At 36.2% G+C, this 67,204-nt stretch overlaps 1 protein-coding gene and 1 pseudogene across 1 annotated transcript; both read right to left on the bottom strand.

Annotated features, from left to right (window-relative positions):
* Nucleotides 1-16,291: 16,291 nt before the first annotated feature.
* On the bottom strand, nt 16,292-28,923 carry LOC141502687 (uncharacterized). Its single transcript, XM_074207864.1, has 4 exons — nt 28,893-28,923; nt 28,145-28,488; nt 24,998-25,124; nt 16,292-22,070 (listed from the first exon to the last, which is right to left on the bottom strand). The coding sequence occupies exons 1-4, from the start codon at nt 28,921-28,923 to the stop codon at nt 21,211-21,213; spliced, it is 1,362 nt and encodes a 453-aa protein (XP_074063965.1). The 3' UTR covers nt 16,292-21,210.
* A 23,765-nt stretch (nt 28,924-52,688) lies between these two features.
* LOC141503337 (uncharacterized) lies at nt 52,689-65,408 on the bottom strand (annotated as a pseudogene).
* Between the last annotated feature and the right edge of the window lie 1,796 nt (nt 65,409-67,204).

A 67,204-nucleotide genomic window follows, 5' to 3' on the forward strand; every position in this document is an offset into this window, starting at 1 on the left:
GTTATGTATTTAATTCTTAAGTCTGTTGTAATTATACTTTAAAAACTTTTTAGAACTATAAGAGATGATTTTATAAGGGCTTTCTGTGAAATTAGCATGGAGAGGAACCTTTTAAAGAATCCTCATCTGTGGAGATCAAAGCAATTCATAGCCATATGAAAAAATGCTCGAAATCATTAATTATTAGAGAAATGCAAATTAAAACTTCTCTGAGGTACCACCTCACACCTCTCAGATTAGCCAATATGACCAGAAAGGATAATGATCATTGTTGGAAAGGTTGTGGGAAATCTGGGACACTATTACACTTTTGATGAAGCTGTGAACTCATCCAACCGTTCTGGAGAGCTATTTGGAACTATGCCCAAAGGGCAACAAAAATGTGCATACCCTTTGACCCAGAAATACCACTACTGGGTCTATATCCTGAAGAGATGATGAAAAAGGGTAAAAACATTACTTATACAAAAATATTTATAGCAGCCCTATTTGTGGTGGCAAAGAATTGGAAATCAAGTAAATGTCCTTCATTTGGGGAATGGCTTAGCAACCTGTGGTATATGTATGTCATGGAACACTATTGTTCTATTAGAAACCAGGAGGGATGGGATTTCAGGGAAGCCTGGAGGGATTTGCATGAACTGATGCTGAGTGAGATGAGCAGAACCAGAAAAACACTGTACACCCTAACAGCAACATGGGAGTGATGTTTAATCTTGAAGGACTCACTCATTCCATCAGTGCAACAATTGGGAACAATTTTGGGCTGTCTGCAAAGGAGAGTGCCATCTGTATCCAGATAAGGAGATGTGGAGTTTGAACAAAGTTCAAGGAGTTTGAACAATGTTCAAGGACTATTCCCTTTAATTTAAAAAAAAAACAGATATCTTATTGTCTGATCTTGTTACCTCTTAGAATTCTTTTCTCTCCTCTAAGGATATGATTTCTCTCTCATCACACCCAATTTGGATCAAGGTACAACATGGAAACAAAGTAAAGACTGACAAATTGCCTTCTGTGAGGGGGGTGGGGGAGGGAAGTAAGATGGGGGAAATTGTAAAACTCAAATAATATCTTTAATAAAAATTAATTTTTAAAAAAGTATCCTCATCTGTGAGAGCTAGTGCTTGATTTTATGGCAGATAGGCATTTTAGTTTAGGTGTCAATAGTTTAAGATTTCAGGAACTAATCACATGCTTAGGTTAAAGTGCAATGATTTGATGCTAACAAATAACTAGTAATTAAAAAGGAAAATATTTCTATTCCTATAAAAAAATCAATATTTAGTCAGTTTTGGTTCATGAGTAAGATTAGATAAACATCTGGTTAATTGTGTCCACCCACCAGGATAACTTGTAGGAAGTGCATATTATATCTAACACTACATATATGTTAGATATAAAAATATTTGTTATTACAATCTGTGACATCCCCCCCTTTTTATGATCTCTTTGAGATACAGTCTAGTAGAGGTATTGCCAGATTAAAGCATAAGCATAGTTTGATTGCTCTTTGGGCATAATTCAAAAATGTTCTCCAGAATGGTTGGATCAGTCAGAACTCGATCAACAAAGTATTAGTATCCCACTTTTCCCACATCCTCTCTAACACAAATGATTTTCCTTTTTTGTCATTTTAGCCAATCTTGTATGAAGTAGTACATCAAAGTTATCATTTCTTTCATCAATAACGATTTAGAGCATTTCAAACTTATCTTTACAAGTTGATTATGTAGTATTTGCCCTGCAAAAGTTTGGAAAATGCAAAAAAAAAATGCATTGAAGAGAAGCTGGAAGAGAGAGCAGCTCCAGAAACTCATGTTGGCATACTTGTGGTTGAAAAGATGGGAAGGAATGTTTGACCAGATCCAAAGGATTTGTAGTGATTTTTTCAATTACTCATTCACAAAACCTTTCATTACCTTAGAGTCCAAGTTTGGACCTCCACAAATTGACCCCCATTGGATTTTATAATCATCTAGCTATAATTGGCAAACATTATTGGGGCTGAGAAAAATAAGGCATTTCCTCTCTGATGCAAAAAGTCTCAGGTCCAGGAATTCCATAATCTGGTCCAGGTTGTAAGTCCTTCCAAATATTTTTTTAAATCATTTAAATTTTTAAAATATTTTGAACACTCTTTTATTCTTTTTAACATTTTGCATCCCCAAATTCTCTGTATCAATTATAAATGTGAAATTAGGCAAAAATTTTCAATAATAAAAATGTAGCAAAATCAGTAGGAAAAACAAAATAAAGTATATATATATATATATATATATATATATATATATATACACATGTATATATATATATATTTCATTTTATGTTGAGTTCATCAGTCTTCTCTTTGGAAGCAGATAATATGTTTCATCATTGGTCCTTTGGAATTATCTTCATCATAGTAGCTAGACAGTTGATATTCATTACAATATTGCTGCTTTTGTGTACAATGAGCTCCTGGTGCTGATCACTCCACTTGTATGAATCCATATAAGATTTTCTGATTCCTGTCTTATATTGTTGTTATATTAATTCCCTGTATTATATTGTTCAGTAGTTCAATGATTGCGTGACTCTTCCTGCCATCACTTTGGGGGTTATTGGCAAAGATAGTGGAGTGTTTTTGTCATTTTCTTCTCCAGTAGATTAAAACAAAAAGAGATTAAGTGATTTGCCCAGAGTTGCAGAGCTATCAAGTATCTGAAGCCTTATGTGAACTCAAGGCTTATTGACTTATGGGGCTATCGATCAACTAAGTCATCTAGTTATCATCTATTCTTTCTTACAACAAAATGGCATTCCATTAAAACCATAAATCATAATTTCCTCAAATGATAAATATACTCTCTATTTCTAATACTTTGCTATCACAAAAATAGCTGTTATAAATATTTTTGTACACATAAGTGCTTTACTTTTTTTGTTGATCTCTTTGGCATATAGACAAAATAGAATTATGGCATGGAAAAGGGAATGAAGTTTTACAGGTCATTGAGCATAGTTCCAAATTGTTTTCCAGAATGATTAGTTCACAGTTGTGAACTGTGCATTAGTGTCCTTATTTTTCCACATTCCCTTCAGAATTAGTTATTCTCCTTATCTATCACATTAGCCAATCTCATAGGTGTGGGTGGTTTCTAAGAGTTGTTTTCATTTGAATTTCTCTAATCAATACTGATTTAAGACATTTTTTTCTGAGACAATAGATAGTTTTGTTTTCTTCTGAAAACTCCCAGTTCTGGGAAATAATTTTTACAACTAGTATTTCTGACAAAGGACTCATTTCTAAAATATACAGAGAACCGAGTCAAATTTTTTTTTAAAAAAAAACCATTCCCCAATCGACAAATGGTCAAAGGATATGCAAAGGTAATTTTCAGATGAGGAAATCAAAACGATCCATAGTTATATGAAAAATTGCTCGAAATCATTACTTACTAGAGAAATGCAAATTAAAGCATTAAAAAGCAAATTAAACCACCTCACACCTCAACCTGACCAATATGACCAGAAAGGACAATGATCAATGTTGGAGGGGATATGGGAAATCTGGGACACTAATGCATTGTTGGTGGAACTGTGAACTCATCCAACCTTTCTGGAGAGCAATCTGGAATTATGCCCTAAAGGCAATAAAAATGTGCATACCCTTTGATCCAGCAATACCCCCACTGGGTATATATACCCTGAAGAGATGATGAAAAAGTGCAAAAACATCACTTGTACAAAAATATTCATAGCAGCCTTCTTTGTGGTGGTAAAGAATTGGAAATCAAGTAAATGTTCTTCATTTGGGGAATGGCTTAACAAACTATGGTATATATGTATGTCATGGAACACTATTGTTCCATTAGAAACCAGGAGGGAGGGAAATTCAGGGAAGCCTGGAGGGATTTGCATGAACTAATGTTGAGCAAGATGACCCAAACCAGAAAAACATTGTACACCCTAACAGCAACAGGGGGGTGATCATCATCCATGATGGACTTGCTCATTCCATCAGTGCAACAATCAGGGACAATTCTGGACTATCTGCAATGGAAAATGCCATCTGTATCCAGAGAACAAATTGTGGAGTTTGAATAAAGACCAAAGATTATTACCTTCAATTTAGAAAAAAAAGTTATCTTATTATGTAATTTTGCTATCTCTATAATTCAATTTTCTTCCTTAAGGATATGATTTCTCTCTCATCACATTCAAGGAGTATGAATTCTCTGATGCAAGGTAAAGTATGACTTACTAGTGAAGGCCTTCCCACACTCCTTACATTAGATCAATGCATTCCATGGAAACAATGTAAAGACTAACAGACTGCCTTCTGTGGGGGGTTGGGGGGAGGGAAGTAAGATTAGGGGGAAAATTGTAAAACTCAAAATAAATAAAATCTTTAGAAAAAAAAAAAGAAAACACCCAGTTCATATCCTTTGACTACAATGAGAATCTCATTCTTCTGGTCATATGTCACTAATAACAGCACAAGGCCGCGGCTACCTTAAAAGTATAAGTTATTCATGTTGTTTACTGGTACTGAATTGCTTCATTTTGACATTCAGATCATTGGGGTAGAAATCACATAGCAACAATATCTGCCATAGCATTTTACTAGGCTTTTAATGGAATTACAACTCTTTATGGTTCAGTGGCTACACTGAAGTATGAGTAGAAGCAGCCAGGAAAATCAGTAACACAACATAGAATATGGTGCCTTCTTCCAGCACAGTCAACAAGTATTTATCACACATCATGGTCATCCATATACCTCTTGCTTGTCATCTGCCAGGAATCAAAGTTAATATCAAGAGTCTCCCAATACTAAACAGCCACTCAGTATCCTCTGACTTAACTACTATATTCTCTCCATACTAGAAGGTCCATGGAAGGATAATATTAATCTTTCTCCCCTTAAAAGGACTCTGCATAGGGGAGGAATATATTTTTTCATGGGAGCTCAATAGGGTCTCTGAACTTCATATAAAGACTCAGAATCAGACATTTTCAGATCCTCCCAAATTCCTTATATTCATAAAGATTCCACAAAGTACAGATTCTCTGATGGACAATAGTGCCCTCAGTCAAAATGTCTTTCCATAGAATTAATAACTCATAGCATTTCTCTCCAGAATAAATTCTATCATCTATTTGAGTTAGTTGAATCTTCAGTCTGAAGGTATTCTACATTCATTATATTCATAAGTTCTGTGTCCAGTATCAATGCTCTTGTGTTGAGTAAGTTCTAAAGTCAGGAGGAAGGTCTGTACACATATTCACAAGGTTGCTCTACTGTGTGAATTTTGTGATGTCCAACAAGTTCTGAGTTGTAGTGGAAAATCTTTGCACATTCTGCAAGTTCATAAAGAATCTTCCCAATATGAATTTTCAGTATACAGTATGTTGGTCTCTTTTGAAGACCTTTCCATATTCTCTATATTCAAAGGTTTTCTATAAATGTTCTGATGTAATAAGTTGTAGCTTACTTCTGAAGGTCTTTCCATATTCATAGGAATCCTCACCAGTATGAATTCTCAGATGTTCTGTAAAAAGTGAAGTAGTGATAATCTTCCATTGTTTCATTCAAGAGGAATTCCTCATATATGCATTTGTTGATGGACATAAAATCCTCTGTCTAAAGTACTTCCACATTCACTACATCCATATGGTATCTCTCCAGTATGAATTCTCTGTTCCACAGTAAAATATGACATCCCATAGAAGATCTTCCAACATTCATTACATTCTTTTTTTTTAAGGTTTTTTGCAAGGCAAATGGGGTTAAGTGGCTTGCCCAAGGCCACACAGCTAGGTAATTATTAAGTGTCTGAGATCAGATTGGAACCCAGGTACTCCTGACTCCAAGGCCAGTGCTTTATCCACTACGCCACCTAGCCGTCCCAATTCATTACATTCTTAAGGTTTCTCTCCAGTATGAATTCTCTGATGGCCATTAAGATGTAATTTCTGTGTAAAAACTTATCCACATTCACTGGAGTTATAAGGTATGAATTCTGTGATGTACATTAAGGCCTTCTTCTTTACAAGTAAAAGCTTTCCCACACTCCTTACATTCATAAGATTTCTCCTGGTATGAATTCTCTGATGTTCACTAAGTTTTGAGTTTTGGATGAAGGCCTTCCCACACTCCTTACATTCATAAGGTTTCTCTCTAGGATGAATTCTCTGATGACAATTAAGGTATGTCTTCTTTGTAAAGTCCTTTTCATATTCCCTATATTTGTAAGATTCCTCCCTGGTATGAATTCTCTGATGTTGACAAAGTTTTGAATTTTGGATGAAGGCCTTCCCACACTCTTTACATTTATAAGGTTTCTCTTCTTTGATGATAAAACATATGTGCCTTACTCTTGAAGGCCCTCCTACATTCATAAGGTGTCTCTCCATTATGAATTCTCTAATGCATTGTAAATGGTGCTTTACTGCTGAAGGCTTTCCAATATTCACTATATTCATAAGGTTTTTCTCTGTGAGGCATAGTAAGGTATTTCTTACTGGTGAATGTCTTCCTACATTCAAAACATTCATATGTTTTTTCTCCAGTATGAATTCTCTGATGCATGGTAAAGTATGACTTACTAGTGAAAGCCTTCCCACAATCTTTACATTCATAACGAATCTTTCCAGTATGAATAGTCTGGTGTATATTAAGATGTGATTTATTCCTGGAGGTCTTCTCACATATAGTAAGTACATTCATAAGGTTACTCTCCAGTATGAACTCTCTGATGTTGAAAGAGTTGAGAGGACTTCTCACAGTCATTACATTCATAATAGTTCTCTTCTATAAATTCTTTGCTCCTGGAAAAGAAGAATAAAAAAACTGATTAACTCTAACTTTGCTTCCAATTCTCAAGGTTCCTACTTGCTCAAAAAGTTTTAGCTGAAAAAACTAGTCTCACAATTCTTCCACTAAGGATTACAGATTATCTCATGTAAAAATATGATAAAAAATTAAAATATAAATAAATTGACAGATTTAAATTACCTGGAAAGATGACTTAGATGAATGTATTCTAATATAAATGGTTGACACTCTTAATGGAATAAGGAAATGAATGACTATTAAAACTAAATGATTTCAAAAGAAGGGAAAAGGCCTCACATGTATAAAAAATATTTATAGCAGCTTTTTTTGTGAAGGCAAAGAATTTGAATCTGAAAGGTGCCCATCCTTTGGGGAATACCTGAACAAGTTATGGTATAGAAATATTATGGAATATTATTGTTCTATAAGAAATGCTGAGCAGGCAGATTTCAGAAAAACATGGAAAAAACTTAAATCATCTGATACTGAGTAAAGTGAGCAGAACCAGAGGACATTGTACACACTAACAGCAATACTTTGTGGTAATCAGTTATGATAGACTTACTCTTCTCAATAATACAGTGATCAAAGACAATTCTAAAAGACTTGTAAAATAGCATCCATATCCAGAGAAAAATTCAAAGTCTAAATGCAGATCAAAGTATACCATTTTTACTTTTTTAAATATTTTTCTTAATCATAGTTTTTCTTTTTTGTTCTGATTCTTTTGCAGCATTACTAATATGAAAATATTCATAACATATTACACATTTATAATCTATATACCTGTATAAACCTATTTAACCAAATTATTTGCTATTATTTTGGGGGGTAGTAAGGGTGGGATGGAGAAAACATAGCAAAAATGAATGTTGAGGGGCAGCTAGGTGGCACAGTGGATAGAGCACCGGCCCTGGAATCAGGAGTACCTGAGTTCAAATGTGGCCTCAGACACTTAATAATGACCTAGCTGTGTGACCTTGGGTAAGCCACTTAACCCCATTTGCCTTGCAAATAAAAAAAAAGTTTTAAAAAAATAAATGTTGAAAACTATCTTTACATATAATTTGAAAAAAAAGATAAATTTAAAAAACAAACCATGATGAATTTGAAAGATTGCATAAGTAGCTAGGTGGCATAGTGAACAAAGTGAAAGGCCTAGAGTCAAGAAAATTAATCATTCTGTGATAATGTCAGGACTCAGACACTCATCTATAAAGTTAATTATTTCTGCCATGAAAACCCCAAATTAGGTTGCAAAGAGTTAAACATGACCCAAAAATGACTGAACAAGCACAAAAAATGTATTCTTGACCTTAATGGTGAAAATAGAAAGGGAAAACACTGAAGAGAAAGGAGAATTTACAGGGTATAGATGATGAGAGATAGCAAGGAAAATGGAAGAAAAGGAAGAAAATGAATAAAGAAAAAATATGAAGTAAGGTAGTCATATCAAATACTTTCTGCCATAAATATGTCTGCTAAAAATCCAACATATCTACTTTGTGACCAAATGATTAAATTTGTAGGAGTAAGAACCACTTACAAAAAGGTAAATACACGTATGTACAGCTAGGTGGCTTAATGTATAGAGTATTAGAAGGATAGAGTCAGGAGGCTGGGAATTCAAATCCAGCCTCAGAACTTAATACTTATTAGTTGGGTGACATTGGGGCAAGTCACTTAACCCTGATTGCCTTGAATACAGGAACATATCCAGTTGTCCCAATTCATATCTGCCCCTGACCTAGATGGCTCTGGAGGAGAAGGCTGATGACTTAGCACAGGTGCACCTCCCACCCCAAATCCAATTCATGTGCTTGTCATAGCATCATCTCCCTGATGTGATGGTATTCTTCAAGAATGAAGGACAAATATCATCAAGATAAAATATTAATAACTACCCAAAACAATACTTTGTTATCTAAGTAAACCTCAGAACAATTTAGATGTATCACTAAATAGTTACAGATTAGAAAAGACACTTTAAAATAACAATTTTGGAAGTTAGTACTTAAGTACTTCTAAAGCTGCTGATTTGTGTTCTAAAAAACAGCAAAGCAACTTAAGGTTTAGTTATAAAACAATAAAAGCTATAATGCAATGGTCATATGACTAGGTTTGCTTCCTCAAAATGTTATTGAAAGCAAAGAAGGATATTTCTCAAATATATTCATTACAGATTTTGTGAAATACTCAAAACCTACAGGCCAAAGGATGAGGGGTTATAGCTAAAAAAATCTTGTCATAGGAACTTATTCTTGTTCTTTGATAAACATTATTTCAAAGTATAAAGAAAAGAAAGATGATACTTAACAGGAAAGCCTAACAGAAGGGAAATTGGATTAGGATTAAGAAACATAAGCATCGGGGCAGCTAGGTGGCACAGTGGATAGAGCACTGGCCCTGAGCCAGGAGCACCTGGGTTCAAATCTGACCTCAGACACTTAATAATTAGCCTAGCTGTGTAGCCTTGGGCAAGCCACTTAACCCTATTTGCCTTGCAAAAACCTTAAAAAAAAAAAAAGAAGAAAAAAAGAAACATAAGCATCAAGCAACAGAGAAGCTTTGATTAAACCATCTTGTTACATATTAAATAACTTTGAACAACAAAAACGACCAACAGAACAGCACATTCCAATGACCCATTTCCTTGGTTTTTATGTAGTCACCTGGGCAGCTGCTGTTTGAATTATCTCCCTCTGACATCCAATATGGTTTCTTTCTTTCCAAATGATTCCAATCTGATTTGGAAACTACAAATCCTGTTGAAAATTAAAAAAAAAAAGTGCTAGGCACAGGCAACTCAAAATTCAATCACAGAACAAAAAGATGGAATATTCCTTTCAACTCTTAGTAGAAAAGTTGGGGAATAAGGGTGAAAATTTCATACTATCCAAGGCACTGTAATATTATCTGATTTTGTTGTGATTATTTTTTTCAATCAAAGAGAACTTAATGGTCTAGATGGAAGGGGAGGTTAGGTTTGTGTTGTTTTGTTTTTATTTAGGAGGGTGAGGAGAACCCAGAATTTTTTTTAACATATCCCTAGAGGGGCAGCTAGGTGGCACAGTGGATAGAGCACTGGCCTTGGAGTCAGGAGTACCTGAGTTCAAATCTGACCTCAGACACTTAATTACCCAGCTGTGTGGCCTTGAGCAAGCCACTTAACCCCATTACCTTATAATAAAATAAAAAATTTAAAAAAAAGTATCCCTAGAACTCAATAAAAGCATTCAAAACTAGATCAAACTCTCTTTAGGAAGAAAGTAGGCAGGCTAGAAAGACTCCAAAAAATAATTCAAAGGACCAGAGAAGGATAGTCTATTATATGGTAATGGTTTACACAGTAGGACCTGGGAAAAATAATTTCATTTGACACTGCTTAAGACAATGGGACCACTTCATGTGGGGGAACCTACCCTGGGACTAATCAAAAAATGTTGGATTTGAAGCCACAGAGAAGAGATGATATACTCTCAAGGATAACATCAAATTTATTACTTTCCAGGAATACTAAGCAAAGACCTTTCTCCTGGAAAGAGTATTATGTCTCCTGACTATAAAAGGACTTTGTATGCCAAAGAATCCCCAAGTTGCTATAGTTCTTCAGCATCACCTTCCTGTACAACTTTTTCTGAGATGGATTCAAATGTACCCACTCCTCCCAGGTGAATTATACTGCCACAGCTTGTAAAGTCACTGATTTCTGAAACACCAAGAACATGTTTGCTTACCCAGGCATAAATCTAATTGTTATGAAGTTTGCATATATACTCCTTATGACTAGGAATTGTTTCAATCACTTATGTGTGATCCACTACAGTGATTGGTGCATAACAGGCACTTCAGAATTCCTCTCATTCACTCCACTTTTGCTTTTTTAACAATGCTCAGAATTAGTGACAGGGCATGCTTAATAATTGATTATTGTTGCCAATGGATCCAATAAAGACAATTTTCAATGTGTGTGTAGATTTTTTGCTTTTTTTACTAGGTGAACATGATTGTGCCAAATGCTCCTCTACTATCATCTCTTATCTGAAATACTGTGGAAAAAAATGTTTTAGAGGTGAAAAGAATGTAAATGGCCCAGTATTTTCCAATCATATATTTAAAACTGAGACTTTAGAGTTCAACTTTCTCATTTTGCAAATTAAGAAACTAAGACCCAGAAGGGGAAAGTAACTTGCTAAAAATCAAAAGGGAACAAATTGCAGATCTGCATTTGAATCCAGGTTTTCTCAACTCTAAATCCAGAAATAATCTCACTGTATCATCCTGCCACACCCTTTCTCTATAACCAGAACAAGGTCACACGTAATTTTAAACACAAAACCTTTCATAAGAACACTCTTTGGAAGCAAAAATGAACTGGAAGTACCTGAATTCTCATCAATAAAAAATGACTAGGAAAAAATGGTATATGGCTATGCCAGATTTATTATACAATTTAGAGTGAAAATATGAGGGATTCTGAAAAGCAATGGTAATCTGACTTAACTGATGCAGTGTGACATGATTAGAGCCAACCTAATATTATTCACAAAGACTAGAAATTAATATTAAAAAATTTCAGTTTCTAATAGCAGAGAAGATAGAGCCCACTATAGGGGAGATTTTGATTATGAAGTCACTGACCTAGGCTGTCTTTTTTTTTTTAAACTTGGCACAAGTCACATTTTCCTGTGGCACCAACCAAAGATCTTGGCATTCTCCAAAGATATTAATATTCTCTAAGATCTTTCAGGGATACCTGAGTGTTGTTTGTAACCCCCCTAAACAAATTTTGGAAAATTTCTCAAGGTATGAAGAGAAAAAGCCTTTATTCAATTCTAGAGAAAGCAGACCTCTACTAAACCATATAGATGAGAGAGTAAGGTAAGGAGACATGAACAACAGGAACAATATATATGGTTCCTAACTCAATCCCCCCCCACTGACCCATCCTCATTAGTTAAGAAGGTAGTCTTCACAATCTAAGCACAAAAGCTAATTCAAAGAAAAGTATATAATCCAGAGACATGTATCTCTTCATTCCATGAGGAACGTATGGGTGTCTGAACTTAGGAGTCAGATCAGTTTGCTCTTTACATTTTGGTCATGATAACATTACCTGACATCCCAGAAGTTGCTCGTCAAGGGAGGAGGGGCAGAAGAGACATAACCCATAACTTGGCTTATTCTAATCTATAATATTCTCCTGAAGAAATATCATACTGTATCCCATTCACCTGAAAATGGCAAAGCAATCAAATTCACTGTATACTTCCTTTAGAACAGCTGGATTCTATCTCTCTCCTTTTGCTTTAGGTATCCATTTCTCGTTGATAACTCTGGGGCACAATCCCATTTCAAAGATCTTCATTTTTCTTTTTTTTTAATGAAATTTTATTTTATTTTTTCCAATTATATGTAAAGATAGTCTTCAACATTCATCCACTTGAAAATTTATAAATTTCACATATTTCTACCACCTTCCTTTTCCTCCCCTCTATCCATGATGGCAATCTGGAAAAAGTTGTATGTGTACAATCCCATTTAACATACTTCTATATTAGTAATGTTGTAAAAGAAGAATTAGAACTACAGGGAAAGAAAAACCTTAAGAAAGGAAAACCATAAAAGAAGTTTAGGAAAGTAAGCATAGTATATTTTCCCTTGTATTCAAACTCCATAGTTTTTTCTGGATGGCATTGTCCATAATAGGTATCTCAGGATTGTCTTTGATCTCTGAACTGCTGAAAAAGAGCTGCATCCATCATAGTTAATCATCTTACAATGTTGTTAACGTGTACAGTGATCTCTTGGTTCTACTCACTTCACTCAGCATCAGTTCATGAAAGTCTTTCTAGACTTATCCACAATCTACCCACTTATACTTTCTTACAAAACAATTGTAGTCTGTAGTATCATATACCATAACTTGTTCAGTCATTCCTCAAGTGATAGATATCCCCTCAAATCAATATTCTCTTGTCACTACAAAAAGAGGTGCTATAAATTTTTGAAAATGTGAGACTTTTCCCAATTTTCATAATATCTTCGTGATCAAGACCTGGAATTGATATCACTGGATCAAAGTCTCCAGAATGGTTGGATCAATTCACAGCTCCACTAAGAGTACAATAATGTGCTAATTTTCCCACATCCTCTCCAATAAGAATCACTTTCCTTTTTTTGTCAAAAGATCTTCATTTTTCAAAGTGAAAACTGAAGTCAAGCAGCAGTTTAACCTTCTGTCTGGGAGCCCTCTTCCTCATTCCATCCACCCCTAAATAAAGTCCTAACTATTCTTTGATTTCTTGCTTGACTCTAAACTTGTTTTGAAAAATCTTTTTTTTAACATATATATATATATTAAGAATCGAAATTTTGGGGCTTAGTTGTCTCTCTACTGCTTTTTTTACCCTGTTCCATTTCTTTTTTAATCATCTTCAGTTAATAATACTTAAAGTAATATTTCTTATCCTGATGTAGTATTACTTCAAGTTAATGCATTATTAACAATTACATCTAAGTCTCAATTACAGGTCTTCTGACAAACAGTCTGTTGTACTTTTCTTTATACTTTGCTGCCTCTCATTCTTTAATTCAATTTAAATATATAGCCCTTCCACAAAATGCAGATTTGGCACAACAGTTTAAATCTTAAGCTTCAAAGAAATAAAAAGGTATGACCTATCAGAGAACTAGGAAAGGGAGAATCTCTCACACAAGGAAGATTTTTTCTCATCCTTCCTACTTGAGTACCAGGAGAGTCACCCTTAAAAAAAAATCTATTTTCTAGGCCTCCCATTTTTTCCCCATTCTACTGGGAAAAAAAGATGAATAAGATTCTTGTAATAAAGACACACACATATGGAGGCAATACAGGTTTACATATTGGCAAATATGCCCAAAATTTGTATATCTCAATCTGCACTCTATACATTGATTATATTGTCATAAATTGTCCATGTTTCATAAAGTATCCTCTTGAGAAATGATCATTGTGTTCAGTCTAAAATCCTTTATTTTTATATATACTTATTCTCACATTACTATAATAATCTTTTTGTAAAAGTAAACAAAAAAAGTAAATATAATTTCCTCTCCTCCCCACAAAGATAGGGAAACCTCAAGTAAAATAAAGTGAGAGAAAAAAAGGCCCTCAACTCTGTCTCTGGGATATATCAAATTCTTCATCCTTAGTCCAACAGGGAAGTTGCTTCAATAGTTTTTTCCACAATTGTTATTGCTAGCTGTATTTCTCTCCATCCTATTCCTCCACACCCCCATTTATTATATTCTCCCTCCTCTAAAGTGTATTGATTGGGAAACTGGATATCTCCCAGATGTTTAAAGCCTTTAACCAAGAGCCTACATTATGCTGATCACAAACCTGGTCAGATCCAAAAATTGATGTAAGGAGCTTCTCATAACTTACATTTCAAGCAATTCATATCTGAGAACTTGTTCCATCAGTTATTGTTTCCAGGTTCCTTTCATTATTTACAATCACTTGGGGGGACTGGAATACCTCTGATTTCAAAGATTGAACCTATTCTCTTTCCTATTCTCAACTTGCAAAATTCCTAATCTTTCATCCAATTAGAAATCAGATCACCTTAACTGACCTTATTTGGGTTTTTTTTTTTTAGGTTTTTGCAGGGCAAATGGGGTTAAGTGGCTTTTTAACAGTCTATCTCCTTCCTTGTTTTTTGTGGTCCAGGTCTAAAAAGAGGTCTAGTTCTGGTTTGTTGAACAAATGATATGTACTGCTTGATGCTTGTTTCCTCTGACATTTCCTCTTTCACTGTCCATAGATGATCATCATTTGAGGAATGGCTGAATGAGATGTGGATATGACTGTGAGGGAATACTATTGTGTACTGAGAAATGACAAGTGAGATGCATTCAGAAAAACATAGGAAGATTTCTATGAAAGGCAAAGTAGAGTGAGTAGAATCGGAAGACTATTGTGTCCAGTAAGGGCTATATTGTATCAGTGATCAACTGTGAAAGCTGCTAGTGGGGGATCCCAATTCTTCCCTCTGAGAACTAGATAAAACTAATCACAAAAATAAAAAGGAAAGACATTAAGGAGAATTTTAGATAAGTTAGCCTTGAAAGAAAAATTGGATTTCAAGATAAAACTGAATGGGAACACAAAACAGTATACTTTTTTCTCAGTTATACATGACATTTTCACAAAAATTTTCTATGTGTTAGGGCATAAAAACTAGACAAATACAAAATATTAAATGCAACTTTTCCAGCCCATAATGCAATGAAAATTACCTAAATTAAGGGCCTTTAAAGCACATGTTAAAAATTAACTGAAAACTAAATAATCTAATCCTAAAGAATGTAGATGTCAAAGAGCAAATCAAAGAGAAAAAATCAATAATTTCTTTAAAGATAACAACAATGACACAACATAACAAAATTTGTGAGATGTAGCCAAAGCAATATTTAAAAAAAAGTTTATATTTCTGAATGCTTACATCAGTAAAAAAGAGAAAGTGCAGTTCAATTAACTGGGCATATCACAAATAAAACTGGAATAAGAATGAATTAAAAATATCCAATTAAAAAAATCAAAACACAATTCTGAAAATTCAAAGGTGATTAAAAATAGATAATTTCAGTATCAAAACCAACAAAAATTATATATATTCATAAAATAAATGCAAAAAAGCTTTTGATAACCTTTTGATGACCTATTTTTACTAAAATGTACAACACTATAAAGCAAAGGAATGGAACTTTTCTTAAAATAACTAGTATCTTCTTAAAACCAAGGGAAAGCACAATCTGTAATAGGGAATAACTAAAGGAGTTCCCCCAGATCAGGGTGAATGAAGCACAGAGGACCATTATCAACACTTTTGTTCAACAGTATACTAGAAATGCTAGCTCCAGTAATACAAGAAAAAAAAAAGAAACAGAAAGGAATAAAGTAATAAGGAAAGAAAATATCACACTTTGCAGAGGATATGAAGGTGTACTACAGAGAACCAAAGAGAATGAACTAAAGAGCTAGCTGAAATAAGGAAGAACTTCAGCAAAGTTGCAGGACACAAAACAAACCCACATAAATATCCAGCATTTCTGTATGCTGATATATCAACACATATATCAAAATTCAACAAAATCCAGCAACAAAGGAAAGAGAAATTCCATTTAGAAACTGCAGACAATATAAAATACTCAGAAATCTACTAGCCAGATATCCAGGAAGTAAAATACAGATCTAATCAACTGAAGAAATACTAATTGTGGATAAATGGGTCAAATTAATAAAAATGATAATAAAGTTCTAAATAAATAAATTTACTAATTCAGTGCCATAGTAATCAAATTATATTAAGAAAATAAAAAAATTAAGGATGACAGTCTAGCTGTATCAGATTTCAAACTATATTAAAAGGAGTAATCATCAAAAGAATCTGTTAAGTGTTAAGAAATATAGGGTTGGTCAATGGAATAGTTTAGGTATTCAATAAAGAGAAGTAAATAACTACAATAAATTTAGTCCTTGAAAAACTCAAAGATTCAGTCTTCAGGGCATGACCTCACTATTGACAAAAACTTCAAAACAGTCTCGCAGAAACTAAGCACAAACTAATATTCCATATTATCTACTAAAATAAAGTCAAAATGGATACATAGTCAAGAAATAAATGGTGATATCATAAACAAAGAAGGGGAGCATTTACCTGTCAGACCTATGCATAAGGCCAAGTGCCAAACACAAAGAGAGCATCACAAAAATAGAGAAAGGTGTTATGTATAATTTTGATTACTTGAAATGTCATCCTAGCCAAGAAGAAAAACTCAATGCAATTAAAAGGCAATCAAGAAAATAGATTTTTACAGCAAGTTTGTATGATAAAGGCCCTATTTCTCAAATATAGAGGGAATTGAACCAAATTAATAAAAACAAAAAATCATTTCCCAATTGAAAAAAATGGTATAGGATAAGAACAGGCACTTTTCAAAAGAAATCAAAGCCATCAAGAGTTATATGAATCATTTGCTTTAAATCACTATTAATGTACATTAAAACATCTCATACCTATCAGATTGCCTGTTGTGACCAAAATAAAACCAATAAATGCAAAAGGGACATGGAAAAATAGACACTTACTGGTGTTATGGTGATATACCTTAAGCATTCTGGAGAACAATTTGGAATTCATAATCCAAAAGGCTATAAAAATTAAATAGTCTTTGACCAAGCAAAACCACTATTAGATCTATATCCCAGAGACTAAAAAAAAAATGTCATCAATGCACAAAAATGTTTATACCAGATTTTTTTGGGGGGATGTTGTTTTTTTTTTTATGTTGACAAAGGATTAAGAAACTGAGTAAATGAACATTACCTAGGAAAAGGATGAGCTAAGCAAGATATGACATGATTCTGATGGAATACTTCTATGCACTAAGAAATGATGAAGGGGATGGGTTCAGGAAAAACCTCAGAAGACTTCTATGAAATGAGGCAAAGTGAAAGTGAGCAGAATAAGGAGAGTTCTAATGGACAGTAACTGCAATTTTGTAACACTGAGCAACCGTGAACAACATAGCTACTTTGATTAATGCATTGATTCATAAAATTTTCACAGAATTCATGATGAAAAATGATCAACTCTGAAGGCAGATTAGAACATATTTTTCACTTTTATTTTTTTCCCACATAGGTATAAAAAGTATAATACTGCATAACTTAATATGTAGGGAAAGAGCTAGACAGAATAATGATAAGAAGGGAAATCTAATGTTTTGCAGAGGGAGGATAAACCTCTGGTATCTTTTAACTCCATATAATTCATGGTTGACCACACTTTCTAGAGTTATAACATATGAAAAACATGTATCACATGATCTTTAGAGTGAGATGGTATTTCAGGATAGAAAAATTGGCAGGGTGCCAGTACAGGAGCCCCTCCTTAGTTGGGAGGTCCAACTCAAATTTCTTGCTTTCATTCCCCCCCCCCCCAATCACTCCAGGGATGCTTGTTGCTGATGTTCTCATTCAGTCTTCCCACAATTTTAGTTCCCCTTTCAAAACTCCCTCTTCTGTAGTAGCAGGGAATGAGAAGCAAGTGTAAATACCCAAGCTTCTCCTTCATCTGGTCCACCATTACCATTCCTTTGAATTTCTCTTCTACTTATTTGTAATTATTTTCTTTATGCATTTTTATTTTAACATTTTTCTTCCCCTCATTGAACCAAAGACAAGAAAAATAAAACTTTCACATCATAAACATATAATTCAAAAAATAGATTTTTACATTCCCATACCCCAAAAGCTAAGTCTTATTCTGTATAGTAAATCCATCACCTCTGCAGATGAGTACCATGCTTATCTTCAGTCCTCTTGAATCATGGTTTGCCTAGGACAATAATTTACAAAGGAATTGTCCATCTCTAAGTGTAGGTCCTCACAGGTCCAGATCAAAACAGTCTTTTTCTTTTCCAACACATTGACCATAAAATTAACAAAGTGATATTCTTAAATCAAAGATAGACTATGTTATTCTGATCTAGGGATTGAGTTGCTTTCTTACCAACTCTAGGATAAAACACCAAATCCCTTGTTAAAGCCCATCAATGTGATTAAAGCCTGTCTTTTCAAGCTGGTTTCATATAAGTTGAAAGAGGTCTCAAAACCACTGAAGAGGGAACCAGAAGGGAACAAGGAGCTCCAGAAACTGAGCCTACTGAAACACTTGTGGTTGAAAAGATGGGAGTTTATAAATTGTGATTTGTAGATCATTGTCAAACTCTGAGAAGAAAGACCAGGTGATTGTTCCAAAATTGGTAAAGAAGCTGCAGAGCCTTCCATTGCCCTGGAGTCCAAGCTTGGGCTACTACAAATTGAGCCCTATTGGACTTTGCACTTGTCTACCTGGAACTGACAGATTATTGGGTCTCAGAAAAGACAGGTTTTTTTCTCTATGGTGCAGAAAGACCCAAGTCTAGGAGTTCAATAATCTGATCAGTGTTGTAGGAGATTATAAATTGTTTTTGGAATTCAATAAAAAAATTTTTTTAATATTCTTTAGAACATTTTAAGCTTCAGAATTTTTTCTCTCTCCCTCCCCATTGATGAATATCAATTACACATTTGAAATCATACCAAAAAATAGATATTAAATACTAACCATGTAGTAAGAAAAAAGAAAATAAAAAATAGATACATTAATTACCACTGAGTTCATTAGTTTGCTCTCTGGAGATGGAATAGTATGTTTCATCATGAGTCCCTTGGAATTATCTTGATCATAGTAGCTAAGTCTTTGAATGTTGATCATCATTATAATATTGCTTTTATAGTATAAACAGCTCACTTCTGCACATTTCACTATGTATCCATCCATATAACCTTTCACAGGTTTTCCTAAAACTGTCTCCATTCATTATCAGGACACTATTATAGGGGTTTTCTAGGCAAAGATAATAGAGTAGTTTTGTCATTTTCTTCTCCAAGCTTCTTAAAGTGAAGAGTTTAGGTGACTTGCCCAGAATAACAGAGTTAACAAGTGTCTGAGGGCCTGTTTGAAATCAGGACTTGCTGACTTCGGGCCACTAAGCCATCTTAGCTACTATCTGTTATTTCTCACAGCAAAACAATATTCCATTAAAACCATAAATGACTATTAAGTCATTCTCCAAATGAGAAGCAACCTCCCTATTTTGAAAACTGTACAACCATGAAGAGACACTATAAATATTTTTGTACACATAGGTCCTATTCTTTTTTTGCTATACAAAGTAATGTTATAGCTGGGTAAAAGGGAATGCAAAGTTTAAAAAAAATTTTTTTATTTTATTTTTTTTTGAAAGGCAATGGGGTTAAGTGGCTTGCCCAAGGCCACACAGCTAGGTAATTATTAAGTGCCTGAGGCCAGATTTGAACTCAGGTACTCCTAACTCCAAAGCCAGTTCTCTATCCACTGCGCCATTTAGCTGCCCTGGGAATGCAAAGTTTTATAGACTTCGAACACAGTTCCAAATTGTGTGCATTAGTGTCCTCATTTTTTCACATTCTATCCAGAATCAGTCATTTTCCTTTACTATCATAGTTCCTAACTTGATAGCTGTGAGATAGAATCAAAGAGTTGTTTTCGTTTTCACCTAATAGTGATTTAGAGCATTTTTCTATGACAATTGATAGCTTTGATTTGTTCTTCTGAAAACTCCTTGTTCATATCCTATGACCATACAGAGAATCTCATAGTTCATATGACACTAATTGGATGATTCTAGTTACCTTAAAAGAATAAGTTACTTCTACTATCTATTGACATATCACTTTATTCCTTCACTTTGACTTTCAGAATACAGGGCAGAAATAATCCTAGCACCAATACCTACCATAGGCTGTTACTGGGCTTATAAAACATTAGAATTACAAATCTTTATAGTTCAATGGCTACCCTAAAGAATACAAACATAAGCAGCATCAGCAACACATCTCAGATTATGATACATTCCTTTAGCACAATTAACAGTATTTATCACACATTACGGTCATCAATGGCCCAAAGGGGATCCTTTATTCTTGCATGTCACCTGCCCAGGGATCAAAGCTAATACTAAGGCTATCCCAATAATACCACCCTCTCAGTATCCTCTTTATCTCTTTTTTATGGTGGCTAAATGAGGAGCTTAAAAACTTCATCTAAGAACTCAGAATCATAGTCTAGACAGATATGGGATGCTTCCATTCTCCTTATTTGTATTTACATTCAGATTCTATAGCGTATGAATTCTCCAATGGATATCAGAGTAGTATCCTTAATCAAAATATCTTCCTATGTATATTACATAACCCATTATGTTTCTCTCCTAAATAGATTCTTTGATGCTGAGTAAATTGTGTCCTCAGTCTGAAGGTCATGCACATTTATTACATTCATAAGAACTCTATTCAGTACTATGGTTCCAATGTTGAGTAAGTCCTAAAGTCAGGAAAAAGCCCTGCCCTCATACATTATAATCATAAGGTTTCTCTTCAGTTTGAATTGTGATGTCCATTGACTTCTGAATTATAGGCCATCCCAAACTCTTTATGTGCATTAAAAATCTTGCCAATATGAATATTTAATGAACTGTAAATTGTTTCTTTCCACATGTGCTATATTTATAAGGTTTCTATCATTATAAGTGCTCTGATGTAAAATAAAGATCTTAAAGAAAAGCTTAATTCTGAAAGCTTTTGGATAGTCATAAGAATTATCACCAGTAAGAAGTTTCTGACAATCAATAAAATCTAAGTTGTAAAGTCTTCCCACTCTGAAGAATCTCTCAAGTTTGTGTTTCTGATGGACAAAAAGTTGTGCACTCTGTCTAAAGTCCTTCCCACACTCAATACTTTCATAAGGTCTCTCTCAAGTATGACTTCTCTGATGCACAGTAAGCTTTCTCTTAAACCTGAAAGCCATCCTGCATTCACTACATTCATAAGGTTTTTCTCCGGTATGAATTCTCTGATGCACAGTAAGATTTGACTTTCTATTGAAGGCCTTTCCACATGTACTACATTCATAAAGTTTCTCTCCAGTATGAATGCTCTGATGCATTGCAAGTTGCGTTTTACTCCTGAAGGCCTTCCCACACTCACTACATTCAAAAGGTTTCACTCCAGTATGAATTCTTTGATGTTCAATAAGATATGAGTTGTAGAAGAAAGCTTTCCCACACTGCTTACATTCATAAGGTTTCTCTCCTGTATGTATTCTCTGATGCATATTAAGTTGTGTTTTATTCCTAAAGGCCTTCCCGCATTCATTACAGTTATAAGGTTTTTCTCCCATATGACTCTTTTGATGTTTAATAAGTTCTGAATTGTAGTGGAAAGCATTCCCACACTCTTTACATTCATAAAGAATCTTTCCAGGATGAGTTTTCAGATGTACTGTAAGTTGTGCCTTACGATTGAAGGCCACCCCACATTCACTACATTCATAAGGTTTCTTTCCACTATGAATTCTCTGATGCATATTAAGATGTGCCTTATTCCTGAAGGTCTTCCCACACATAGAACATTCATAAGGTTTCTCTCCAGTATGAATTCTCTGATGTCTAAAAAGTTGTGAATTGTAGAGGAAAGCCTTCCCACACTCCTTGCATTCATAAAGATTCTTTCCAGTATGAATTCTTTGATGCACATTAAGTTGTGTCTTATTTCTGAAAGACTTCTCACATTCACTACATTCATAAGCTTTCTCTTCAGAAAATACTTTGCTTCCTGAAAGGAATAATAAAAAAAAATGATTAACCTTGTCTTCTATTCCATTTTCCAAGGTTTCAGAGTTATTCATTGGCTTTCACTAGAGAGCACTAGTCTCATTTATTCAGTTATATCAATAAAGATCATAGTTTATCTAATGTGAAAATATATCTTAAAATTAGCATATGAATGAATTGACCCAGAATGAAATAACCTGGAAAGAAGATTAAGTAAATTAGAATTTACTCTAATGTAAACACTTGATATTTGAATGGAAGAAAGAAAAGAAAGACTATCCTTAAAAACTACATGATTCTGAGAGGTTGCAAAAGAAGTCTCAGGGCAACAAAGTGGCACAGTAGAAAAGGTACAAAGTCTAGATTTAGGGAGATTAATCGTTCTGAGATCATATCAGGATCAGACACTAGTTGTGTGATAGAGGGCAGGTCACTTTACCATGTTATCCTCACTTTCCTCATCTGTAATGTGAATTAGAAAAAAGAAAAGGCAAATTACTTCATTATCTCTACCATTAAAACCCCTTATTAGGCCAGAAAGAGTTGGACATGACCAAAAAATGAAGGAATAACAACAAAAAATGTATACTTAACACTCAAAGTTAAAAGACAGGAAAAACACTGAAAACAAAGAAAAAGAAAATTTAATGATTTTAGCAAGAGGAAATTTAGACACATGGAATAGTAGAAAAAAATAAGAGGAAAGGATGTCATATCAGACAACTGTTACTATAAATGGCTGTTAAAAATCCAACATATCTAATTTGTGAGGAACTTATTACATGTGTAAGAGGAAAATCCAATCCCAAAAAGGTAAATTATAAAGACATAAAGGAATTATTCACAAGAAAAATATTAGTTACTGAAACAGTACCAAAACTCTTATAATCAAAGAAGTAAAACTCAGAACAATTTGGGGGTCTCACTATATAGCTGCTAGATAGGAAAAATACTTTAACATGATAACAAATTTTGGAAATTATGCAGAAATACTTAAGTTGCTGAAGCCAGTTTTCTGAAAAATAACAAAGTAATTTAAGCATTAGCTAAAAATCTTTCACCCAATGATCCCACTACTAGGACTAATTCTCAAAGTGTTACTGAAAGCAAACAAAGACATTTCTCAGAAATATTCAAGATAGTTTTTTTGTGAAATAGGGCCAATGAGGGTTAGGGCTAAACAAATCCTGTCGCTGAAATATATTACTCTGCTTTGAATAACATAACTTCAAAGCATAAAGGAAAAGAGGCCACATAACACAATAGAGCGAAAAAGGGGGAATTATGATAGGATTAAATACTTTATAAAGTAATAGAAGCAAAGAAACAAAAGATTCAAATAACAGAAAAGAAAATAACAGAAGAGGACACAAAAGCCAAAAGTGCCTGTTGCTAATATTTTAGATGATGTGCTTATTTAAGAGGCAGAATGAATTCATACAACCAAGGCAGGACAATGTGATAAAAATAAGATAAACACGTAATAAACAAGAAAGAAATACCTACCCCAAACACATTCTTTGTAGTGGAGGTACAAACATAAGTAATATGGAAACAAGTTTAACATAATTGTGCATGAATAACATATCATATTGCTTAATGGTTTGGGGAGGGGAATGGAAAGGAAAAGAAGGAGAAAATTCTACAAATATAAATGTAGAAAACCATATTTAAAAATAACTGGAAAAAATAAAATACTATTAAGATTTTAAAAGAAGAAAGGGGAGGTACATATGAGAAAAGAGATATATAAAATAGTAATGTATCAGAGGTTAAAAAAAATGTCACTTTAAAGTTCCAGTTCTTCTCAACAGGTCTGAGAAACTTTGATAAGAATAGCTTGTTGACCAATTAAAATGACCAAGAGGGCAGTATGTTCCAATGTGCCATTTCTTTCTTTTTATGCAGTCACCAGGACAGCTGCTTTTAGGAATATCTGCCTCTGGCATGCAAGATGTTTCCTTCCTATTTTTAAAAAAAATTTATTTATTTAAGGCAATGGGGTTAAGAGTGGCTTACCTAAGGTCACACAGCTAGGCAATTATTAAGTATCTTGAGGCTAGATTTGAACTCAGATCCTTCTGACTCTAGGGCTGATGCTCTATTCAACACACCACCTAGCTGTCCCCACCCCCCACCTCCCACTGTCTTTCCAATTGCTAGGTCACTTCTAGTTTGGAAATTGCAAATTCTGTTTATTTAAAGTTAAAAAGTGCTAGGCACAGTCACCTCAGAATTCAATCAAAGAACAGAGCGATGAAATACTCCTTTGAACCTTAGTAGAATAGTTGGGGGAATAAGGTAGCAAAATTTATCTTATACCATCCAAGACAGTATCTATGTTAGCTAATTTTGTCTGAAATACTTTTTTTACCCAAGGCAAACCTAATAATTGGGAGAGAAGGAGAGGAAGGGTTGGTTTGGTTTATTTTTTATGAGGGAAAGAGATCTTACATTAAAAAAATTTTCATTAAAGTTAAAAGAATTCAAACTATTCCAAACTTTGAGGGGAAAAAAGTAGGCATGTTAGGAAAATCTCCCAAGGACAGTACAGAGGAAGAATGAAGTATATTCTATTATGTGAAAATGGGTAAGAGTAGGACATAGGAAATAAGTTTATATGACTATGCTTAGACAATAGGAACACTTCATATATGATGAAACTTACATTGGGATTAAATAGAAAATCTTGAATTTGAAGTTAAAAAAAAGAGGAAGAAAAATTCTCAAGGTTAATAAATTAAACAATCAGTTTTCAGGCATTTTAAGCAAAGATTTTTTTTTTTCCTAGAAAAAGAGAAAACAATTACTGTGTGTCTTGTCTGTGGAAGGACTAGGAATATCTTTTGTATGACAAAGAATACTTTAAAACTTGAAAATCAACATCATAGATAGATATCAAGATTGCAAAAAGGAAGCTGTTCTTACCCAAAGAGACCAAGTTACTATAGTTCTCCAGCATCACCTCCCTGTACAACTTTTTCTGAGATGCGTCCAAATTTATCCACTCTTCCCAGGTAAATTCCACAGCCACATCCTGGAATGTCACTGATTCCTGAAACACCAAGAGTTTTTGCAGGTAGAACTCTAATTGTTATGAAGTTTGAATATAATCTCCTTGTCAATAGGAACCGTTTACCTTACTTATCTGTAATATAGTGCAGACAATACAACACAGACACTTCAGAATTCCTTACTCAAGTAGTCTATAAGTTCCTTGAGGACAGTGACTAGTTTTGCTTTTCTTTCGATTCTTAGAACTTAGTACAGTAAATACTTATTTTTGTTAATGGATCCATTGACATCAATTTTATATGTTTTTTTTTAACAACTTGAATGTGATTGTGCTCAACCCTTATGGAACCAAAACAGTAAAGGTTGGGGGGGGGGGGGGCACAGGACCACCAGCTCTTACCTGCAACAATATGGAATCATGTTCTACAGCTGAAAAGCATGCTAAAAAACTATACTTTTCTAATTCATATAGTTAGAACTGAAAGAGATTTGAGAGTCCAACTTTCTCATTGTTCAAATTAGGGAAGTGAGGCCCAGAGAGGGAAAGTAGGGGAATAAACTGCAGATCTGTATTTTGAACCCAGATTTGTCAACTCCAAACCCAGAGATATTTTCACTATGCTGTGAGTCTCTTTCTCCATAATTAGAACAAGGCCACAAATGAGTTTCTATCAAAACATTCATAAGAGTACTCTTTGGGAGCAGTAATGAACAGGAACAATCTGAATTTTCACCAATAAAAAATGACAAGGTAAAAATGGCATATGGATACAATTAATTTATTAAATAGCTTGAAATGACAAATATGGGGAATTCTGAAAAGCACTGGGAATCAAAAAACCTATGTGAAGGAAGAGAATCTAGCACAATGAATATCAAACTATATTAAAAGGAATAATCACCAAAATATCTTGGAAAGAGCGAAGAAATTCAATGGCTAAGAAAATCACTGGAATAAATTTGGCACTCAACATTCACAAGTAATGGCCATAATAATCTAGAACTTGATAAATCCTGAAATCCAAGTTTTTCAGGCAAGAAATCCCCATTTTACAAAAATTGCAGGGAAACCTGAAAAGCAGTCTGGCAAAATATGGGCATAGACAAATGTCACTCATCAAAAGGTCAAAATGAGTGCATGATTTAGACATAAAGGATGGTTTCTTAAGCAAAGTGGAAAATGTAACTCTTAGCTTTAGAAAAAGGAAAAGAATTTATAACCACCCAAGAGACAAAGAGGATCACAGCCAAGTACTAATATGTATACTTTAAATCAAATGAAATTAAAATGTTTTTACAAAAACAAAACCAATGCAGCCAAAATAAGGCAATCAGAAAAATGGAAAGTTTCCACAGCAAAATTTCTGACAAAGTTTTCATTTTTTCAAATACATAGGAAATTGAAATAAATATATAAAAACAAGATCCATACACCAATGAAAAATAGGTAAAGAAGATGAACAAGAAGTTTTCAAAAGTTAAAGCCATCAACAGATATATGAAAAAATGCTCTAAATAACAAATAATTAGAGAATTGCAAATTAAAACAACTCAAAGAAACTACTTCAAATCTACCAGAATGGCTAATATGCTAGAAAAGGGAAAAAAGAAATGTTAGAAGGGAAGTGAAAAATAGGGGGAATAATGTTCTATTAGTGGAGTTGTAAACTGTTCCAACCTTTCTTGGAAAGGCATAACTTTTGACCTTCAATTCCATCTGTATGTCAGAGATCAAAGAAAAAGGGAAAGGGGCTAAGGCACAAAAATATATAAAGCAGCTTCATTTCAAGATTGCAGAGAACTCCTAGAACTTAGGGTATTTCCAGGAATTCACCCCTTCTGAAATAATTAATGAAACTTGAGGGAATTGAGGGGATAAGGATAGTAAATAGCTAATTATGGAATTAAATAAACCCACATTAATTCCATACTATGACTCAATTCTGGAACTAACTTAGTATAAATTCAATTTTGGTTTGTCTGGTCCAGTTGCTATCTTGTAAGTAAACTTCATTCAATTGTGGGAGTTAGAAAACCTTATTATATTGTTTGACCCCAGCTCTTTGTGGCTGGGAAACTGGAAAACCACTCCTTGCTGTTTAAAGCCCCTTAACCAATGACAAGAAACCTGGTCTAATGTAAGGAGTTTCTCACAATTGCACATATCAAGCAATTAATCTCAATGATCAATTTTTCTTACCATGTTCCTTTGCTTTGGTGGGAGTGGGAAATCTTTTTTCTGGCATTGTACCTGTTCAACTTCCAATTTCCAACTGGGAAAATCCCTTATCTTTCATTCAATTATAAATCAGATTACCTAAGGATGCAATGTTTCCTTTTAGCCAAATGACATTATTTGATTGTTTCCCTTATATTTAGGGTTCAGCTTAAAACAAAGAAATCTGAACCTGGTTTTTTGAACAACTGATGTGCACTGCTTAAGTGCTCAGAAGATCAAACCATTGATTTCTTAATCATTTACTCCATCGATCTGTAGAGGCCCTGTGTGGAATGGCTAAATATATTACATGATTGTGCAGGAATTCTACTGTGTGCTAAGAAATGACAAGGGGTATAAGTTCATAAAAATATGGAAAGACTTCTATGAATTAAACCAAAGCGATGTGAGCAGATTCAGGAGAATATTGTGCATAGTAAAAGAAACATTGCAACAATGATCAAGTGTGAAAGACCATGGCTCCATGGATCAAAACAATAATGTGTGAAAATTCCAAAGAACTCATGATGAAAAATGGAGAGAGAACTGATGAATTCTGAAGACAGATAAAGAATGTTTTTTCATTTTCTTTTAATTTTGTTTTCTTAGCAATGTGGCTGATATGGAAACGTCTGGCATTTGTTCACATCATAATGAATATGTTGCTGCTTGTCCTGTCACTGCTATTCAAAATTTTTAAATGACTGTTAACTTGGTGGAGGGAGCTCTGAATAGACACATTCTCTGTATAGTATCTTGTCGCTCTATACACATGGTTCTGATGGCCAAAATGTCTAGGTTTATGGCGTGTGAGAAAGAAATGTGTCTTTAGACTGACTCACCCTTCCGGGCCCGGCTGCCAGGACAGGCGCCATGCCCTCTTCCTCGGGGCTCCCACCTTCTGGGCCGGAGGCTCTGGGGCGAAGCGCGGGAAGCGGGGGTCTTGCCCGGAGTGCCCCCCAAGCGCAGGCCGCGGGTGGAGCTGCTGGGCAGTGCGGGGGGGAAGGGCCAGAGGGGCGCGGTCCTTCCCGTGGGAGGGGCGCGGGCTTCAGGGTAGAGAACAGGCAAGACGACGGCACTTCCCGGAGGGGTCTGCACTCCTCAACCGCGCCCCCCGCAGCGGACGTCTGCCTGGACTTGACCCCGACCCCCGACCCCCGACCCCCGACCCCGCTCCCGGCGGCGGCTCACCCCGTCACAGTTCGGTTCAGGACTGAGGAGGGAGGAGACGCGAGCAGTCAGAAGCACAGAGGAAGTGACGTTGAAGGAAGTATGCAGCCTCCAATCCGGCGCTTTAAAAATGACCCCGGTTTAAGCAACGTCTTCTGGGAAATGTAGTCCACCAATGGCCTGGAGTTTGTCCTGAATCTTCTTTCCTGCAGTCCCTGACCAAGGGCCCTTGTCAAGGAATTAAGGACTAAGAATGTTTAAAAAAAAACCATAGACCCACAAAACTATAAAAGTACAATTAAAAAAAAAAAAGCTTGGGTTCAACCTGCACCCTTGGGAGAGTTCTCTCTACCTTGGTCATTGTGATGAGGGGTGCCAGATGAAGCATGAACAGAGAGCCCTGAGTTTAAATCCACTTGCCAGCAGCAACAATCCGGGCAAGGCACTTCATTCCGTTGGCCTCAGTTTCCAAATCTGTAAAATGGGATGGAGAAGGAAATGACAAACTTCTGCAGAGTCTCTGCCAAGAAAACCTCCAATGAGATCACTAAGAAACAGAAAGGAGGCAACAACTGCCACTCCTCTTGATCAGAGTAGTTAATAGAAAGAATCTATTTAGGCCTCTGTTTTATTCCAATCAGTATTAATCCTTCCAGGTGTGACTCCCTAAGGCTAGTGAATGTTAGCAAGGATTAGTGAGAGAGACAACTAGTCATATACACTGACCCTGGTCAACTCATTTTAATAGAGAAAGTATATATATTTCCAAAGAAAAAAACAAAGAAGACAAAGACAAATATATATATATATATATATATATATATGTATATATATATATATATATATATATATATATATATACAAAAATATAGAGAGAGGTGGCAAAGGATTGGAAATTGAAGAAATGTCCATGAATTAAGAAATGACTGAACTAATTTTTGTATAGAATTGTGATGAACTCCTATTATGGCACAAGAAATGACAGGCAGGATGAAAACCTTCAAAAACTAACAGGAACCATTGGAAAGTGAAAAGATTAGAAGATGATCTACAGTAAGTAATTTAGCTTTTCTCTGCAATACAATGATCTGTCGCTGTTTGCTTCAGATTATCTGCCTGTGACCAATCACAACTGAGACCAGGGAAGACAGGTGCGGAAAGAAAATAGAGATTTATTAAAAGAAGTGACAACACAAAAGAAAGTTATAGGAAAGTTAAGTAGAGATTAAAGAGAAGGCCACATGGCTGGAAAACTAAGAGAGTGAGCTCCATCCCCAAATCTCCTTAAATTCTCTTTCAGGGTCCATGGGAGTGGTGGTGACCTTGGAGTAACCCAAGTCCCACACTGGAGATTTTGCCTTTTGGGGAGAGGTCTCTTATGGGTGATCTGGCTGCCCCTGACCAAAAGAGGATGTAATCCAGATCAGATTGAAGGTCAGGCCCTCAGTCATGGCCTAAATTAGATGATAAAGGAAGAAGGAAGATTCCCTTAACAATGCAAACAAAATATTTACAAAATTTGTTTCCAAGTGATCTCAACATGATTCTCTGCATCAGATCTAAAAGAATTATGAAGTACTTATAATTGAGAGGGATAAAGAAATTGCTGGGTGAAGACTTCTCAGAGTCTTGGGGAAATGACCTCTAATTCTGTCTCAAGAAATATTGTAAAATTGTCCCTTTCCTGAGGATATTGTAAAGGTCTTATCTTCACAGAAGCAGACCCCTGTAAAAATAACCTTGACTGGAATATTCCCTCTTAAGAGTTAATATTCCTAGTGAAGTCCTCTCAAGGCTAAAAATCATTAAAACAATGACAAACTATTACTCTTAGACTCTTCTTAGAAGAAAGAGGCAAAGAGACCTTGCATTCCAAGCAAGGCACCCTCCTGATTCTGTTAGGGGGGTAAATAGTGGACTATTTCCAGAGAGACCTTGCATTTGTAGTTACTCACCTGTTTGATGATAAAACTATCTTAAGTGGGAGAACAGTAGCCTGTTCCCATGAGAAACCTTGCATTCCAACAAAGCTCATAAGACTCCTCTTGTTTGATGATAATCAGACTGTTCTAGACCTTGTGTTCCAAGACAAGTGACATTACTTCAATAAGACAGTTATAATCCTGAAGGTTATTCTAACCATCTAGATGATGAGGTAATATTTTTTGAAAACCTTTCCTTCTTTTCTTTGTTGCTGGGGTAGATTTTTCACAAGTAGACTGTAACTCTGAAGACTAACCAATGACTTGACAGAGAGGGGCAATAGGGAGGAGAAGGGGATCCTGTTAGGCCATCTAATCCTGCTTGACTGTCAATTTGGGGCAGCTCCTTGATCTTCACTACCTTTGTGAGACTTGGAGGGTGCCCTTTTCTCAAGAAAAGTCAAAATAAACTTTTTGTTTTGCTCAGAGGAGTCTCTATATTGTTTTTAAGTAGATTTTTTTATCCCACACCGTACCTAATCTTTGCAAAAAAACAGGACAGATTGTCAAGAAAGAATTATGTCTTGCCTTATCAACAACTGTGATTTCCTGGACAGAAAGACCCTGATAGATGATCACAAGATTGTGAACCCCTGACAATAGAGGGACAGGAATGTCCCTCTATTAGGGAATGAGGAAATGCAGTCAAAATTTGTTTATCACAGTGTATAAAAATCTGTCTTGCTTCTTCCATTTCCTCTCTACCAGACTTGCTGGTGGAGCTGATGCCCTATTTCTGCAGAAATATTATAAAACTGCTTTCTGTTTCTACCTTGAGAAGCCTCTCATTTAATTAATTGGATTAGTGTTTGTCCCACACAGACTTTTGGGGGACTCATCAGGATAATTCCCCCTCCCTGGTGGTCCCTTCAGGTGGATATCCAAGGACAGGCTTCAATTGGGGATTTCCCTATAGTCCTTGGCTTTAACTGGGAGGTCTTGCTGGGTAGGGATAAATTTCCAAAGTGAGAGGGACTCAGAGTTACAGAAACCAGACAAAGGCTTGGAGAGTGCTAAAAAGTGAAATTCTGGTGTCAGTGGGGATATGTCGTATAACCCAAAGGTAAGCTGAACCTGGGCCTTGGAATCGTTACATTAGTTTTAAGTATTGATTCAGTGAAAGGGTCAGCGCTTAGTAGACTTTTTGGGTTACTGCTGGAAGGGGGTGACCCTTCCATAATTGGCCTGAGAGAAGGAGGCTTTCTGTTAAATTGTGAAAAGGGCAAAGCCTAGCACTCAGAGTACAAGCCAGTCGATAACCCCTTGGGGAATAGATTACAGAACTATATCAAGTTGTCAAAGTACAAAGGAAAAGGTAAGAAGAAAATGGTAAAATACTGTTACGTGTGTGGTATATGTGTTTTGTGTGTTAAGTGATCTGTGTTAGTTATTTCTGGGCCCAGGACTCAGCTTAAGTTTTTTTTTTTTGTTTATTTTATATTATTACAATAATCTTGTTGTGAGAATAAACATAAAACCCCCTCCCCCTTAAGAAGATAGAGAAACCTTAAGAATAGTGAAAGAGAAAAAAAGTGTACTTTAGTCTGTGTTCAGATTCCAAGGGCTCTATCTCTGGGACTTATCTTAAGTTCACTAGAGAAGTTGCTTCAATATCTTTTCCCACACTTGCTATTACTAGCTGTATTTTCCTCTACCCTATTTCTCCCTACTCTCATTTATTGTATTCTCTCTCCTTTTACCCTGTCCCTGTTCAGAGGTGTGTTGTATCTGAGTACCCTCTCCCACAATCTTCCCTCTCTTCTATCACCTACTCCCTGCCTCCCATCCCCTTTATCCCATCCCTTTCCTCTTTGTAGATAAATTTTGTAAATCTTGACCTTCAATCTGATCTGGATTGCATTCTCTTTTGGTCAGGGGCAGCCAGATCACTCATAAGAGACCCCTCCCCAAAAGGCAAAATCTCCAATGTGGATTTGGGTCACTCCAAGGTCACCACCCCTCCCATGGACCCTGAGAAAGAATTTAAGGAGATTCAGGGCTCACTCTCTTAGTTTTTCAGCCATGTGGCCTTTTCTTTAATCTCTACTTAACTTTTCTATAACTTTCTTTTGTGTTGTAACATATTTCTATACCCTATTAAGTGTGTATGTTATTTCCTCTCTGAGCCATTTCTGATGAAAATGAATGCTCACTCATTTCCCCCTCACCTTCCCCCCATTCCACTCCATTACAAAAGCTTTTTCTTGACTCTTTTATATGAAATATCTTAGCCCATTCTTCCTCTCCTTTCCCTTCCTCCTAGTACCTTCCTTTTCACCCATTGACTCCATCTTTATAACATACTATACCATTATATTCAATTCCCCCCCTTTGTCTTGTCCATATCTGCTCCTTCTAACTGCTTTTATAAATGAAAAGTTTCATATTAATTATCAGTATCTTCTTCCCATGCAGGAATACACGTGGTTTGACATCATTAAATCCTTCATAATTAGCCCTTCTCAACCACCCACTCTATACTTCACCTGAATCCTGTACTTGGAGATCAAACTTTCAACTCTGGTTGTTTCAACAGGAAAGTTTGGGAGTTCTGGAGTTCAACTATAATATTCCTGGACATTTTTCTTTTGGGATCTTTTTCAGGAAGAGATTGGTGATTTTCCTCAATTTATATTTTACCCTCTGCTTCTAGAATCTCAGGGCAATTTTGCTGCATTATTTCTTGAAAAATGAAATCTAGGCTCTTTTCCTGGTCACGACTTTCAGGTGCCCTCATAATTTTTAAATTCTCTCTCCTGGATCTGTTTTCGAGGTCAGTTGTTTTTCCAATGAGATATTTCACATTTTCTTCTAATTTTTGGTTCTTTGGGTATAGTTTTATTTCTTTCTGATTTTTCACAAAGTCATCAGCTTCCTTTAGTCTCATTTGAAGGAATTATATTCTTCAGAGAGCTTTTTTATCAACTTTTCTAGTTGGTCAATTCTTCTTTTTAAGGCATTCTTCTCCTTATTTGTCTTTTGGGTTGCTTTTTTTCCATTTGGCCTAAACTGGTTTTTAACATGTTATTTTCTTTAGTATTTTTTGTCTTTCTTTCACCAACATGCTGATTTGGTTTTCATGATATATCTGCATTGCTCTCATTTCTCCTCCCAATTTTTCCTCTATCTCCCTTAATTGCTTTTCAAAGTCTTTTTTGAGCTCATTCATAAGCTGAGCCCATTTTCTATTTCTCTTGGAGGTTTCAGGTACAGAAGCTTCTACTTTGTCATCTTATGAATATATATTTTGATCCTCCATGAGATCAAAATAATTTTCTATGGTCAGATTTTTCTTTTTCTATTGTTTGCTCATTTCCTCAGCCTATGATTAATATACCACACTTCCAAAGCTTTGGGGGACTTTGGGACACCCCACAGGGATTTTAATTCCTCTAAGGTCTTATGAGGGTCTCTGACTGTTCTCTTGCCTGTGCTCTGGTCTGTGTATGACTACAGGCCTTCCCTTCTGCCCTGGAGCTGTGAGAAGGGTTCCTGCTAGGCTATGGTGGTATGGGGGCCCCAGATTGTAACCTGGATCTCAGTGTGGGCCAACAGCTGAGTCCTGCCACAGGGAGAGCAGAGAGACCATTTCAGTCTCCCCTGAATCCATTACCATTTGTGGCCTGGGAGCTCTAGAAGTGCCAAGTGGCTTTGCCGATTCATACTGCAGGTTCTCACTGCAAGGCTGCTCTGAGACTGGAGTTCTGCTCCACATTCTCTGATATGACAGAGTTCTACCATCAACCCTTCAAGTTGTCCCTGATTATCCCTGGGCCAAGAGGTCTGGAAATTGATCCCTTTGCAACAGACTCAGGTGCTCCAGGGGCTGTTCCTCAAGGCTGGAGCTGGTTTACTCCAGCCTGGCTCCACTGTGGCTGCACTGCAGCTCTTTCCATCCCAGGTCCCAGTTAACGGACTATTTCTGCAGAACTTCTAAGTTGTCTTGGATTGGGAAATTGTTTCACTCAGTCTTTCAGTGGGGTCTGCCCCTCTAAATTTTGACTAGAGTCAAAATTTGACAGCTTTTGGAGTTTTTTGGGGAATGAGTTTCTGGGAATTCCTGCCTACACACTGCAGTCTTGGCTCTGCCCTACTCCAGTTTAAGTTTTTTTAATTGTTGTTTGAATTTTACAATTTTTCCTCCAATCTTGCTTCCCTCCCCATCCCCCCACAGAAGAAAGTATGATAGTCTTTCCATTGTTTCCATGCTATATATTGATCAAAATTGAATGTGTCAAGAGAGAAATCATATCCTTAAGTTTAAAATAAAATATGAGATAGCAAAATTACATGATGAAATATCTTTTTTTTTAAATTAAAGGTAATAGTCTTTGGTCTTTGTTCAAACTCCACAACTCCCTCTTTGGATACAGAGGTATTCTCTATCACAGGTACTCCAAAATTGTGCCTGATTGTTGCACTGATGGAATGAGTAAGTCCATCAAGATTGATCATCACCCCCATGTTTCTGTTAGGGTGTACAGTGTTCTTTTGGTTCTACTCATCTCGCCCAGCATCAATTCATGTGAGTCTTTCCAGGCTTCTTTGAATTCACATCCCTTAGTTTCTAATAGAACAATAGTGTTCCATGACATACATATACCACAATTTGTTCAGCCATTCCCCAACTGATGAACATTCACTCAATTTCCAAAGGTTTGCCATCACAAACAGAATTGCTATGAATATTTTTGCACAAGTGATGTTTTTACTCTTTTTCATGATCTCTTCAGGGTATAGACCCAGTAGTGGTATTGCTGGATCAAAGGGTATGCATATTTTCATTGTCATTTGAGCATAATTCCAGATGGCTCTCCAGAAACACTGGATGAGTTCACAGTTCCACCAACAATGCATTAGTGTCCCAGATATCCCACTTCCTTTCCAACATTGATCATTGTCCTTTTTGGCCATCTTGTCCAATCTCAGAGGTGTGAGGTGGTACCTCAGAGATACTTTAATTTGCATTTCTCTAATCAATAATGATTTAGAGCAATTATTCAAATAACTGTGAATCACTTTGATTTCCTCATCTGTAAATTACCTCTGCATCTCCTTTGACAATTTCTCAATTGGGGAATGGCTTTTTTTAAAATAAAATTTGACTCAGTTCTCTGTATATTTTAGAAATGAGTCCTTTGTCAGAAATTCTAGTTGTAAAAATTCTTTCCCAATTTGCTACATTTCTTTTGATCTTGGTTACAGTGGTTTTGTTTGTGTGAAAGTCTTTTAATTTAATGTAATCAAAATTATCTAGTTTGATTTTGGTGATGTTCTCCATCTCTTCCTTGGTCATGAACTGCTTCCCTTTCCATATATCTGACAGATAAACTACTCCTTAATCTCCTAGTTTACTTATAATATTGTCTTTCATGTCTAAATCCTATTTCCATATTGATCTTATCTTGGTATAGGGTGTGAGGTATTGTTCTAAACCAAGTTTCTCCCAATTAGGTAAAACCAACTATTTTAGATTATAGGACTTTTAATCAACTCTCTTTTTATGTCAGATACCAGGATGATCAGCAAAAAAGAAATACTACTGGATCAATGTCTTTTTTTTGGAGCCAACGAAATCAATGGGCTGAAGATGTCAGGTGACAGGGATGTACAGTTGAAGGGGTGGCTTTTCAGTATGGCCTGAGGTTGGATCCTCTTGAGCTGATTTCTCCAAAAGTAACATTTGGATGTCTTACCTGGAATAAATCTGGCCTAAGACATCTGACTACCCACATTACTTCTGCCTGGACACTTCATATTCGATAATTATATCTATAAAGGGATTTTCCTTTGATGTCCTGGATCTTCATAATAATTAAGCAAACCAGAAAAAAAAAGTTTTAGGTGAATTGGATTTGATAGCTAGAGATAAGTCAGGTGTGACTCTGACACTTGATATCAGTTACATGTTAAGATAGGAATTAAGTTTCCTTAATTTTTATATTAGAGGGTATACACACACACACACACACACACACACACATATATATATGTATATGTAAGAAGAATTGGAAATTCTCAGGATAATTATAGTTTCAAGGTCTGGTTTAGGGAAAGGAATGTGAATAGAAAAGTACATGAGGAAAAGGAAAATCTGATATATTTGGGAATTTTTAGAAAAAATTCATTGTGGTTAAGGATGTTTTAGTCATTATTGTTGATGAGAGCAAAAGGTTAATACTTTTTGTTTTTAAACCATATGCTGAGTATTCTGTACTAAGATAATTGTTAAATGTTTTTGTTACAAGCTTAAGATAATGTGGTAATTCTCAGTGGAGTTTACTCATGTGGTGAGACAGTTATGGAAGTTTATTGTGTTAAAGTAAAGTATGTGTGTCAATATGACAGAGAGTAAGGCAAAATCTAAATTGTAATAAGCTCTAGAATCTCATTGTCTCATTGATGAAAATATGTGTTTACATGTATTGAAACATGTGATTGAAACATCTGAGTAAAATGTTAATTAGTTTCTTCACAAGAAGATAAGGCCTTAACAAGTCACCTAAGCTGGAGAGGACTTTTTGAAACATTGAGAAAATGCAGAAGGACATTGGATGTCTACAAGGGGAGAAGAACAGAGAAGGAGAGGCAGGGTGAAGATGTTCTCCATTGAGAGAAAAGGAGGAAGATCATTGGGTGGCATGATTGTATCCTACATGAGTCTGTAGGGAGAGGGAGAGACTTAGTTATTATTTAGAGAATAGGGGAAGCAAATGGTTGGGGAGATACTTGGCCTCCAGAAAGAATCATTATGGTCTATGGACCGGATACTTGGGCACAGGATGGGAGCTTGGGATACAGGACCATAATATCCATGGTAAACAGAATCATCAGGCTCCAAGCAGTATTGAAAATTATTACTAATCAAATAGTAAAAGCTCTAAATTTCTTGGCTTACTAAGCCCCCCAGACCAGAGAAGCTGTCATCCAAATCAGGTTGGTCTTGGATTATTTACTGTCAGAGGAAGAGGTTATATGGGAAACTGAACCTGTCTGACTGTTGTATGAAAATTGATGACAATGGTAAATAGCTGCAGGGATTAGGAAGTTAGTCCATGTCCCAGTACAAACTTGATTCTCTCCCTTCAATGCCTCCTTGTGGTCTTGGTTTGGAGGGGCCTGGTGGAAACGAGTCCTTTGGTTTCTGTTGATAGCAATCAGTGGGGTGATTCTGCTTCCTGTTTGCCTTCCATGTGTGATTCAGATGGTGACCACCACAGTACAAAGGACCCTGTCTAAGATGGTCAGAATTGAAGAGAATGTTCAAATGTCAAGTAAGAATGATGGTATTGAGAGGGAAAGGATGGAAGCCAGTAAGCCAGGATGAAGAGGAAGGACTGGATCCCAAGGGAGAGATATATGAAAGAGTAGATGAGATATATCAAGAATGGTGTGAGAAGTCTTCAATGTGTAAAATAAGGGGGGGGGATTGAGAGGGATAAAGAAATTGCTGGGTGAAGACTTCTCAGGGTCTTGGGAAAGTGACCTCTGTGTCTCCTTTCTGAGGATATTATAAAGGTCTTATCCTCACAGAAGCAGACCCCTGTAAAAATAACCTTACCTACTCTTGCAAAAAAGCAGGACAGGTTGTCAAGAAAGAATTATGTCTTGCCTTATCAACAGCTGTGATTTCCTGGACAGAAATACCCTGATGGGTGATCATAAGATTGTGAGCCCCTGACAATAGAGGGACAGGAGTATCCCTCTATTGGGGAATGAGGAAATGCAGTCAAAACTTGTTTATCACAGTGTATAAAAATCTTTCATTTCCCCTCACTCTACCAGACTTGCTGGTGGATGTGACACTCTATATCTGCAGAAATGGAATAAAACTGCTTTCTGTTTCTACCTTGAGAAACCTCTCATTTAATTAATTGACTTAATGTTTGTGTGTCCCACACATAATGAATGGTATTATCCATCTCCAGGAAAAAGAACTGGTGGAGCCTGGATGAACATCAAAGGTACGTTTTCTTTATTTTTGTTAGTTCCCCCCCCCCCCCACAATTTCTTTCACAACATTACTTCCATGGAAATGTGTTTTAATAACTACACATGTATAACCTATGTTAAATATTTTGCCTTCTCATTGAGGGGGAGGGAAGAAAGGGAGAGAATTTGAAACTCAAAATTTTTTTAAAAAAAGAAGTGTTAACATTGTTTTTACATGTAATTGGAAAAAATGAAATATTAAAAATTTTTAATAAAAAATCTTGTATAATATATGATTTTCATATGAAAATTAGATAAGATAGATTCCTACTTATAATAAGTCAGAAACTTTAAATTATAAACTAAAAGGTCACTATTCACAATTTGCTAACCTAAGAATCAGCATGGTGATGTCTATTAACCATAATTTCCTTGGACTAAAAATTAAGTAACAAAGTTAGTTTTATAAATGAAGTTTAATTCTCTAGGATCTTAACAAAACCCACAGGTGGATGGCATCCTTGCAAATGCCAACATTGATACAAAATATTGGGGGCATTTTATACAAAATGTACCAAAGAATTATAAAACTTTTGGCAGCCAACCAATGAGATTTCACATAGATGCCATGGCTTTACAATATGATTCTCTCAAATATTATAATATTTACTTAAAATATCTATTGAAAAGAATTATGGAGAGTAAATGTTTACAAATCACAATAGTATTTTCTCTCTGCTCATCCAGGATGTCTCTTATCTTGAAATTTGTTGATCAGGTAAGGCTATCATTGAGTTGACCAGATAGTGTTGACAAAGGTGAAGTCAACATGGAGGGGGCCGATCTTACACAGCAGACTGACATTTTATAACTATTAGTTAAAGGTTAAGACACTAACTTCTGATCACAATGTATAGATCAAGAAATAGTAATTCCATCTTAAAGAATATCATATTATACATGTTTTTATGGAATATGGAAAGCCCCCCAATGATCATTTAGAGGACATGACCCTTGCTTTACTCATCCTGTGACTCTACCATGTGGTGTTAATCATGATTTCCTTAGGCTAAAGATGAAATAACAAAATTAGTTTTTTAAATGAAATTTAATTCCCTAGGATCTTAACAAACCCATGGGTGGATGGCATCCTTGAAAAAGTCAACTGGGATACAAAATTTGGGGGGCAATTTATACAGAATAAACAAAAAATCATAAAACTTTTGGTGGCCAACCAATCAGGTTACACATTTGTACATAAAGGAGTTATTGATTACTTTATGATTCTCTAACCCATTCAAAAATTCTGTTCCATATCAGAACTGACAAAGATCCAATTAGCTCAGGATTACTGTCTGCTCTTATGATATTTTATGTTGTTATTAGATATGATATAGACATATAAAGCTCTGGAGTTTCTTCCATTCCAAAATGTCATAAATAAAAGAATTATTTCAGGTTCACATTTAGATAACCAGAGAAGATTCCTGCCTTTTCAGGATGGACTTTAATTGATTGTTTACACTGCTTTTGCAATTTGGAGATGCAGGTAGAAGAGGACTAAGCTGTCCCACACAGATCCAGTCTGCCTCCAGATTTATAACTAAGGTTTATAACTAGAGACACAGACCTCTGTGGAGCAGTAGAGAACATTCCGAACTTACCAAACTAAATTGGAGGTTGATAGAACAACTTTTGATCAGAAATATAGATCAGAAATATTTAATTCTAGGGGCAGCTAGGTGGCGCAGTGGATAGAGCACCAGCCCTGGAGTCAGGAGTACCTGAGTTCAAATTTGGCCTCAGACACTTAATAATTACCTAGCTGTGTGGCCTTGGGCAAGCCACTTAAGCCCATTGCCTTGACAAAAAAAAAAAACTAAAAAAAAGAAATAAATATTTAATTCTAAATTAAAGAATATCAGATTAGATAGTAGATACATCATTTCTGGTCCTCTTGGAGAGTCAAGAACAACCAATGTGTCAATCAATGAGATTTTGTATTTTACTTTTCCTCTTCTGCATATCTAAGTACCAAGCTTATTAAACTAAGGCCCTGAGGACAAGGGAGCATCCCAGATCTTGAAGATCTGTGATAACCTTGTTTGGAAGAGGCCAGGCCCTTGCATAAAGTGCTATGTTCAGCTCTCTGCCTCACTTCCTCTTTTTGTAGATTAAGTGTTTTAAACCTTTCAGTAATTGAATGCTTTACAGCTGATCATCACATTATATACTGCTGTTAACTATGTACAGTGTTCTCCTTGTTCTGTTAATTTCATGAGTTCACATAAGTCTTCCCTCAACCTAAATTTTTAAACGATATCTATCAGAGGGGCAGCTAGGTGACACAGTGGATAGAGCACTGGCCCTGGAGTCAGCAGTACCTGAGGTCAAATTCAGCCTCAGACATTTAATAATTACCTAGCTGTGTGGCCTTGGGCAGGCCACTTAACACAATTGCCTTGCAAAAACTTAAAAAGATATATCTATAGGAGATAGAGACGAGGGTATGAAGGAGGCCTGGGATAGAAGTGGGTCCAGGACAGGCAGGAGATGTCAAAGGGGGGTCAGCTAACAGCTGGAAAAACTAAAGCTCAGGATTTGTTTTCTTTTTCCTTTTAATATTTTTTTCAGTCAAACAGAATTTATTTCAACATTCATTTTTGTAAGATTTGTAAGATTAATGGATTTTGTTTTTTGAAAGCTATATTCAGGAAAAGCCAAAGATTCAAAGGGACCAGGGCCTTTGGAATCCATGGGTGATGCTGACAAGAGGTAGAAGGCAGAGCCGATCCATTCTCACTTAATTTGATTTCTCTGTTCTGGAGACTGACCCAAGGTCAGTAAGGCAATATTGAGAACATGTGGCTGTCTTTGGAGAGGGCAAGTCATTGGTTGAGATAGACTGCTGTTGATGTGCAGCTTGGTAAGTTCCAGCATTGGCTGAGTTCTTTACGGGGATTCCCTCCTTTGGTCCTCAGAACCACTCTAGGAAGTAAGTGCTGTTATCATCCTTGTCTTACACAAGTGGAAACAAAAGCAAAGTGACTGTCCCAAGATCACACAGCCATAACTACCTAAAGCTAGATTTAAACTCAGCTCTTCCTGACTTGATGTTCAGAATGCTACCCAGTACACCATCTAGCTTTCCATTAGTTATCATTTAGAATAGAAAGAAATGGCAGACACAATTGCTGAACTATTCACTGTGATATAGGTAGAATCACAGACAACAGGAGAGAAGCAACAGGAGAAATAGCAATGTTCAAATTTTCGCAACAGGCATAAGAACAGAGTCATCAAAATGTACATCCAGGGAGCTTGCATTTATTTTCTGACAAAATTCTAGATTGTATTTTTAATTGTTATTAATATATTTGCTTTTATATTACCTTCTTTTCCAAATATATAATTCCCCTTCCCTATTCTAAGAATCATTCCTTATAATAAAAAATAAAAAGAGAAGGAAAAAGTTCAACAAATTATCAGATTGACAGACTCTTTACAAGTCATGTTCCACAAATATAATAGATCATAACTGCAAAGAGAGGAAGAATTCAGAAAGAAGGAAGGGGTATCAATCTTGCTCTTCTGAGATCTTATTACTTTGAAAAACAAAGAGGCAAGAGTTGTTACATATGATTATACCAATTCCTTGAGGAGAATTAGCCCCATATAACTTTAAAGATAGTCAGATTTGCAAGATATATTAAAGGTGCTTTATATCACAACTTCATAATTTTATATGAAATTTAATTTTTGCTAAGAAGGAAAATGATTGAAAATGTGTCTTCATTCTCATGAATATTTTGACTTTCTTTTCTGATACATGACTATCACCCAGTGGAAATTATAGATACAAATATTTAGTAATCTTTTAACTTATAAACATGTATTTATTTCTTTATTGCCTTCCAAAAATATGGAAAAGTTTTGTTTTTTTTCTTAAGAATTGGAGGTGGGGAATAATCTTGTAAAATTTTTATCAAACAAAAACAAAAACCTCTGAATACTTTGCCATTAAGTGATTCTTAGAAATAAATGAACACCCTTCACTTTCCTTTATTTGTCTTAAGCAAATGATTTAAATTTTTTTCCAACCCATGAACTTTTTATAATCTAATGCAGGGATATTTGATTGCTGGGGAAATAGTATTGTATCTTGTACTCTAACAGTCTAAGTTTCATATGTTTCATATGGGTATAAAAATTATTTTTGAAAATTTTTTTATTTTTAGTAAATAGGTAAAAAACTCTGCATGAGCCTTAGATTCTGAAAAGTTATGTATGAAAAAAAATTTAAACTACACAGAATCTTTGCCAATATTTGAAAATATGTTTCGATATCAAATAATAGGAGATTCTATACCTTATATTATAAAATCTTTTATTTTGCAATTAGAGTATTAAATGAAGAATACATAGACTGTACTCTAGATTCTGAGCAAGTGTTATGAAGTGGTTCAGAATTATTGAATTATAATGCTTGAGAGCAGAAATGGAGAACTTTTGTTCTGCCAATAACCTTTTGGATATTTATAACATCTTTTGTTGCTGTTTTTGGTGAAACATTTAATTAATTCACCTCTAAAAAGTTGCTAGATTTATTGAATTTCAAGTCCTGCCAACAGTTGCACTGACAGTGTCAAATTACAGGCCTTATACAGCCCACTGGCAGGAAGCTCCCCTCCCCAGCTTTAGAAAGAAGCTCTGGGGAGATTAGCAATAAACCACTAAAGAGAGGGGCAGCTAGGTGGTGTAGTGGATAGTGCACTGGCCCTGAAGTCAGGAATACCTGAGCTCAAATCCAGCCTCAAACACTTAATAATTACCTGTGTGGCCTTGGGCAAGCCACTTAACACCATTGCCTTGCAAAAACTAAAAAAACACCAAAGAGGAGAAAAAATTCCAATCAATTGGAAAAATGAGTTTTGGCTAGACAGATCAAAGTGTATCCATGGCAAACTCACCAACCAACTTAGGTTGAGAAAAAGAAAAGCACAGACAATGGAGCAAGGAGCAGTGGACAGAGCACAAGTCAGGAGGACGGGAGTTCAAATCTAACCTCAGACACTTGATTCTTACTTATTAATAACAATTAAAAATACAATCTAGAATTTTGTCAGAAAATAAATGCAAGTTGTGTGATCTTGGTCAAGTCACTTTACACTAATTGCCTCAAGTCCAGGGCCATCTCCAGTGGTCCTGATCCATATCTGATCACTGAACCCAAATAGTTCTGGAGGAGAAAGTGAAGCTGGTGACTTAGCCAAGCAAGCATCCTTTCACTAAAATCCAATTCTTGTGCTTGTCATGGCATCACCTTCCTGATGTCATGGAAAAATTGTATGAGTAATGATAAAATTCAGAATAAGCTGAGGCCGGTAATGAAAAGTGAGAATGACAACAAGGTGGATTTTTAAGTCATGTGAATATACAAAAATATTCATTAAAAGCTCTTTGGAAATTGAGGGGATGTACATCAATTGAAGAATGGCTGAACAAAACAGGGTAAATGAATGTAATGGGGTATATTGTTCTGTATGAAATCATGAACAGAAGGCAGCTAGGTGGTGCAGTGTATAGAGCACCGGCCCTGGAGTCAGGAGGACCTGTGTTCAAATGTGACCTCAGACACTTAATAATGACTTAGTTGTCTGCCCTTGGGCAAGTCACTTAATCCATTGCCTTGCAAAAACAAAGAAAGAAAAAGAAATAATGAATAGACAGTTCAGAGAAGACTGGAAAGTCTTGTATGAACTGATGCTGAGTGAAGTGAGCAGAATAGGGAGAACATTGTACACATTGACAATAACATTATGAGATGATCAACTATGATGGTTGCAGCTCCTCTCAGCAGTTCAGCAATCGAGGACAATTCTAAAAGACTTGTGATGGAAAATGCCATCCCTATCCAGACAAAAAACTATGGTGGCTGTATGCAGACCAAAGCATACTATGCTCACTTTAAAAATTTCTTTTATGGTTTTTCTTTCTCTTTTTTTTTCCCCTTTAGTTCTGATTCTTCTTTTACAACATGACTAATATGTAAAAATATTTTTTTTGTTTTGTTTTTTAGGTTTTTTGCAAGGCAAATGGGCTTAAGTGGCTTGCCCAAGGCCATACGGCTAGGATATTATTAAGTGTCTGAGACTGGATTTGAACCCAGGTCCTCCTGACTCCAGGGCCGGTGCTCTATCCACTGCACCACCTAGCTGCCCCTTATGTAAAAATATTAAACATAATTGTAAATATACAAACTATATCAGATTGTTCACAGCCTAGGGGAGGTGGAGGGAAAGGATGATGTGCTCAAAAGCTTACAAAATAATGAATATTGAAAAATATCTTTACATATAACTGGAAAAAATAAAATAAAATAACTTTAAAAAGTTAAGTGGAGCACATAATTTTCAGAAGCAACAAGACTTGTGTGAATATCATTGGCTCTCATATTCAAATGACATCGATGAAATATACATTAACCTATTTTCTTGTTTTAGGTTTAATTTTTTCCTTTTATGTTTTAGTTCTGAAATAAAGATTAAAATATATATGGGTTCATTTTACATGTTAGTCTTCTCATGAATTTCTTTTAGGATTGATAGCAATATACATATAAAATATAAGCTTTTGATACAAAAAACTGCCAAAGACATGCTAGCACTAAAAATTCTCTGAAGGTTGAGGTAGGTTCCTAATCTGATGTTAGAGGTTCTAAGAAGACCCACATTCAGAGGGGCCCCCAACTGAGAACAACTCTAGATTGAGACCATAAGTTGTTCCCAGGGACCACATTAATGCATAAGGCATTTAGAAGTCAACAGGAGAATAAATGGATGTTGGGAATGGGCTATTAAGGTACAAAGGCAGTTGCTCATTGTATTACCTGGAATATATACATGTATCCTATCTTTCCCATGGACCATTTTTTTTAGGGTTTTTTTTTTTGCAAGGCAAATGGGGTTAAGTAGCTTGCCCAAGGCCACACAGCTAGGTAATTATTAAGTGTCTGAGACCGGATTTGAACCCAGGTACTCCTGACTCCAGGGCTGGTTGTTTATCCACTGTGCCACCTAGCTTCCCCACTCCATGAACTATTTTCTTGGTAAGACTAGCTTACTGAAGGAGACTGCCCTTAATACATTTTGTCAATGTGACTGCCATAGGTAGCAAGACTGTATTGTCAAAACACTCCTAAGTCACAGAAGCCTATTCTTGTCTAGTCATCACAACAAATAGATGGGGAAGGCATAAGAGATAGTATCATCTTTCATTGGGTCATTTGGAACACCATTAATAATCAAACCTCTGATGCCAGACCTTATATAGAATGTTAAATCTTGTAACGATCGCTTTCAATTGCCCCATTAATAATCCAATTCCAGTGGATATTGATAATGCTTGGGCATATCAATTTGATATAGATAGTGATTCTGTAGAGGTTTTATAGAATCAAAGTGGGGTGGTGGAAAATTTAGATTATGAATTGCTGAGTAATAATTAAGGAATGCAGGAAATCAACAGAATTGGGAATTCATTGTGTAGACCTTAAGTTAGAGAATTTTAACTTCCTGAGTTTTCTGGGTCATAGTCTGAACTCTTACTTCAGAGGGAAGGGAACTGCCTGCTCACAAGTTAAGGGTTGTCCAAGCTAAGTTAGGAGAATGCTGATCAGCTCCATATTTTCCCTGTCACTACTGTTTGCACTCCTGTGAGTCAGACAAGCTGTAAGCCTGCCTTTTCCTCTGATAGGCCAACTACTATCTTAGTTCAGTTTTCATTCCCAAAACTCTTCATATAAATTCTCATCTTTCACTGTTGAAAAATCTGCTCTCACTGTCAGATGCATCCCTGGCTACTGAGAAGCCTTGGATCTCAATTATTGGCATTTGCTAGCTTTGGTAATAAATCAATTATGCTTGGCACCTTGTTGCCTCAATTTCTCTTTATCACAGATTTTATTATGATACATGAAACATTACAAAACAATAAAATAAAGTTAAAAGAATGAAAAAATGGAAGAAAATGTAAAAATATCTTGATGGAAAAAAACGGCTGACCTGGAAAACAGATCAAGGAAAGATAATGTAAGAATTACTGGTGTCATTGGAAGCCATGGTCAAACAAAAAGCCTAGACATCATATTTCCAGAAATTATCAAGAGAAATTGCCCTGTAATTTTAGATCAAGAATATAAAAGAGAAACTAAAAGATTCCACCAATTGCTGACTGAAGGAAAATTCCCAAATGAAAATTCCCAGGAATATTATAGTCAAATTCCAGACTCGCAGATCAAGGAAATCAATTTTTAAAAAACTGCTGAAAAGCAGTGCAGCAATACAGATTTCAAACAATATTAAAAGTCAGTAATTGTCAAAACAATCTGATTAGGATGAAGAAATAGAGCAGTTGATCAGTGAAATAGATTAGGTACACAAAATACAGAATTAATCAATCATAATAGTCTACTAGTTCAAAAACACAAGGATCCAAGTTTTGGGGCCTAAACTACTATTTGATAAAAACTGCTAGTAAAAGTTCAAAGCAGTCTGGCAAAAATTAGGCATAGCCTAACATCTCACAAGATATACCAAGATAAGGTCAAAATGGGTATATGATTTAAACATGAAGGATGATATCATGAGCAAACAGAATTTATTTTTCATATTAATGTATAAGGGAAGAATTTATGAGCAACAGGAAACACAGATGATCACAGGAGGTAATATGCATAATTTTGATTATATGAAATTAAGTTTTTGCAAAAACAAAACTAATGTAGCAAAAATATGGAAAAAGATTTTACAGCAAAATTCTCTGATAAAGGCCTCATTGCTCAAATATAACTGAGCCAAATTTATAAAACCCATTCCACAATTTAAAATAAGAAATATATAGAAATGCAGCCATGAGAGAATTCCTCCCTACCCCTTTGCCCTTGCATGGCTGAAAACAGACTTGAGAGAATTCTTCCCTCTACATTTGTCCTTGCATAACTGAACACAAGTTTGAGGAGATATCTCTCTTATATTTTTTTTTTTGCAAGGCAAATGGGGTTAAGTGGCTTGCCCAAGGCCACACAGCTAGGTAATTATTAAGTGTCTGAGACCGGATTTGAACCCAGGTACTCCTGACTCCAAGGCCCATGCTTTATCCACTACGCCACCTAGCCGCCCCTCTCTTATCTTTATCTACAATTTTTTGAATTTTGAATTATCCTGTATTTCCAAATTATCCCCAGAGGATTACTTTCTATTTTGCTCAAGGCAATTTCCTGTACTTGCCTGTCTTCCTCTTGTACTTAGGGTGGATTTTCTTTTTTATCCTTAGTGCCACACTAAATCAGGTGGCTTAGCTTTAGCCACCTGAAAAGGTGCTCCCCAGGACTCTTGACTTTTATAAAAGTTGCACTCTCACTGTCTGCTTGGTTTCCTTTCTGAAAAGCCTTGCCTGCCTCCTATATCAAGATGGAAATGTCCAAACAGTGATTTCAAAATAGACCTTGAAATTTCTCAGGCAGATTACCCCAGCCTTTTCCTGATGGCCTCTTCCAAAAAACAAAAACTTCTCTTAAAGCCCTCTTCAGCAGAGACTTCTGAAACTTGTGCCCCCCCTGTAAGCCTGACTTGAGGGGGTCTTGCCAATAAACTTTTAAAGATCTAGGGGAGATTTAGGATAAAAATCTGGAGTACAGAGCTCTCCGGTCCCTTCTATGGGTGACTATAGAAAAAGTTTAAGAGGGGCAGCTAGGTAGCTTAGCGGATAGAGCACTGGCCCTGGAGTCAGGAGTACCTGGGTTCAAATCCGGTCTCAGACACTTAATAATTACCTAGCTGTGTGGCCTTGGGCAAGCCACTTAACCCCATTTGCCTTGCAAAAAAAAACCTAACAAAAAAAAAAAGAAAGAGTTCAAGAGATATGTTTTCTGGATAATCAATCATTTTTTGAACTTTACTGGGTAGGAAAGCTTTAGTAAGAATCAGATTGTAAAGTTTTAAAGGGATAATTTAAGGGAAAAAAAGGAGTTCTCTTTCTGTCTTTTGATTGTGGTCAAAAGCAAAAGACAGACACAGAAGGGGAAACTTTTCCAAATTATGAATTTTTAGATTGAGTTGGGAATCAAAGAGGGATTTTTCTCTGAGTAAAAATTTCAAGTTTTTCCTTGAGTGAGGCTTTAACTGAGGCTTCAAGCTGATAATATCTTAGATCAGAGAGCCTGGCTGTTAAAAGCAGCCTGCAAGACCTGATGAGGAAATTCTTTTATTTTTAATAGCTGTACCATAATCTTAAGTGAAATTAATTAAGTAGCCACTTAAAGCCACTTGGCAAATAGGATTTTTTGATCAGTTTATGAATTAAGGTATAACTGGAGTACAAAGCTAAAATTTGTAGATTATGTTTAATTCAAATCTAGGGAACTGTCTTTGTCCATTCAATATATCTGATATCAGGGAAATGTATTTAAAAATGCAAAAATTGATTATTAAATCTATTTATATATACCAATCCTGAATCTTTTCTTACACCTGAAGTTAATCTGTCAACTTTTAAATGAATTCACTTTTGTATTAATTTGTAACAGGTTACAAAAGGCTTGTCAATCTATTGAGGAACTCTGTGAGTTTGACCTTAAAAATAACACTGGAAAAATGAACAAACAACAAAAAAGAATCTGACAACAAGAATCTACTATTGTGACAAGGATGATTAAGATATAAATTCAGAAGATCAAACATCATGAGCCAAGCTGCAAAGAAACATGCAGAAAGGACAATAGTCCAAAATGAGTTCCTAGAAATGCTAAAGAGATGAAAAAATAGTAGCAAAACAGTTGCTTTTTTAAAAAAATCCAATGAGAGAAGGAGAGGAAAATAAAAGGAAATGGGGAAGCAAATGAGAATGATGCAAAAAAAATCAAGAGAATTAATAACGATAAAAAAAGGCACAAATTAAAGAAAATTCCTAGTTTAAAATCAGAATCGGTCAAGTGGTAAAAGAGGCAAAAAAGCTAGCTACATAGAATAATTGATAAAACATTAGAACTGGTTAAGCCAAAAAAAAATGATACACCACAAAATAGAAAGAAATAATAAAACAAGTCAGGAGACTGAAAAAAAGTGAAGAAAGTGTGGAATAATTCAGAAAAAAAACTGAACTGGAAAGAAGATTAAGGAGAGATTAATTTAAGATCAAAAATAGAGCCTAGATATGAAAGAAATTAGGAAGAAAAAGATAGTTTTAAATGACAGGGCAAAGTAAAAATGTTAACAAATCCACCAATTGTCTCCTGAAAGAGATCCCCAAGTGAAAATTCCTAGGAATAATATAGCCAAATTCCTGAGCTTGACAGTCAGAAATAATTAAAATTCAAGCTAAAGTCAAGATCATCTAAAATTTAGCAGCTAATACGTTAAAGGAGTAGAAGGCTTTGAATACTACATTCCAGATATATGATACACTGTCCTCTTCTAGGCTATCCTAAGGAAAGAGCTAGTATTACAACAAAGAGTAACCTACTCAGCAAAACTGAGTTTAATCTTTCATGGGATGAAATGGACATTTAATAAAACTGGAGACGTTTCAAGCATTCCTGAGGAAGAGACCAGAGCTCAATAGAAAACTTGATATTATGACATAAGAGAAGGTTAGAAAAGTCAACTGGAAAAATAAATCATAAGGGACTTAAGAGTTAAATTATGTTATCAAGGAAAAAATGTGCATGCAAAGTCAAAGAACTTTATTACTATTAGGTCACTTACAAGGAGTCTACATAAACAGAAAGCAACAGTATGAATTGATAATATTGGGAGGATGTAAAAAAAGTGGAGAGAAGAAAAAAAGGAATGTATTAGGAGAAAGTCTGAAAGCAAATTAAAACATATTTTCACTTTCTTTTATTCTGATTCTTTTTTTTCAACATGGCTAATATAAAATGTTTTACATAACTTGAACTGCATAATAGATATATTGCTTAACTTCATGTATGGGGGAAAGAGTAGATTAAAAGAAAGAATTTGGAACTCAAATTTAAAAATGAATGAATGTAAAAATCGAATTTGTTCTATGGAAGGATGATAAATAGAAAATCTTTAATGGTATCTTTTAGCTCTAAATATATGATTCTCTGATGGCAACAATTCCTACAAATACAACATATGAGAAGAATGTATCACATGATCTTTAGAGTGATATGGTATTTCAGGATAGAAAGAACTGGCACTCACCTTGCAGGGTTTTCCCTCGGGGAGGTTTGTTGTTGATACTCAAATCCACTCTGCTTTTTTTCTTCTATTTATTAACAATTATTTTCTTTATGTTTATAACATATGTACATTCTACCTCAGGAGACTGGGACTTGCTGTAAACCCAATAATAGAATTTTTTAATTTAAAATTTTATTTTGTCAAGGTATGATACCCTATTTTCCAGACCTAAGGCTCAGTAAGCAAGCTGTGCCCTGAGCTTGAATTAACAAGAATCTTTTTGTTCTGATCCCCTCTGGCAAAACCCAATAATGATTGCCTTGCTTTGAGAAGTACCACATATTTGCTGAGCTCAGAAAAGCACTGGACAAGCTCAGACAAATATCCATATTCCTGTCATGAAGACTTGTTACATATCAAACTTTCTAATTGTCATTACCTTTTATTGTCAGGGATTACAGCTCACTGCATAGCCATTGATATAAGGATCGAAGTCTCCCTATGCTGCCTTTGGTCCTCCCCCACTGAAGGCAGGTCTCTGGCACATGTGTCTTATTCTCTCCTGGCTTATAAGCCCTTTCCTTCACTTTGAAATTAAATTTCTGTTTGGTTCCTTACTCTCCTGTATCTACACTGTTCTAGTTAGCTCTGGCTACCCACCAGTTAGAGAACAATTCGGTGCAGTTGATGCTTTTATTTACCAATTATTTTTCCTTCTCCCTCAATGTACAAAAAAAAAATAAAAAATTAACATCATATAGACTTACAAATTAAATTTCCATATTGGCCACACCAAAAAGTGAAGTCTCATTCTGTATTTTAAAATCTATCGGCTAGGTGGTGTAGTGGATAAAGCACTGGCCTTGGAGTCACGAGTTCCTGGGTTCAAATCTGGTCTCAGACATTTAATTCCCTAGCTGTGTGGCCTTGGGCAAGCCACTTAACCCCGTTTGCCTTGTGAAAAAAAAAACCTATCGCTTCTGCAGAAGTAAATGAGTACTATACTTGCCTTCAGTCTTTTTGAGTCATGGTGTGCCTAAGACTGTAATTTACAAAGGAGTTGTCATCACTATGAGTGTCGGTAACCTCCACACAGGTCTAGACCAAACACACAGGCAATCTTTCTCCTTGGCAGCACATTTTCCATACAATTAACAAACTGATATTTCTAAATGATATATCGGATCACATCATTCTAATTTAGGCTTGAGTAGTTTTTATTGACTTTAGGAAAAAATATTAATTCCTTTGTTATAATCCATTGGAATGTGACTCAAGTCTGTTCTTATGAGCTGATTGCATATTGCTTGCCTTGCACGAGAAGGGAAAATGCCTCAAAACCATTAATAGGGGCTGGAAGAGGGCAGCAACTCCAGAAACTGAGCCTGTTGGCACATTTGTGGTAGAGATGGAACAATGGGTTTTTGTAAGTAGTGATAAGACTACATAACTATAGAGATAGCTTCTGGGCGGCTAGGTGGTGCAGTGGATAAAGCACTGGCCCTGGAGTCAGGAGTACCTGGGTTCAAATCCAGTCTCAGACACTTAATAATCACCTAGCTGTGTGGCCTTGGGCAAGCCACTTAACCCAATTTGCCTTGCAAAAACCTAAAAGAAAACAAAAAGAAAACTTCTGACAACCTGCATTGGTTTCTTACCAAACCTTCCTTCATCCTAAAACCCAAGCTTGAACCTTAACAAATAGAACCCCATTGGATTTTGCATCCATCTGGCTAGAACTGGCAAACATTATTGGGGCTCATGAGGTCAGTGGAAATCTTAGGCTTTTCCTCTGTGTTGCAGAAAGATCCAAGTCTAGGAGTTCAATAATCTGTTCCATATTGAAGATGATCCCCAATATTTTTTAAAAAATAATTTATATTTAAAAATTTTATTTTGAATACTTTTTAACATTGAGTTCCAAAATTCTTTCCAGCCCCACCCCTACCCACTGATAAGCCAGGAAATATCAATTATATATATGTGAAATTAGACAAAAAAAATTTCAATACCAACGTGTAGCAAAATAAGCTAAAAAATGGACCATACATATATACATATATATATATATATATATTTCAATTTGCATTTAATTAGTCAATCTTTGGAGGTGGATAGTATGTTTCATTGGGAGTTCCTTGAAATTATCTTGAGAAGAGTAGCTAAGTCTTTGATAATTGATAATGCTTACAATATTGTTGATATTGTGTACAATGACTCCCTGGTGCTGATCACTTCCCATTGTAGGAATTCAAATAAACATTCACAGGCTTTTCTGAAACCATATTTCTCATTATGTTGTTGTTGTTCAATGGTTTAATGATTGCTAGACTATTCATAACTCCATTATGGGGGTTTTCTTGGCAAAGGCAGTGCAGTTTTTTTCCTCCATTTTCTTCTCCAGTAAGACTTGCCCAGAGTCCCAGAACTATTAAATGTCTGAGGACCTATGTGAACTCAGGGCTTGCTATCTTTAGCACAGTGCTCTTTCCATTAAGTCATATAGCTACCATCTGTTATTTCTTACAGCACACTAGTATCCCATTACAACCATAAATCACACTTTATCCAGCCATTTCCCCAGATGAGCCTCCTCTCTCCACACACACAGCTATAAATACTTTTGTACATCTAAGTCCTTTTCTTTTTTTCTTTGATCTCTTTGGCATATGGACCAAATAGAATTATAGACTCGGTAAAAGGGAATACAGAGTTTTGGGCAAAGTTCCAAATTGTTTTAGAGAATTTTAGGAACAGGTGTGAACTGTGCATCAGTGTCCTTATTTTTCCACATTCCCTCCAGAATCAGTCATTGTCTTTATCCATCACACTATCCAATCTGATAGATGTGAGGTTGTATCTGAGTTGTTTACATTTGCATTTCTCTAATCAATAGTAATTTAAGGTAATTTTTCCTAAAAATAAAAAAAATGATAGCTTTGAATTCTTCTGCTGAAAACTTCCTGTTCATATCATTTGACCAATGTGAATTTCATTCTTCAGTTCAAATGTCACCAGTCACCAATAAGATGACAAGACCTCTGGCTATCTCAAAAGAGAAATAGCTACTCCTGCTGTTTACTGATACTGACTTCCCTCACTTTGACATTCAGAATTTTGAGGAGAAATAATATAGATTTACATCTGCTATAAGCCCTAACTAGACTTTTAAAAAATTAAAGTGATTACAAATGTTTATAGTTCGGTGGTAGAACATCTGAAATACAGCTCAGATTATGAAATGTTCCTCTAGCACAATCAACAAGTATTTATTATAATAATTTTAATTATTATTAATTATTCATCTGTTGGTCAAGAGGTTATCCATATGTCTCATTTTTGCCATCTGCCTAGGATCAAAGTTCATACCAAGCCTCTCCTAATTACAACCAACCAATCAGTATCCTTGGGCTCAACCACTATAACGTCTCCATATCAGAAGGTCCATGGGAGGATAACATTACTCTTTTCCCAGTAGAGGGTTTGGATATCTCTTTTTTATGTGAGTTAAATAAGGACTCTTGGAAATTCTTACAAAAACTCAGAATAACAGTCTAGACAATTATTGCATTCTCCCACACTCATTACATTCATAAAGATTCTACAAAGTATTAATTCTCTGATGGATATCAGAGCAGTATCCTCAGTCAAAATGCCTTCCCACATGCATTATGAAATGTAAAAGTTTCCTCTTCAAAAATAGATTCTTTGATTCTGAATAAGTTGTATACTCAGTCTGAAGATATTTCACATTCATTACATTCCGAAATTCTTTCTCCAATATGAAACTCTAATGTTGAGTAAGTTCTAAAGTTAGGAGGAAGGCCTGCCCACAAAAAGTAAAGGTTTCTTTTCAGTATGAATTCTGTGATATCCAATAAGGTCTGAATTGTTATATTTGTAAAGAATCTGCTTAGCATGAATTTTCAAAGGATAGAATATTGTGCCTAACTTTTCAAGGTGTTTTCTTATTCATTTCATTTATAAGGTTTCTATCCAGTATGAATACTCTGATGCATACTAAGCTGCACCTTACTTCTAAAGGTCTTTTTAAATTCATAGGGTCCTACAACAGGATTAATTTTCTTATATTAAAAAAAATCTGATTTGTGATGGATGGTCTTCCCAATCTTTATATTCTTGAAGAATCTCTGAAGTATGTATTCTCTAATGGACAGTGGTGAGTTTGATCTAAAGGACTTCCCACCTTCACTATATTCATAAGGTCTCTCTCTAGTATAAACTGTGTCACATAGTAAGATATGACATATTATTGAAGGCCTTTCTACATATACTACATTTATAAGATTTCTCCCGTATGATTTCTTTTGTAAAATCTAACTTGTAAGGAAAAGCCTTCCCACTCTCTACATTCATAAAGACTCTTCAGTATGAATTCTCTGGTGCACAGTAAGTTGTGTCTTCCTTATGAAGGCCTTTCCACATTCACTACATTCAGCAGATTTTTCTCCAATATGAATTCTCTGATGCACAGTAAACTGTGTCTTAACCCTGAAGGCCATCCCACATTCACTACATTCAAAAGGTTTCTCTCCAGTATGAATTCTCTGATGATGAGTAAAGTGTAGCTTAAGCCTGAAGAACATCTTGCATTCACTACATTTATAAAGTTTCTCTCCAGTATGAATTCTCTGGTGCCAAGTATGTTGTGTCTAACTTCTGAAGGCCTTCCCACATTCACTACATTCATAAGGTTTCTCTCCATTATGAATTCTCTGATGTATAGTAAGTTGTGTCTTAAACATAAAAGCCTTTCCACATTCACTACATTCATAAGGCTTCTCTCCACTGTAAATTCTCTGTTGCACAGTAAGTGATGTCCTACTGGTGAAAGTCTTTCCATACTCATTACATTCATAAGGCTTCTCTCCAGTATGAATTCTCTGATGCATGGTAAGCTGAGTCTTAAGCCTGAAGGACATCCTGCATTGACTACATTCATAAGGTTTCTCTCCAGTATGAATTCTCTGATGCACAATAAGTTGTGCCTTAAGCCTGAATAACATCTTGCATTCACTACATTCAAAAGGTTTCTCCCCAGTATGAATGGCTCTGATGCACAGTAAGGTATGTCTTACTGGTGAAAGCCTTTCCAAATTCACTACATTCATGAGGCTTCTCTCCAGTAAGAGTTCTCTGATGTACAGTAAATTTTGTCTTCGTCCTGAAGGCCTTCCCACATTCACTACATTCATGAGATTTCTCTTTAGTAAGTTCTTTGCTCCCTGAAAGGAAGAATAAAGAACTGATTAATTTACCTTTTACTTCCATTTCCCAAGGCTAGTATTTGGTACAAAAGTTTTTGATTTATTCTCTTGCCTTCCCATTTGAAAACACTAGTCTCGCTACTAATTTGCTAAGGATCTCAATTTATCTTCTATGAAAATATGATGATTCAAAATTAATATATGAATAAATTGACTTTAAGTTAAATTCCTGGAAAAAATGACTTAGAATGAATTTACTCTAATGTAAATGGGTGACATTTGAATAGAAGAAGAAAATGAAAGACTATCCTCAAAAATTAGATGACTTTTAAAGGTTGGAGAAGTAGCCTTAGGGCAGTTAGGTGATATAGTAGATACCGCTCTGGGCCTAGAATCAAGAAGATTAATATTTCAGAAATCAAATCAGAAACCAGACACTAGTTGTGTGACCTTAGACAGCTCATTTTATTATGCTTGCCTCTGTCTTCTCAGCTGTAAAGTGACTTATCTCTGCCAGGAAAATTCAAAGTTAGATCACAAAGAGATTGACACAACCAAAAAATGGCTGAACAACAAAAAAATGTAAACTGAATATTTAAGGTGGAAATAGAAAGGAAAACAATGAATAGAAAGTAAAAAAAAGAACTGATAAGCTTAGCAAGAGGATAGAGAAAAAGGAGAGAGTAGAAAGAGAAAACATGAAGAACATGGGTCATATACAATTTGATGCCATAAATATCTGCTAAAAATCAAAAATATCTACTTTGTGGGAAACCAATTAAACTTGAAGAAATAATATACAATTCCAAAAAGGTAAAAGACTGAAAGGAAGTTTCATAAGAAAAAAATGTTAATAACTACCTGAAACAATAATGAAACTGATAATTATAGAAGTAAAACTCAGAACTATTTGGAGGCCTTGTCAAATAGCCATCAGATAAGAAAAGATAATTTAGAATGATAAATTTTGAAAGTTAGGCAGAAATATGTGTGTATTAAACTGCTAATGCTAGTTTTTTGAAAAGCAACAAAGCATTTGTCCAAATGGTCCCACTACTCAGTCTACATCCTCAAAATGCTCCTGAAAGCAAATGAAGATATTTCTCAAAAATATTCCATGTGTTTTTTTTCTGAAATAGCAAAATATTCAAAGCTCATAGGTCCAATGATGGGGTCATAGTTTAACAAATCATATCACTGGAACATATTACTGTGTCTTGATAAACTTTATTCCAAAGTATAAAGAATAAGAGATGACATTTGACATGATATTCTGACAAAAGGGGACATAGTTAAGGATTAAATATTTTATCAAGAAATATTAGAATCAAAAAAGAGAAGAAAATATCAGAAGAGGATCCAAAAGCCAAAAGGGCATATTGTTAATATTTTGAATGTTGTACTTATTTTCAAAGGGAGAAAGAATTCAGATAACTGAGGAAGGAGAATACCTATATAAGATAAGATAATCTTCAGGACAGGACAGGACAATTAATAAACAGGACAGAAATATCTACTCCATATTGAGGCAACCACTTTCTCTGAAAGTAAAGGAACATGTGAGTAAAGAGATGCATAGAGAAGTAACTTCTTGAGTTAAAAAAATGACATTTAAAAGTCTCAGCTCTTCTTAGCAGGCCTGAGAAACTCTGATAAGTTCACTTAAACCAACAAAGCAGTATTTTCCAAACACCCATTTCCTTAGTTTTTATGTACTCACCTGAACAGCTACTTTTTGGAATATCTGCCTCTGGCACCCAAGATGCTTCCTTTCTTTCCAACTGGTAGATCACTTCAAATCCTGTTTGTTGAAAACGAAAAAGTACTAGATGTCGTCATCTCAGAATTCAATCATAGAACAGAAAGATGAAACTCTCTCAACTCTTAGTAGAAAACTGGAGGAATAAGGTACAATATATCTTATGCCATTCAAGGCACTGTTTATGTCAGTTGACTTTATCTATGATTATTTTTTTCAGTCAAACAGGGTTCAATGACCTACACATAAAGAGAAGTTGAGATTGTTTTGTTATGTTTTGGGTTTTTTTTTTTTTTTTTTTGCTGTGGAGAGGGGAGAGTTTATGGTGTTTTTTAAAGCATGAAAAAAAAGAATTCAAATAAAAGAATTCAAAACTAGTTCAAACTCTTTTTGGGATACAAGAAGGCATTCTAGGAAGACCTCAAGGACAATGGGAACACTTCTTATATGATGAAACCCACACTGGAATTAAACAGAAAATCTTAGATCTGAAGCAAAAGAGAGGGGAAGTTATAATCTCAGGATAAGAACAAATCAGTCATTTTTTAGGCATACTAAACAAGGCCTTTCCCCCCAGAAACAGGCAAAACAATAATTGTATCTCCTGGCTACACCAGAATTAGGGATATAGGAGTGTCTAGGTGGCCTGGTGGATAAAGCACCAGCCTTGGAGTCAGGAGTACCTGGGTTCAAATCCAGTCTCAGACACTTAATAATTACCCAGCTATGTGGCCTTAGGCAAGTCACTTAACCCCGGTTGCCTTGCAAAAACCTAAAAAAAAAATCAGAGAATTAGGGATATATTCCTTTGTATGCCAAAAAGTAGGTTAAAATCTTGAAAATCAGCATCTTCTATACAAAGACTGCAAAGAGAAGCAGATCTTACCCAAAGAGACCAAGTTGGTATAGCTCTCCAGCATCACATCCCTGTACAACCTTCTCTGAGATAGATTCAACTGGACCCACTCCTCCCAGGTGAATTCCACAGCCACATCCTGGAATGTCACCGATTCCTGAAACACCAAAAATATTTCTGTTTACCCACATATATCTTGTTATAAAGTGTGAATATAAACTCCTTGTCCTTAGGAATTCTTTCAGTCACTATTGTGACTGGTGCATAACAGGCACTTCAGAATTTTTTTCTCTTTAGACTGAAGGCTCCTTGAGGGCAGTGGCTAGCTGTGCTTTCCTTTCTATCCTCTGAACTTAGTACAATAACTGCTTCTTGTTAATGAATTCAATGATATCAGCTTAAAATAGTTTTTGCTTGTATGTTTGTTTGTATTTTTATTACATGACCATGATTGTGCTCATTGCTCCTTGGTACCATAAGAGTAAAGGTAAGCATGGAGGATTACCATCTCCTATCTGGAATACTGTGTTTCATTTGAAATACATGTGTTTCATTTGAAAGGAATGTTAAAAGTTCATTATTTTCCAATTACTGTATTTAGAAATGAAAGACCTGGGAGTCCCAGCTTTTTCATTTTACAAATTAAGGCTGTTTGGCCAGAGAGGGAAAATAACTTGCTGAAAATCAAAAGGGAATAAATTGCAGATCTACATTTTGAACCCAGGTTTTCTCAACTTCAAATCCAGAGGTTTTTTTTTTTAAGTATGCATAAAGGGGCAGCTAGATGGTGCAGTGAATAGAGCAACAGCCCTGGAGTCAGGAGGACCTGAGTTCAAATCAGACCTCAGACACTTAATAATTACCTAGTTGTGTGGCCTTGGGCAAGTCACTTAACACAATGCCTTGCCAAAAAAAAAAGTATGCATAAAACTGAATAAAAGAATCATGCTATCATTCACTTTCTCTATAATCAGAACAAGGCCACAGGTGATTTATACACAAAAACATTCATAAGAGCATTCTTTGGGGACAACAATGAATAGGGAACATCTGAATTTTCACCAATAAAGAATGACTGGAAAAAATATAATGTGGATATAATAGATTTATTAAGCAGCTTAAAATAACAAATATGAAGAATTCTGAAAAGCACCAGAAATGTGAATTAGCTGATGCAGTGTGAAATAAGCAGAGCTAAAAGAACTTCAAAGATGAAGATTATAAACATATATTTTAAAAAGGAAAAAAAAGGTTCAACTGATAACTGGAAAAATTTTACTGTTTCTAATAGCAGAGATGTAGACCACTAAAAAGGATAGTGTTTTATGAATTATCTAGAAGAATCACCATAATTGCTATTTTTGCAAAACAATATTTCTTTTTTTAATAATGCAGGGGTGGGGGAAAGTACAGCCAGCAGGTCATATGGCCCCCAAAATTGTTTGGTCTGGTGCTGACAGGAGAATCGCAGGCTGGACTAAAAATTCAATAAATCTAGGAGGGTTAAATTTTTAGGGCTAAATTAATTAAATTTTGAATATCCAAATGGCCCCTTGGCAGAAAAATGTTTCCTTGCCCCTGCTAAAGGTTAGCCAGAATTCGAAGCTACTGGTCTATGTTTTTGCAGAAACTTTGCACAAGTCATTTTTTTGTGGCACCAACAGCATCTTTTAGTGATACCTGAGAATGGGAAAACATAGTACCCATCTTTCAGAATAGCTGAATCCTGTCTATTTTCTTTTACTCTGGCTATTCACTTCTTGTTGACAACTTTGGGGCTCTCAATCCCACATCAAAGGTTTTTTTTTTTTTTTAAGAGAAAACTAAAACCAAACAATTCATAGTTTAATCTCCTCTTGGGCATTCCTACTTATTGTCTATCAGCCCATACACTCCTAAATATAGTCCTTACTATTCTTTGACCTCTTGCTTGATTCCAAATTAATTTTTAAAAATCTTCACTAGAATTAGATCTTTATTCTTTTACATTGTTCTATTTCCTTTTCATTCATCTTCAGTTAATGATACTTAAGACATTTTTATTATCCTGATTAGTTATGCTTCAATTCAACCAGTTATTAACAATTACAGTCGAGTCTCAATTGTAAGATTTGTGAAACAGTCTGGTGTTCTTTTCTTTATACTTTGTTGCCTCTTACTCAATTCAATTCATTATAAAGTCAAAGTTCCCCAAAATGCATATTTGAATCATGGACTTGAGTTTTAAACTCCAAGTATACATTAGATAAAGATATATGATCTAACATTGCAGCAGGGAGGATTACTCACACTAAAGATATTCTTATACTTCCTCCAAGAATCCCAGGAAGGAGAGTTACTTTTTATTAAATTTATATTAAAGCATTTTTATTTCCCCCACCCAGATGGTTAAAAAAGACGAACAAAAAAATCCCTGTAACGAATACACACAAACACAGATAGACAGACACATACACAGACAAATACATTCATGGAAAGCAAATTGTTACAATGGTATGTTCAAATTATTATATGTAGATATACCCTATACATTGATTATATTATCAAATGTTGGGTAACATGTTTCCAGAAAAAAATCTTGAAAAATGGTTGGTCGCTGTGAACCAAATTCTTAAATCTTTCAAATTTTTCTCTTTAATTCCTAAATATTTTCCCCTTTTTACCCATAAAAACTTTATTTTTTAAAATTTTGAATTCTAAATTCCCTTCCTATTCTGCCTGAACAGTTTTTTTTTCCCTCTCCAAAGGTAGATAGCATTTTTTTTTTTTTTACCACAAGGCCTTTGAGATTGTATTGGATCTAGTATTACTGAGAACAGCTAAGTCATTCACAACTGATGACCTTATAATATTGCTTTTTCGGTGTGTGATATGCTCCTGCTCACTTCAGTTTGCATCAGTTCATGTAAGTTTTATCTAGCCCAATTTCACAACTTGTACAGTTATTCTCCAATTGATAAATATCCCTTAAATTTCCAATTCTTTGTCACCACAAAAAGAATTGCCATAAATATATTTTCACTGTTTTTATTTCTTTTATTTTTATTTTTTATTTTTTTATTTTCTACAAACCTAGAAGTGATATTTCTGGGGAAAAGGGTATACACAATTTTATATTCAATTGGGCAAAATTTCAAATAAACATTTCCAATGTGAACAAGAAAATCATATTATCCTGGAAGGAAATATTGATGATATACCTATATCAATATTACATGTTTATGTTCCAAATGTCTTAGCATATAAAGTCATAAAAGAAAAATGAGTTTGTCATAATTGAGCATGTCAGTAACAAAAACAATATAAATCATATATTTATATCAATAGCCAAAGAAAAAGCTTTTGAGAAAATTTAACAGCCATTGCTATTAAAAACCTGGAAAATAAATGGTTATTCTTTAAATAAATAATATCTTTCAAAACTAAGAGCAAGAATTATTTATAATGGAGACAAATTAGAAACTTCCCCCAAAAGACCAGGGATTAAGCAAGGATGGTCATTATCAACACCTTTATTTAATATTTTTGTACTAGAAATGCTAACCATAAAAAAGAATAATGTAAGGAATAATGTACAAAAGATCAGGAACATAAAAGGGATCACACAAAAAACTTAAGTGAAGGAAGGAAACAGCATAAAGATTTCAAATTGTATTAATTTTTTTAAAAATTTATTTAAGGTACTTACCATAAGGTAAGTGACTTGCCCAAGGTCACAAAGCTAGGCAATTATTAAGTGTCTGAGGTCACATTTGAACTCAGGAACTCAGTGCTCTATTCACTGCACCACCTAGCTGCCCAATTTCAGATTATATTAAAAGAAATAATTATCAGAATAACCTGAGATGGGCTAAGAAATTCAAGTGGAATAGATTAGATTCATATTATACCAAAGCAATGACCATAATAATCTAGGGTCTGATAAACCCAAAGATTCAAACTCTTCAGGTAAAAACTCTCCACTTCAGAAAATTTTCTGGAAAAACAACAAAGTCAGACAAAAACTAGGCATGGATGAATATCTCACATCATATTCAAAGCTAAAGTCAAAATGGTAGTATCATAAGTGAAGAAGGTGAACATGGGAATAGTGTCAGATAGATCTAGGGAAAAACAGAATTTATGACCAAATGAGATAGAGAGGATCATAGGAGCTAACAGCATATTTCTGATTATATGAAATTTTTAAGTTTTGCAAAAAACAACAATGCAGCCAAAGTAAGAAGGCAATCAGGAATGTGGAAGAAGTTTCTACTGCAAAAGTAAAGGACTCATTTCTCAAATATATAGGACACTGAACTTAACCTATAAAAATAAGATTCATTAATCTATTTTTAAAAAGGCAAACAATCTGAACAGGCAATTTCAGAAATAAAAGGTATCAAGAAACATATGAGTTGGAACCTTCTAAGTAACTACATATTAGAAAAATGTAAATTAAAACAACTCAGAGGGGCAGCTAGGTGGCATAGTGGATAAAGCACCGGCCTTGGAGTCAGGAGTACATGGGTTCAAATCTGGTCTCAGACACTTAATAATTACCTAGCTGTGTGGCCTTGGGCAAGCCATTTAACCCCATTTGCCTTGAAAGAAACCTAAAAAAAACCTCAGATACTACTTCACATCTAACAAATTGGCTAACATGACAGAAAAGGAAGAAGAGAAATGATGGCAGGGATAAGGAAAAATAGGGACAGCAATGCTCCATTAGGAAAGTTGTGAATTGTTCCAAGGATTCTTGGAAAACAATTTGGAATCCTGCCCCCAAAGCTATAAAACTGTGCATACTCTTTGACCCAGTAATCCTTCTTTTAGGTCTGTATGTCAAAAGATCAAAGAAAAAGAAAAAGGACCTAAACACAGAAAAATATTTATAGCAGCTTCATTAAAGGAGACAAAGAATTAGAAATTCAGCAAATGTGAAACATTTCAAGACTGCAGAGGAGAATTCCTAGGACTTTGAATAATTCCAGGTACTCATCCCCACTTCTGTAATAGTTAATGAAACTTGAAGGAATTGAAAGGATCAGGACAGTAAATGGTTAATTGTGGGAATGGAGTGAACCACATTGAATGTATCTTGTGACTCAATTCTGGAGCTGACAGTTTTTATTATATGATTTGTCTATCTAGTCCAATTGCTATCTTGTAAGAAAATTTGTGGGAGTTGGAAAATCTTATACACAGTGATGCTTGCTATTGATGCTCAAGTTCATTCTGCCTTCCCATCAATTTTAGTTGTTTCTCAATAACTTCTTCCTTTGGGTACAGAGCTTCTGTGGTAGAAGATGGGAAGAAAGTGTAAATGGCTAAAGCTTCTCCTTCATCTGATCCATTGATGTCATTCCCTTGAATTTATTCTTACTATTTATTTGTAATTATTTTCTTTATGTTTAATCCTGTTTTTAAGAGTGGTAAACACATTCTAACTTAGGAGGTTTAGATATGTTATAAATTCTCATTTTAGAATTTTTTAATTTAAAATTTACTTTTATTTTTAGAAATTATTTTTCCCTATCTCTCATTTGAACAAAAAAGAAAAATAAAATGTTCTTATCTTATACATAGAGTCAAACAATATAAATTTCTACATTAGTCACACCCCAAAATGCAAGTCATTCAGTATTTTAAATTTCTGTAGAAAGAGAAGAGTACCATACTTTTCTTCAGTCCTTTAGAATCATGATTTGCCTAGGACAATTATTTACACAACAATCACCAGTTTCTGTTACTGTAGGTAATCTCCATGGGCTCACACCAAAACAGTGTTTCTCCTTTCTAACACATTCTCTATCAATTACAAACCGATAATTCTGAAAAATAGGTCAGACTATATCATTATGTTCCAAGGAGTATATAGCTTTCTTACTGATTCAAGGATAAAATCATAACTTTAAGTCCTCCCCCCCCCCCCCAGATTATGGCTCGTCTATTTTTAAAAAAACTGATTTCATACTGATGGCCAGGCAGGAGGTAGCAAGATGCTTTCCAAATAGTGAAGAGGGGCTGGAAAAGACAATTCCAAACACTGAGCTTGTTGGCACACTTGTGTTTGGAAGGATGGGAAAATGGGAGCCCATAGGTCATTATCAACTCTTTGAGAGAGAAAAGGCAGGTGGGTACTCTCCTCCAGGATTTACCAAGTTTCCAGAGAAAACTTTTGCACATCTGCATGAGTTAGACACCAAACCTTATTGCATTGCTTGACTCTAGCTCTTTGTTGCCAGGAAACTGGACAGCCTTTCCCTGTTCTTTAGAACCCCTTAACCATGGACCAGAAATCTGATCAGATCCAAAGACCAATGTAAGGGGTTTCTCACAATCATACATCTTGAGTAATTTATGTCTTACCCGAAAACTTACCCTATACTGATCAATCAGTTATTTCTTCCGTTTTGAGGGGGGGAGTGGGACACCTCTTTTTCTAATTTCAGAGAATGGCACCTGTTCAATTTCCCCTTCCCAACTTGGAAAGTCCATAATCTTTCATCCAATTAGAAATCAGATTATCTAATGCTGCAATGTTTCCTTTTAATGAACTGATTTGACTTGATTCATTGTTTTCAAAAGTCTGCTAGGTCCAAGCCTATAGACCAGGAGGTCTATTCCTGATTTGTGACATGCATACCTTAATAAATCCCTATGCTCAGAAGATCAAACCAATGCTTTCTCAGTTATTCCCTTTCACCCACCATGGTTGTGGAACGGCTGAATGAGACGCTGGATATGTTTGTGGGGAAGTGGGGAGGGAGAGGGAAAAATCTGGAATCTAAAGTTTTAAAAAAAATGTTAATTTTGGGGAAGCGATGATGGATACATAGACAGATGATCTCCATGGTATCTTTTAACTGTAAATACAGGATTCTCCGACAGCCACAATTTCTGGGGTTATGGCAGAGCAGGAAGAAACGTCTCCCGTGGTCCTTTCAGGAAAGAAGCCATGGCAGGGCCTGGCTGCCAGGGCAGGAGCCATGCCCTCCTGCTCAGTCTTCCAGCTCCTGGGCCGGGGCAGAGTTCTGCGGAGGGGAGAACCGTTACAAGCCGGGGTCACACTCTGGTCTCCCTCAGGGACCACGGGGGGACAAGGAGCGGACAGACACGACCCCCCATCTCCTGGGCGCCCGGGCACAGCTGACGCGGGGGGAGGGGGCCGGCCAGGACCAGGGGCTCCTTCCCTGAGGCCCCGCCCCGCCCCGCCCCCACACCCCCTGTGGAGGGCCTGGCGGGGGGCTCTGGGACCCGCGGGGGGCGGGGGCAGAATCTGGGCCGTGCCCCCTGCGGAAGCCGCTGAGCCTCGTGTGCCTCGGTTTCCCCATCTGTAAAACGAGCTGGAGAAGCCCACGGCAAGCACCCCGGGGTCTCGGCCAAGGTCTGGGGCAACCCGCCTCCACTTCTGCGCTTGCGCCGCCCGCAGGCCACGCCCCTGACAGGCCTCCGAGGGCTTCGCCCTCCTCCCCACGCGATCCCGCAGCTTCGCCCGTCCGGAGGCGGCTGGGCCCGGCCCGGCGTGCGGGGGGCCCTCGCCCGGCTTCGGGGCTCCTCCGGACGGAGGAGGGGAGAAGACAACTCCGGGCTTGAGAGAGTGGAGAAGGCGGGGCGGAGAGGAGGAAGGCCCCGCCCATCGTCACTGCCTTGATCTTGGGCGAGGCCTTCTGGGAGTCGTAGTCTGGCGGCCGCTGCCTTTTCTGCGCATGCGTGGGCTCTGGTCCGGCCTCGCCGCCCCGCCCATCGTCACTGCCTTGATCTTGGGCGAGGCCTTCTGGGAGTCGTAGTCTGGCGGCCGCTGCCTTTTGTGCGCACGCGTGGACCCTGGCCCGGCCTCGCCGCCCCGCCCATTGTCACTGCCTTGATCTTAGGCGAGGCCTTCTGGGAGTCGTAGTCTGGCGGCCGCTGCCTTTTGTGCGCATGCGTCGACTCTGGCCCGGCCTCGCCGCCCCGCCTGGGTGGCCTCTAGCCCCCGAGGGCCGGGAGTGCGGGCCTGGGCGCGGGAAGGAACCCCAAGAACGTAAAAGAGGGACAAAGGCACGAGAGAAGCGACGTGGAGGCCTTGGGGGCGGCGGCGCAGAGGCAGCGGGGGCCGGGCCCGGCGCAGACGGTCTCCCGGAGGAAGAAACCCCCAAGCCGCCGCCCTGACATCCGGGCTTTCTCCTTGGGCAAGACACAGACAAGCGCCCCTGCCCCCGGGGCCCCCGGGAGTGGGGCGCCCGGGAGTGGGGCCCCCGGGAGTGGGGCGCCCGGGAGTGGGGCCCCCGGGAGTGGGGCGCCCGGGAGTGGGGCCCCCGGGAGTGGGGCGCCCGGGAGTGGGGCCCCCCCCCGGGGCCCCCGGGAGTGGGGCGCCCGGGCCGCGCACGAAGCCAGCCCCCGGTGCAAGGCCCCTGCAGCGCCGAAATGCCCAGTCCGAGAAGTCCGTCTGCCTGGGGCCCGGCGGCACAGAAAGGCGGGAGGGAAATCACTCCCGGCAAAAGCCGCGCCCGAACTAATGTGGCCACTCTGGAGCTGAGCCCCACCTGCCTTTTCGCTCTCAGAGAGCTGGTGCTGATCTACAAATCACTCCTTAGAAAATCCACGCTTCCCATCCTCCCCAAGGCACCTGTGCTCAGGCTCAGTTTGGGGCATTGCCTCTTCCAGACCCTCTGTACTGTTGGGGAAGCATCTCACCACCCTCGCCTGGCCCTCAGTAGGAAGTCAACCACACGGCTAAGAGTTATTTTATCCTAGAGTCAGAATTTTTCACTTCAAGTTTTACTTAATTTTAGAAGTATTTTCTCC

The sequence above is a fragment of the Macrotis lagotis genome, chromosome 1 (genome assembly GCF_037893015.1).
Source record: "Macrotis lagotis isolate mMagLag1 chromosome 1, bilby.v1.9.chrom.fasta, whole genome shotgun sequence".
Taxonomy (NCBI): Eukaryota; Metazoa; Chordata; class Mammalia; order Peramelemorphia; family Peramelidae; genus Macrotis; species Macrotis lagotis.

Coding starts and splice junctions, on each gene's coding strand:
- LOC141502687 (XM_074207864.1), bottom strand. CDS start 28,923: ATGAAGTGCCTTGCCCGGATTGTTGCTGCTG. Junction 25,125..28,144: donor TGGCAGCCGGGCCCGGAAGG/GTGAGTCAGTCT, acceptor TTGGTGTTTCAG/GAATCAGTGACATTCCAGGA. Junction 22,071..24,997: donor TAGTAACTTGGTCTCTTTGG/GTAAGAACAGCT, acceptor TATTCCTTTCAG/GAAGCAAAGTATTTTCTGAA.